Source organism: Myripristis murdjan, chromosome 5, assembly GCF_902150065.1.
Source record: "Myripristis murdjan chromosome 5, fMyrMur1.1, whole genome shotgun sequence".
In the NCBI taxonomy this organism is placed as follows: domain Eukaryota; kingdom Metazoa; phylum Chordata; class Actinopteri; order Holocentriformes; family Holocentridae; genus Myripristis; species Myripristis murdjan.
This window is the reverse complement of record NC_043984.1, coordinates 36,359,473-36,431,561: the sequence shown is the minus strand read 5'-3', so window position 1 is coordinate 36,431,561 and position 72,089 is coordinate 36,359,473. Positions and strand designations below refer to the sequence as shown.

Genomic DNA, 72,089 nt, shown 5'->3' with positions numbered 1-72,089 from the left:
TCTGGCCTCAGCCCCAAAATGTTGGATTATTCCTCTAAAGGTGCTATATAATTAACGTTTCTTCTGTTATTGTTATTATGTAAGAGGCAACACATGCAACCTAAGGGGCCTGGATCGTGCTCATCACCCGGACTACACCCTCGCCCCCGCGTCCCAGAAGCAACTCTGAGCTGACGGGTTTGAATCAAATGGCGGGGGGTTTTGTGCTGAGCCAGCAGATGTGGCTGCGAGGGGTTTCCAGCCAGACGCTGGTCAAAGACTACAGTTGCGACACGGGGCCGTGGACGGACGCCCTGGCACTGAAACCAGACTATTTCACAAAAGGGCAACAGGCAGAATTGCCAAACCGCGGCCTAACCCTGCGGTGTGTGTGCTGAGCGCAACCCCTGCCCCGCTCCCCTACTGACGCTGCAGGATCCACAGTGAGAGCCACGCAGCGCCCGGGTGGACAGAGGCCTGTGGAAGTGACTGTAAGCCTGTGTGTGTGTGTACATCCATGTGTGGGTGTGTGTGTGTTTGCTAAGGTTAGACTGACGTGATGCCAATCCTCTGGGCTCCATGATGATGAAATTCAGATTTCAGCTTTTTCGTCTCTCTAACAAGGCTGATGCTGACACTTTCTGGAGCAGAAGCCGATGATAGCGACTGACTTGATGGTCAGTATCTTTCAATTAAAAATTCATGCTCACCAAAAATTAAATAAAGATCAGTACTCAGTGTTTCCCCCCAGAACTGTATTCTTGTCAGGGAGGAAAAGCCTGTCAGAACATCATGGGACACTAAAACACCAACAACAAAACCCTGTTCAAATCCAGCCACTACTACTAATGATAATTATCACAATAACAGGAGGAAGAAAAAGAAGTAAGAGAAGCAGAATGTATACTTATTATAACCAATTCAGGTCAGTGTGACTTTGAAAAATTATTAAAATGACAATATTGGCCCCATAAATTAGTCTGACCACATCTGATATGAACTTTTGTTGATAATGTTATAATCATTTAATAAATCATTTTGGAGCTGGCTGGAGGCCGGGGTGTTCAGTGTTGTGGTCCAGCTGTTCAATGCAATTAAAATTAGCTCTGTAGAAATGTGACTAAATACTCTTTTGGGGAAAAAAATCAGGTTTAAATAACAGTCAATTTCCTGGAGACAATTGGTTGGTGCATCGTTAATGAGGCGCCAAAAGCCGACCAGGAACCTGCCGGAAGGAGCCAGAATCTCTGAGGCTCCAGTGCTGAAGCTCCAGGCCTGGAGATTTACTCCAAAAGAAAGAAATACCAGTTTCACTCAATTTTTAAACCATCCAGCCGTTAATAAAAGAAACCAAAGAACTTTTTTAGAAATAAGAAATCAGTGGGTCTTTAAATGAACCTGGGTTGATTTTTAAAGTTAAAGGCGGGTCCTGGCTCTTACCTGCTGGTAGGGGGTGCAGAAGACCTCGGTGCCGTGGATGCCGCAGGTGGAGGTTGCGTGGAGCTGGTCACCGCGGCCCAGCAGCAGGTCGCCGCTCGGCGGGTAACAAGCCCCGCGGGAACAGTCGTTCTGAGCCGACGCCACCGCAGCCGCAGCTGCAGGAGGGAGGCGAGAAGAAGAACTTCAGTCATCAATAATCCCATCAGCCCAGCCCATAATCAACACTGATACCGATCTTCTGATGTATGCCAGCGAGGGCGGCTCCTTTCAGTCGGGTTAGACCGCTATGGGTTTTGGGATACCTATAATATTCTGATCTTGCCTTCAGCCAGATGTGTCTAGACATTTTTTACCACTTGCATCCAAACAATGCAACACATTCTCATTCCCAGGTCTTCAAATACCGCAGCCTGGACACACCCTTTTGTGTCTAATACTGACGCTGAAAGGCACCTCTCAGCATCAGGATGAGACGCATCGGGCTTTCTTGCTTTTGCCACATGTCAGCGTCAACAAAAACTTGGTTAAGATCCAGTAGTTTCAATGACCTGGAGATCATCCCCAAACAGCTGGGACTCACCCGTCTGTCAGACCTGAGGAAGCCTCTTGGATGAGAAGTGAAGCGTCTTCAAGAATCTACAAACAGTCCAGCTTCACTTCTGTGTGCTTAACCAAGTGGTTTTGTTGCCTAAACCCTGAACCTAACCTTTCCCTAACCCAGGGGTGGGCAGCCATGAGCCACGGAGGCCGAGAGGCTGCAGGTTTTCATTCCAACCAAAAACCCCACCAGGTGATTTCACTCATCACCTCACTTTGAAGCAGAGAAGAGGAACTGATCGAGTTTTTGGTTGGAATGAAAACCCCTGCCCTGTCCTTAACCAAGTGGTTTTGGTGCCTCAAGGAAAGATTAGGTTTAGGCAGCAAAACCACTTGGTTAAGGTTAAGGAAAAGTTAGGGTTAGGAACAAAACAGAGACTGGACGTGGACGTGGTTTTGATCGCACATGAAACATCTTGCTAGAAATGGGAATCCAGCCCTGGTCTCATGTGTGAAGGTCCTGTTGCTCACATGCCTGCCACCCGCCCTGAACATCACCATCCCCTCGTCTCATACTGAAGCCAGAAGGTGCCTTTAGCTGCTGACGGGGGCCTTTTGGCCTTTTGGCCTTTTTGGCTCTTTGGCGTCGGTATCGGACACAGAAGGCCGTGACCAAGCTGTGGTGATTTGACGCCATGGGAGCCAGAATGTGTTGAACAATGACAAGTAGTTACGTTCACTGCAGATTTTTATTCTTTGAGGATGGAAAAGCCTCTATAACAACATTTAGACACTAAAACTCTCCTCTGAAACTAGATTAATGAAACTGGATTAGGATTAGGAAGCTCTTTAAGGGCAGTGAATCCCCCCTTCACCCATCCAATGGCAGAGAGGACTCTGGGATACATTACTGCATTTACGTGACAGATTAATTCACCATACAATGTTTTTCAACGAATAATTTAAAAGAATGTGAAATTTCCAGACAGTTTTTCGCGTCGCTGTCGTCAGAGTGATGAATGATACCGGCCCCATCCTTTGATCTAATCCTAATTTTTAACCATCTCCTGTCTTTATGCTTTGACAGAATTAACTCATGAACTTCCACTTTAAGGAGAGATGATTTCCATTTCATTTCATCAAGTGAGGAGAAACTTTGTGGAAGCAAAATGAGAAAAACCCATGAGAGAAAAATAACCACAACGTACCTGCAAGCAGTAAAAATATCCACATCTTCTGTTTCCTCCAATAAGCGATTCTTCAACAGAACATGAGACAGAGACAAGTCAAAATCTGCACAGATACTGGAGCTGATTTATGGAAATAACTGCAAACCTCCGAGCTGGATCGACTGCACTACACCTGAGGACGTGACTCACCTGGGCGTCAGGTGTGTTTTCTCCGTCTGCTCTGTAATTTAAAGTGTGTGTAAGTGTGCTGCTGCTCGCTGTCCGCCGCTTTATAAACACTGTCTCACCTGGACGGTATGATACAGTGTGTGTCAGCGTCACACCCTGCACCTCCGCCACCACGCCCTTCATTACACACACACGCACACACACACACACACACACACACACACGCACACACACGCACACACACAAACAGGCACTCAAACAAAAAAAACTTAAAACATTATCTTACATTAAAAAACTTAAAATAAAAACTGTACTTTGTGAAAAAGCTTAACTGAACTAAAAATGTCTTGTTTGTTTGCAGACTTGACTGAAATAAAAATAAAAAATATGCAGCAAATGTGTTTAATTTTCATCTGTTTATGTCCAGGGTAAAAAAAAAAAAAAAAAAAAAAAGAAAATCATAAAAAATATAATTTCCTTTGAGAATTAAGTAAAACTTTAAGATTCACGTCTGAATTTAAAGTCAAACATTGAAGTTTAAGCCAGATATAAAACATTTCTGAGAATAAAGTAGATCATTTGAGATTAAAGTCAAAATTCTGAGCATAAACTCAGAAGTCAAAGTCTGAATTTTCCAGCCCACAGTTTGAAATGACTGGCTTAATTGTATATAATCTTAAAATCCTGAAATTATTATGGAAAATCTAAATTTAATCTCAGAGTTTTGATTTTATTAGACGTTGTTTTATTTGTTCCTTAATTTTTTTTAAAATCCTGGTTTACTTGTATTTGGTAAAAAAAAAAGAAAAAAAAAGAAAAAAAGAGTGAATATTGAGGGGATAATTATTATTATTATTATTATTATTATTATTCCTATTTTTTAATGAACATATTTATTGGTGTTTTGTTCACGTTTTAACATAATTTATCATGGTGACTAGCATAAATTTACACACAGCTATCAATTTTCTGTCTATGTTTTGTGTGTTGTGCGAGCTGCCAAATGAAATTGCCCTTAAAGGGATTAATAAAGTTGTCTTGAATCTTGAATCTTAAATGTTTTCCATGTTTCTGTGGAGCAAAATACTGAACCTCATGATTTTGAGCGCGGCATGTCTGGTATCTTTTAGAGTCTGAATTTAAAAATAAAGCTCTATGGGTTTTTGGGTTTTTGGGTTTTCAGTCCAGCGAACAGTGAGCGTGTCTAAACAAAGCGGGCCGCGCTCAACTCTGGAAGGGGCTGGGGGGCTGGGGTGGGGGGGGGGGTGGGGGGGGTGGGGTGGGGGTGGGGGGGGTGTCACTGCCCGCTGTGAGGATTAAATCAGAGGTGACCGTCCTGCCTGCTGTAAACATGTGGGATCATGTGAAACCCTCTCAGACTGTGGCAGTGACACTGGGCTTGAAATAAACCTGAACTTGAACTTGAACCCGAAAACGTGCGATCAGGATGTTTCCACCTTCCATCCTGCTCTTGTCTTGTGTTGTGTTGGTAAAAATGACGAGAATTAACATTTTAACACCAATACCAATTTTTTTTTTTTTTTTATAAAAAATTTCAGCCTCCTGGTTTTCAGAGGAGAGCTTCCTGTGAAGCTGCTTCAGGTGATTTTCCTCCCTGATGATAATGACATTGGAGAAACACACACACACACACACTCAGACATACACCCTCCAGGCAGTGTTTTTCAGGCAGTGTGGTAACCCTGCTGTGTGTGTGTGTGTGTGTGTGTGATGTGTAACTGCTGATTAGTGGCCATGTTGTAATGAATTGGTAGCCTGCAGGCCTGTTGAACACACTCACTGTTTTTCTCCACTCTCCGCAGACACACTGACTAACTTCCAGGTACAGGGTGTGTCCGCTGACTCAACACACACACACACACACACACACACACACCCTCAGACGGGTTCTGTCACGCCCTCCACCATGCTGCACAGTGGTTTCCATAGTAACAGGCTGGCGTTTCCTCTCTCGTCCAATGAGACGGCGGCGTCCTGAGGGCTGCCAGTGATGTCACCACGTGGCAGATGAACAGGAGCAGACCTCACGCTGCTCGCCGCTGCCAGCCCACACACACACACACACACACACACACACACACACAATTACAACCACATAATGTGTGTGTGTAAGATGTAGTCTTTAAAACTTGATTAAATTGTGCGGCGTCAGAAATGTGTGTGTGTCAGCTGAAAAATACCCCTGCATTCATGTGGAGCTTTTTGAGATCTGAACAAAGACAGGCTCACACACACACACACACACACACAGACACACACTCAGTGGTGAAATAAAAACAAGCATGCACACATACATGAAGGAAAGAAGTAGGACTGACTGTGGGATCTGGATTTGCACAGAAAGGAGAAGATTTTTTTTTTTTTTTTTTTTTTTTTTTTTTTGCCAATTCCTTAACGTCACATTGAAATGTCCTCGCATGACCTCCACTTCCTGTCAAACAGAGCATCTTAAACAGTGACATCATCCTGCACTCGTGGCTGGAAACTAAAATTTCAACCAATAAAACAAATCTGTAAACATCCTCTGTCATCCACTGAAATGTGTTTCTGTCCCAAACTGAGATCCTGTTGGTTTGCATTTGTGAATGATCCCTCCCTGCACCATGTCCTGCCCAAACTTCCTGTTTAAACAGGAAACAACGTCAAATCAAGAAAGTAAGAGTCCATTTCATGGGCTCTTTGGAGTTTGGAGTCCCCCTCCACTCAAAACGCTGTTTCCTCTGTTTCTGTCTCTAAACTGTGTGACCTCGACTCCACTGACTGAATCTGCTCTCAGTTTGTCAGCAGAGAGGTGTTTTCTCACTCCTCTGCTGAAGGTGGAGGTGTGTGTGTGTGTGTGTGTGTGTGTGTGTGTGTGTGAGAGAGAGAGAGATTCAGACCCTGCGCCACAAATCCCACAGGTAATCAACTGTCGGTTCACGGGGCGCTGCTTTGCATATTATTAACAGCTACTTGAGTTTTATTTTCAAAACAGAGCTCTGGTCACGAGCCGGTGTGGTGGGTGGGGCCTTTTTGCATATTTATATTTATATATATGTGCATTTTTAATGAGAACAATATTTAAAGTTACATTTAAGGCACAAAGGGATGTTTTTTCATGGAAACAGTTTCTAAACAGGTAACACTGATGAACAGAGATTATTTTCAGGGGCTTAATAAACGACTGGAGGGCGACTTTAAATCTAAGAGAACAACAGTAACTGAGTTAGCTGTGATCTGTTTCTTTCTTCTTTTAAAGGGGCATTACGCTAAACTGAAGTGAGGACCCTGTAGACTCAATTGACACATGTGGGATAAGCACATTAGTGGTGGTCAATTATTCCACTTTTTTTGCCAGTTGAGTCTAAATGGTCCTCGCTGCAGTTTTTCATGGTGCAGCTTTTATTGTGAAATTTGGAAAATGACAAAAAGTAGAAGCAACAAAGTAGAAGCAGGTTCCTCTTCTCGTCTCTGCTGACTTTTATTGTGAAAGGTTCCACAGTCTGACGCTGATCATCTGTTCTCTGTAATGGATCTGATTTAAAATGCAGTGAAGGACAAAACTCAGTGAACTGAAGGAAAAGTCAAAACTACTGAGTTAAAAAAAAAAAAAAAAACACAAAAACTCCAAGTCCACAGAAAAGCTGCTCAGTTACGGCAATGTGAGGAAATGTGTAACTGTGCACATTTTTGTAAGTGACACACTCCGCCACGTTGCTCGGCTACTTCCTCCACTGGGTTTGTGGTGGATTCACACTCGGGGTAAAGATAACGAGCTGATATGTTCATGTGTCTGACGGCTCGTCCCCAAATGATAAAACCTGCTGCTGTTTGATTAAATTCATGGTGAGAAATCCGGAGAGCCGTTATTTTTGCCACTGTGCCTGAACGTCACTTCCTGCCCTGACTGGCTCCCCTTTACCTGAAGTGACTGAGACCCGCCCCGACTCTGCCTCTGATTGGCTAACCCTGACCCTAACCCCGCCCTGAGTGTAACCTCAGCCAACCTAAACCAGCAGAGGCAGAGGAGAGGCAGGAGCCCAGGTGTGATGGTGCACTCAGACTCCAAAAAAAAAAAAAAAAAAAGAAAGACAGAAAATGAGCCAAACACAAAAATGCAGCAGTGTTTGGATGCACTTCAGCAGTAAAGGCAATGATAAAGCAGAGTGCAATATCTGCAGTGGTGGACAGTAACGGAGTAAATTTACTTGGTTAAATTACTTTGGTTAAATTTTTCACTTAAGAGTTAAATGATTGATAAACATCTGCATTACTTAATTAAAGAATTGTTATTTTTTATCAACATTTGCCTGTAATCTCCTATGGTGCCACATCAATACAGTAAATGCTGAATAAATAATGGACCTTGATATAAAACGGTTAAACCACTGCTGTAAAGGAATGTCTTCACTGCTCCCCTCAGTGAGGGGGAGATAGAAAATGCCTTGCCTGATGTGTGTGCGGGGGTGTTTAATAAAATGTGAAAACGACAATTACTGTCCTCTTATGATCTCATTCATTTTATTTGTTTTTATAGGTGTTTCTGCAGGCTTTGTATAACATTGTGGTTCTACACGCAAGCACATTAGTGCAGGTGGTTTCAAAGAGTTAATTCTCTGAAACAAGAGTTACAAGGTCCTATAAATTGAAAAAATTACAGTAATACATTGATGTGAAAAATAAGAAATTTACTCTTACTTTTACTTTTAAGTAAATTTAAAAGCATGTACTCTTGGATACTTAAGTACCTTTAAAAGCAAGTACTTTTTTACTCTTACTCGAGTAACATGTCGACTGAGCTACTTTTACTTGTAACGGAGTAAATTTTGACCTGTAGTATTTTTACTCTACTCAAGTACTGGGGTCGAGTACTCTGTCCATCTCTGAATATCTGCAAATCAGAAATATCATCTAAAGCCAAAAGAGATGTTTTTTTTTTTTTTGAGCAGCTTTCAAAGGGAACAGAGCCGTAAGAACTGGCTCACGTCAAAGAGCCGTAATTCCCAGCATGGAATTGATAAAACCATGCACACCTGGAGGTTGAACTATCGATCAGTGTTTACTGTCGCTGGTGGATACAACCTGAGGTACCTGAGCTCCTCCACCTGGTGCTGCCTTTTCACCAGGACGGGGTGAGTCATCTTAAAAAAAGAAAACCACGTGACCTCAGAGTTGGACCTGCTGATCTTCATCCCGACAGGATCGCGCTCGGCTGTGGCTCCGATGTGGCTCAGGTCCACGCTGAAGATCGTGGTCTGATTAAGATCAAATGACGAGTCAACAGAGCCCCTTTTCATTTCTCTGGAAGAGCGAAGCGTCGCTCGCAGCTCGCAGGGCCTTTGAGGTGAACCGTGGATTATTGTAGGTGCTGGAGACGTCAGAAAGGTCTCTGTCCCGGCGTCACGACGGCCAGTCAGCTGACGCGTGGAGCCTGAAGTCACTGGGTCATCTGATAACCCCGAGAGGCCTCAGGCCTGTGGGTTTAGACTGAAGATGCTATGAACTTACTTCTGATTGCAAGGGGGCAAAGTTAGCCCAGTGTGTGTGTGTGTGTGTGTGTGTGTGTGTGTATGAGGTGGTACCATGATAAAGTAAGAATTTTTCCTTATCTTTATGTTGGTTTCCACGATCTGAAGATAACCTTGCAACGTATAACTTTGTTTATCTGAGTGAACTTGTGTGTATACAATCATGATTTGTATCATCTGCATGTGTGTGTGTGTGTGTGTGTGTGTCCTTCTTCAAAGACAGCTCTAAAGCTCAGAAATCACTAAACTCCCAATATGTGACTGTCCCGTTCACAGAAGCTGCAGCTTCTCAAACACCAGCACAAAGACTCTCATTGTGTGCAGCCAAAGAGCTGCAGGAACCACCTTGTTTTTTTTTTGTTTTTTTTTCCGAGCTCACGTGTTAAATATCTGCCAAAATACTTCAGGTCTTATGTTCTCTGTTTCCAGCAGCTGCTTGAAAAGCTCCTTCCCACAACAGCACAACAATAAGATTAACGTCCGAACACTCAGAAGTCTGCTTTTTCAGCGAGACTTATCCCGACTGATGCAACGCCTGGCAGATTTGCTGTAAAAACAATTACACATTCCTTTTGGAAAATCAAAACACAATAACCAGGAAATGGAAGAGGAGAAGGGCCTTAGAAGGTACAACAACAACAACAACAAAAGAACATAATTGTCAAAGGGGTGATCCCTGTCCAAACATGTTGCTGGACTCTGTACTTTTTCTTTTTCTTTTTAGCCCCTAGCTGCTCCCCTTTGCCTTTTGCCAGGCCGCCACTGTAAATAAGAATTTGTTCTCAGTGACCTGCCTGGTTAAATAAAGGTGGAATAAATAAATAAATAAATACAAGATACAATTTGAACTCTTCCTGCATCTTATAAAATAAAGTTAACAGACAAAACAGACAACAACAACAAAATCTGTTTAACTCGACTGTAAAATAATGTTTAGAGAAGATGCTTTAATGGCAATAAATTATGACCACATTAGTTCCATAGAACTAATAGAACAATAGAGCTGAAGCTTTCAGATGGTACATTTACATGTTTCATCACAGTAATTTTCCGCTATTATTCCGAATGTTGCAATGTTCCTAATTTGATACGGGTTATGTCAACAGCATATTCCGTTTCATTATTCCTACTAAGACATTTTCCAGAGTGGAGCATTTTCCAGTCAGGACATGTGGGACATGCAGATCTTATTGGGGTTGTGCTCTCAGTGTGTGTGTCTCCATGGGCGTCTCAGTGTGTTGGAAACAAACCAAGCAGCCAAAAGAAAAGCCCATATCTCTGCTGGGGAGGACAAACACACCTGCTTCTTGAACATTACGAAAGAGATGCATATCAACTGTTTTTTGGATATGCAACGCTGGAATGACAGGTGAAGGCGGTGTTCACATGGTGGAACAAGTCGGAGTTTGCACGGCTGCATGTAAACTGGAATATTAGTGGGCTATTTCCATTTTCATCATCCATGTGAGCAGCTCAGCAGGTCCAACACTGTCCTTTTCACAATAAGGGCTGAAAACGGAATATTTTGTGCACGTAAACACTGTGCAGAACGTGTGAAAGGCCGTTGAAAAATCTCCTCCAATGTCTTGATCCTCTTAATGGAGCGGGAGGGGGGGGCAGGAAGCAACAGGGCTGATGGGAAATGTGGTCTTCATGTGGAGAAACACTAACAAGACCACCCACTGGCGTAAGAGGCTTGCAGTGTTCTCCACAATGCTCTCATGTGTTTACAATGCACTAAGGTATTATAATTAATTTTGCATTCATGTATTGATGCTTAAAGACTTCAGAAATGGTTTAGATATTTGATCACTGCAGACAGGAGTCAGGAGGGCAACAGGTCAGTGAAAAGTCACCTGCCTGCATGGTTCTCTGTTGCAGCGGATTTCAATTTCTCTTCGTTTATTCAGAGAGCGGCTGCATGATCATTTTTACTTTTGCACCTGCACTCCTCCTGTCTGCAGGCTCGTGGCTGCCGGCCAGCTCTGAGGTTTGCAGGTGCAGTTCATCAGACAAGATGAGTGACAGGTGTTGAACGGGTGGGAACTTGCATAACTAAGGTTCAAAGAGGGCCGGACTAACGATACACTTTGCCATAAATACCAACTTGGAGACTTTGTCACTGGATTTTGTAACTCTTCAGAGCACGGTGCCAGCTTTCCTCCTCAAAAGTGATGAGCAACTAATCCATTTTTTTGGACCAATGTGAACAACTTGCAAAACATTTGGGGACAAGTTGCTGAAGCTGAAGCTGACATGATGCCAGGTATTGCTGCTCTAAATCAGGCCAAGCCGATCACAGTGCCTCTTATACACAATGTGGCCCTTCCTCTCTGCTGAAGATGCTGTGACTGTCCAACAGCTTTGGACACAGCAGGAAACACTGCAGCTCACAGCCATAAAAAGCTCTGTTTTAGCTTTGAGTGTAAGAAACTACAGAAATAAACTGATTATACAGCAAAACCTGTGATGAACGTGTCTCCCTGGGGCTCCTCAGTTTGGGGATCCTGTCAGTTTAGACCAGGGGTGTCAAACTCGTGCCATGGAGAGCCAAGAGGCTGCAGGTTTTCATTCCAACCAACAACTCCACCAGGTGATTTCACTGATTAGTCCCGCCTCTCTGTTTTGAGGTAGGGTGATCAGTGAAATCACCTGGTGGAGTTGTTGGTTGGAATGAAAACCTGCAGCCTCTTGGCCCTCCATGGCACGAGTTTGACACCCCTGGTTTAGACCAATGGAAGAATTCTGAGGCACTAAAAAGGAAATTAATTTAAAAAGCCGTTAATATCTCATGGCCATTGAGTTAAAACATGCCAATCTTCTCCAGCCTTTGAGGCCTTCATCAGGACAAATACAAAATGGTCACTCTACAGGGCTGCGTCTTATGGCGCCTACAGACTATGAGACTTCAGCAGTCTTATAGGTTTATTGCAAGACACACTGAGCGACTTGGATCTGATAAACTTGTTTAGGACGTCCAGTTTGACGTCTGTCGACTGTACGAGGATCATACGACTGAATCTTATTGGCTGCGACGCCTGTCAATATACAAGCAAACGTCATCGGAGTACGTGATCACTCTGTGCTGCTGTAGTGGTAAACAATGACGTTCAGCCTTGCAATAGTGAAATTAACGTATTAATGTCCATTGTTAATTTTAAGTGATATTAAATACAAAGAAGAACAGGAGGAAGAGGAGAACACTGACGTTTTCTTCTTTGTTGGATTGCCAAACATTTAATTTTGCTCATTTTACTTCCATCACTGGGTGGTCATTGTTTGGTCATTTAATGCTTCGTTCCTATTGGCTCATTAGACGTTGGTTATTGCAGCGGTCACATTGTGAGATTTTGGTCACCTTTCATCGGGACAGAAGAAATTCACACAGTGTATATCCGGCTTTACACATGTCACATGATCAGTGGCCTATGGGCAGGTCACATGGTTATAGTAATCAAAGTCACATGAAAGAGCATGCTTAGAGGAATAAATGACATCATATCAAAGCACACAACATCAGGGGAAAAAATCAAACACACACAGAGTGCACACAGAGTTTGTGTTTGTGTTTGGATGCCGACGTGCAGCTCCTGGTTGGAGGCAGAAATCCATCTCCAGTATCTTTCCACTTCAGTTCCTGTCATTTATGTAATCGAGCCTCTGCTGCTACGTGCCGTGCGTCTGCTCAGCCGCTCAGCTGCTCGCTCAGCTGCTCGCTCTGCGGCGGCGAGCGGAGCGCAGACAAACACAGGATTTCCCAACGAGCCCAGAGCAGCTGCTGCTGCTGAGTCAGAACACATCGTCTCTGCTCTGCTGCCGCCGTGCCATGGTAGTCACTACTGAGGGGTGTGTGTGTGTGTGTGTGTGGATATGTGTGTGTACGTGTGTGTGTGCATATGTCACTGTGTTTACTATGTGCTTGGGCCTCAGTATGAGCACAGTTCACCATGGCACTGTCAGGCAGTGCAGCAGAAGTGGTACACGGTGACTGGGTTTGTACAAACTTTGCCCTGATTAGCTGACCGTTGATCTGAAGGATTCATGTGGACTCAACATCATCAACAGAGGGGGCTTCTGGGAAAAGCTGCCACCTGCACGGCTTTTAGCCTACCTACAGTCAACCTGGATCAACCTCACTGGAACAGCCAGCTCTGCTCCACATATAAATATAAATACACATGTCAATAAAGAATTCCTGGACGGCGGGTCAGCCAGGCTAACAGGCCACACAGACCTCCTTATGGCCTAAATATTGAAGTGAAAATGTAAAGCAAACTCAGCTGCATGATAAACCGTCAAAATGAGTCTTTCTTGACAATTAAAATGCTGTCTTTCATATTTTAGTTTTACTGTCAGCTCCAAAACCTGAGACAGACACAAACGTCCCGTTGTCTCCACTCCATCCTCTTTTACTTCATTTTCCTGGACGGGACAGTCTAATTAGATGGGAATTAAATATCTCAAAGGCAGAAACCAGTGTTAGAGTTAAAGTTATGCTCTTTCCCTCAGTAATCAATTCAACAACCTTGAGCAGAACTTTCTCCCAAAACCAATATTTAAATATGTAACATGCCAGTTTGCCTCTTAACAATCAATAAGTAAACTGCTCTTATATCAGTGAGATACAAACAAATTAAAGGATAAAAAAAATAAGTAATGGAAACAAACAGAAGCCGGGTACAAGCTAACTTACTGTTTGACCCTCAAAACACTTTAATACATACAAGAGTATTACAGGAATACCACAGCAGATTAAAAAAACACATTAAGAATACAATACAGCCACCATAAACTCACTGGTGAGTACAGCAGACACAGCCTTGTATTACAATATATTATCATACATAGAATTATATCTTACTCATTTATTACTACTTATATTTTCCTATTTTGAGTTTTATCTGTTTCTTACTGATCTTAATTCTGCCTCGGGTGTTTTCTTATTGCAAACTAATCAGATTTATGATAGTGTTTCCTCAGCTCCTGTTTTTACTGTCTTTGTTTTATGTTATTCTATTTATTTTTACTGATTTATTCTTATTTGTTTGTCTGTTTTTGGAGGGGGTGGGTGGGTTTGGGGTATTAGTTTTTTGTTTTAATCTATGTAGCACTTTGTGTTACATGTATTTGTCTGAAAAGTGTCATATAAATAAAGTCTGACTGATTGATAAGAAAATTATAGTGACACAAATAGGACTTAAAACAAAATCAGTACAGTAACATGCCTGTAAACTCACTATTAATTATCACTGACTGGGAAGAAGCTCCTAAAGGAATATTCACATACAAGAAAACTCATAAAAAGCAGTGAGGTCACTGTAACTCCCCACACACTATAAACCCCTATAAAAATACTACAGTAACATTAAGGTGATATTATCAGACATTAAAACCCTAATAAAATATACTATAAACTTTTTATATGTGTAAGAATATGGAAATAGTGCGGTGCTGTGAATGTGGGCTAATGCTCTTACATGCAACTGGGTCAAAGTTTGCAGCTCAGTGTTTTGGGTCATGTAGTCGCCCCCCCTCCTACCTTATGAATATTCATGAGCAGGGACAGTGTGGGCGGAGCCAGGCAGTGTGGAGCCAATAAATAGCAGCAGGGCTCAGTCAGGTGTGCACTGCAAACTGGAAACCCCAGCAGGGCGATCACACTGCAGGAACACAAAAACCTCTGAGAGGAGGAACCAAACACAAACAGGACCAAGTGAGTTTCTTCTTTTGTTTTCTTACCACACATCATGTTCAGATCATGTACATGCTGTAGATCTTAGGTAATGTAATGAAGTGTAGTGTGGCAGTGCAGGGGGGGCAGGTCCACTGCTGTAGGCCTCTGTGTAAAAAATAATAATGCATAGTCATATAAGACCACATGCAACACAGAGTTTAATGTACAGGCTATTATGTGAAGAAGTTGAATCATTTTGTATTAAATATAATGGGATGGTTTCATATTGCAAAATGGACAACAGGATATTATGCCATGGGATAAGATGGCCCCTATACAATGTTCTATATTAAATGTAGGTCATTTCTGCAGGCTGCCATGCAGGTTATGAAAATCCAGCACCAATAAGGGTTGTTCATGCTGACATTTTAAAAAATATCTTGCACATATATGCTTTTTCAGTTAGGCTACCCAGGGCTTAATTTATGGTTTTATCTGGGCAGAGTGCAGCTCTGATAATGCTGAGCATTAAAGATCAGCTGACGAATCTGTGAGGCTATGTTGTGCAAAAACATGCGGACAGTCCAGTTTGATGATATAAAAGAGACAGACAGAGCTCTGTCCTAGTTTTGTTCAAATGTTGGCAAAAGGATTTTGTGGGCTGTGTCCTGTGCACGAGTTTTATTGGTGTAACACAGTTACTAAAGAGAGCGCCTGTGTGTCCCCAGCTGACCCAGAGCCCGTCACCATGCAGAACATGCAGGAGTTCATCCCCTTCGCCAAAGAGATGCTGAGCCAGAAGCCCAGCCGCGGCCTGCTGAAGGTCTACCTGGTCGGCTCGGTGTTCGCGGTGCTGGGGACGGTCATCGGCCTGGTGGAGACCGTGTGCCAGCCCTTCACCTCCGGGGAGCCGCTGGACGCAGAGATGATCCTCCTGCTGGCCCGGGAGCAGAGGACTCTGGAGGCCGAGATGGGCCGCAGGGCGCGGCGCCAGGAGGCCGAGGAGGAGGAGGAGAGGGAGGAGGAGCAGGAGGTGGAGGTCGCTGCTGACGGGGCCGCGGCAACGGCCGTCTCCAAGAAGCACGGATTGGGCCAGAGGAACCTGGCCAACCGGCTGCACGCCTCCTAAGGCGGCGCCGCCCGGCGGACATGCCCGGTATTTATTAGTGAACTGCTGCATTTGCTGCCGCGGTGCGCAAAAACGCGCACAGTAAAAAGCTTGAGCAGACAGCTGAGAGAGACGTTCACTGTCCGAGCTGCCTGACGCGCTGTGCTGCTTAGTAATGATGCCTTCAAGTACTGTCGGAAATGTCGCAGTGGCCCGCTGAGCGCACTTTAAAGCGTCACAAAGGGGCAGTAAAGGTGTTTCTAATGCTGGAGTTGTGGAAATGTGGTGTTTAGATGGAGGAGAGCGGGAGGCCATGTCAGTAACTGGTCAAGTGGTGTGAAGCTGAAAGAGCTTATTTGTAACAGTGGTTCTGAGGGCTGTCAGTCCATAACAGGATGTGTGTCAAATTAAGGCTCCAAACATGAGAATCTTCAAGAACTCTGACATACAACATCATTTTATTTTATATTATTATATTATTATATTATTTATATGCCTGACACATGTATCATATTTTCCATCCTGTCGCTGCAGCCTAAAGTTAAAAAAACAACAACAACTGAAATAGCCACTGACTTTACCATTACATGGTACATTTGTTATTTTGTTTGACCAAAAGCACTTGAATGTGTTTCAAGCGGGTCCAAATCGTGTAGGATGTTGAAGGTTGGAGTTTCGGAGGAGCACTTGAAGGCAGCACGGCTGCTGTGCTGCCTGCTGGAGAGTGTGCAGGAAGCTGCTGTGCACCTGACCTGCCGCTCCCACCCACTTTCTGCTGTCACTGTTCAACAAAGGGACTGTTTTTGTAAATAATGTGCCATTGCTGTAAATAAGATGTTTTTCCATATCAATAAAACAATTTTATTTATACAATTTGGTTTCTGAGTGACTGTTTTGCTGAGTGAGCTCCATTTAACACCTGTCTGTGATTTTATTTTCCTTTGGCGTTGGCAGGGGAAATGCAGAGTTTCATTTTAAAACACAACATCTACAGCACATATCCATCTAGGAAACGCTCTGCTACTCAACATTCAGTCGAAGGTTCAACAGTACAGATGATTTTACGCTCAAAAGCATGACTGTGTAATAAGTGAAGGCCTTCAGATGACTCCCAGCTTTAACTCATAACGTCCTTCACGTTCACATCAGCTGTCTGTCTTTTCACTCAGGTGCCTGTGAACAAGACCTGGGTCGTTGAGTTTTATCTTATTTATTTCTTAAATTTCTTAAATATTTAGTAAATACTACTACACTGGATCCGTCAAAGTGAAAAGAGTTAAAAGCTCCATTATCCCAAGACATGCATTTCAAATCCACATGATCCACTTAATGAATAAGTCAGCTTCAGAGCTGCTGTGAGGTTTATTTTTGACTTTGAAGGAGCCAGGCTAACGACTCCCATGGACTTCAAGTCTTTATGCTAAGCTAACAGTAAATGCTACCCATAGGAACTGAACCGCTGGACGTCCAGAGGTGGAAATGGTGTCCAACATCTGGTCTCAGTCTGGGGAAGTTTGGAAAAAGGATTTTGGCCAAAACATTGGACTATGCCTTTAATATCTCTATGTTACCTCACTAAAAATTGCAGAGCCGGCCCTACGACTTTGGTGGCCCTAAACAAGATTTTGTTTGTGGCCCCAGAACACATCCAGCACAACCATCAAATCATGCACACACTGCTCATAACTGCATGAATACGAACACACACGCACACACACACACACACACACACACACACACACACACACACAAACAGCAGAAAACAGCACCAAACAGCAGAAATCCTGTTATCATAAATCCAATCATGTAGACGTCTTCAACATCCTCGATGGAAAGAATCGACAGGCACACCACCCTCCACTGCTCCCAGCAGTCGATGGTGTACCCGGCGGCAAACGTTCCGGCGGGGCATGCGGGCTCTCCTTTGCCCAGTTTCCTTGTAGAGAAAATTTGATCAATTGCATTGAGAGACCAGCTGATCAGATCCATTGTTGTAGGTTTTCAGAGAGAAGTGCAGAGAGAGGCTCTGAAAGAATCTGACTGAGAGAGCACAAGACAGAGAGCAGAGCAGGGCAGATAAGGGCAGGAGGGAGCTAGAGAAAAAGCGTCCGCCTTCGTTGAGAGCAGGAATGTTGAAGTGATATAAACATAGGCTACATGTTAAGGTTATACTTTTGCTGTTTAAAAACTACCGTATGTATGTTTTCTAAACCTAATTTCACAACTTATACCCTAACCCGGAAGAGAGGTACCAGAACTACAATCTGCGTGGAGTTGCAGCACACAGAGGTGTCCTGCGCCATAGGCTTTGTAGTTCTAACATGTTATGTCTATTATGTGATGTTGTAATCACTAATTTTGCAACCTTAATTACAGTTTGTGGGTGTGGGAAGAACGCCTGTTTGGTCCGATTTTATTTTATTTTTTCTTAAGATAGTGAAATCATGTTTTTTCATGTTTTGACACTAGTCAGTGGTGCCCCCTATTGGTTTGCCATTGGGCATGATAGTAGAGGTCAAAAGCTTTCCATAAATGTTGACCCCATGTCTGTACCATTTTTTGTTGCTGCACTGTAAGCCTTTAAAACACGGAAAACCATAGAAATCTATGATTAAAACAGGTTACGTACGAGGAGCACGCAATGCGTTATTAAGAGGTCGTGCTCATTTCACGGATTTCTGTGAGATCAGGTTGGGCAGACTATTACCACGTTATATGATGCAGAAAACGTCACGTTACCATGACAACAAAGAGTTAGTTGACGCCTCAAATGCTTCCCGTGGCACGTTGTGGGAGTTCTATGTAAATCTGTCGGGTTACCCAACTCGTCAAAAACTGACGAGAAACGGGTGCCTAATGAGTCGCCATGTGACGCTAAGGGACCCGGACCATTCGTCAGGCTGTTGACGCATTGGGAGTGAGAATGCGTTGCTGTGTGCTGCGCTATGTGCTGTGTGTGTGTGTGTGTGTGTGTGGCTGCATGGATGTGGCAGCCCGGCTCTGTCTCCCTGCTGTCCTCAATCCAACTCCCCCTGCTGGCCCTGCTTACTCCTGCACCTTCCACGGCCATTAGCTTTGCTGCATTCATGCATTAATGCACCTTATTGTCTCCTTGCTTTATGAAGTCCTGGTGCCTAAATAATGCCCATACACACCCACCCATCTTCCCATCTTCCTCTGGGCTACACCAGGGAGGAGGACAGTACCGGGGACCATTTGGGGAACCGAGGCAGCGATGAACCTCCCCTCATACCTCACGTACATCGGAGGGAGCAGCAGCCGTGGTTTCACCAATCGCTGACCCAAATGTCGACCTGATCCACTTCTTACCGCTCTCAGAACGTTCTCCTGAAAAGGGGTTCTCAAAGCGAGCAGGTCCATAGTTCTGGTCTCAGACAGTCGTATTCTTCTGGGACTTGTTTTGGATGCTGCCAGTGGGACTCTGCCGCTACTTAAGCTAGCAGCAGGCTGTGTTGTTCACCTGCAGCTGCATTCTGCGGCCGGTGAAGAGTCTACATCGAGCTGTCCGTTTCAGAAGAGCAACCATTTCTTAGTGTTTCAAAGCCATTTACGATCGGCCCATTGAGCGCTGCTGTGGCCTGCAGCTAAATCAATATCAGGATCAATACTGAGGTGAGAGGTGACATGATGTTCTCTGCATCTGAGGATGATGCCAGATAATCTGGAAATAGGGCTTGAGCTCCACAAAGAGCAAACCTGTCCTGCCATTCAACATCGATTCACACAAAGCAGCCATCCAGCTGCTGTGTTCAAATCAGATTTCTTCCCTCTTCAAGTCGTCTTCAGTTTTAGGAAACCTGTGGAACACCTGGCCAGGGGCTGTAGGTGAGAAAAGCCTCTGACACATTTACAGTCATGTGTTTATTAATGTGCACTGTCCAAAATGAAATACAAATCTGTTGACAGTAAAACATCAGGTACAGACCGTTAAACATGTTAATGTGACTTGGAGATCAACAGGTGAAGGGAGGGGCCCAAAAGGAGAGGGGCTCACAGCTCTCCAGTGTGCAATGTGCTGTCATTCTCACGTCTGTGTTTATTGACTAGAAATACAAAAAAAAAAAAAAAAAAAAAAATCAATCAGTGGAGGAGGTTTAAATGACACTTTTGCACAACATTAAGATTTGATGCAAAACTTTAGACAGTGGGCTGAGTTCCTCATATATCGCACTCGGCAGTTGCACTGTTTTGAAGGCTCACGTTCACTAGCCATGAGCCTCCGAGCAAGCAAGAACTTTGCAAACATTTCATCCATTAAAACTCTGCAAGGAGATTTAGTAGTTGATACTGTACAGATCAATTCTACATTTCAAAGCTTTTACTCCAATCTCTATAGCTCTGAAATTGACTATGATCAAACAGATAGATTTTTCCACAATTTACAACTTCCAAAATTGTCTCCATCAGATACAAAATCCCTTGAAAAACCTATTACTTTGGATGAAATAGAAAAGGCATTGCGCTTGATGAATAAAGGTAAATCTCCTGGTTTTGATGGGACTCCCCCAGAATTTTTATTGAGGTTTTGGCCTCAACAGGGAAAACTGATTTTGAATATGATACAATTTTCTATCCAAACTGGCTCTTTTTCAAGAGATGTTAATACAGCCACGATTACTTTGCTTCTTAAAAAGGGTAAAGACCCAAGCGAATGTGCTAATTACCGGCCTATTTCTCTCCTGAACGCTGATGTAAAATTATATGCTAAGGTGCTGGCTCTTCGCTTGGAGCCATTTATGTCTCAACTTGTAAATTTTGACCAGACTGGTTTTATTAAATCTCGCCTGTCTACAGATAATGTCCGCAGACTTCTGCACATTATAGATGCTTCCCCTCATTCCCCAACCCCTTGTGCTGTTATGTCTTTAGATGCAGAGAAGGCCTTTGATCGCCTCAAATGGCATTATCTGTGGACAGTCCTGCGGCATATGGGCCTTGGAGATCAATTTATAAGGATGATTCAGACGCTATATTCATCCCCCTCTGCAATGGTGATGACTGGGAATCTGTGTTCCTCTCAATTCCCAATTTCTCTAAGTTCTCTAAGAGCTGCATTCTTTCCCCTCTCTTATTTGCTTTGTCACTAGAACCTCTAGCCCAGGCGGTCCGGCAATCAACACATACTCCAATTACAGTCCATAATACTACTCACTATATTTCGTTATATGCAGATGACATTCTACTTTTTCTGGGAGATGCGATGAATGCGATCTCACATATTCTGTCTCTTTTTGATCATTTTGGTAGCATATCTCGATACAAGATCAATTGGAATAAGTCGGCTTTACTTCCTTTGAACAATGCCATGAGAATAGCTACTCTTAATACTAATATTCCAGTAGTTCAGAAATTTAAATATTTAGGCTTAGACATCTACCCCTCATTACAAATGACATCCTTAAATAACTTTGAGTCAATTACCAAACAGGTGGAATTGGACTTGGAACGCTGGTCAGTTATCCCCAGTTCTTTCCAGGCTCGAGTCGCCATCATTAAAATGAATATACTTCCAAGAGTCATTTTTTTAGTTCTGTGCTTCCTCTGTCACCCCCTCTTGGCCATTGGGATAAATTACAAAATTCTATCACTAAATTTGTTTGGAAAGGGAAGCGTCCACATCTCAGAATGTCAACGCTCCAAAGACAAAAAAGCTCTGGTGGCCTAGGCATACCTAATTTTCAGTTTTACTTTTGGTCTTACATGTTAAGAGCCCTCCACACTTGGCTCAATCCTGATGCTCAGGTGGCTTGGCGTTCCATAGAGGAGGAGTGTGTTAGTCCATATAGACTCCAAGATGTAATCTACTCCAACATTCCCCTCAAAACATGTACCGCTAAGTATGGGCCCATAATCACTCATCTCATTGCTACTTATAGAACTGTAGAATCTCAAACTAATATAACCCTGAAATTCCATCCAAATCTACCATTATTTTATAACTATGCACTCCTCAAGGGTGGGCGTCTGATCTTTTTTCCCACAATGGAGGGACAAGGGGATAAACACTCTTTCAGACATTTCTAACAACAATAACTTAAGGTCATTCCAGGACCTTCAACTTCATTACAATCTTCCTGGCACTTCTTTTTTTATTTACAGCTTCGTAGTGCTCTGAGAGCATATGGGATTCCCTGGGGCCAAGACCTGGAGATCCACCCCTTGCACAAACTTCTCACAATTAAGCTGTCTGTATACCTTTCTTGTTAAGGCAACAGAAAAACCTTTACAAATTTACACCCGATAGTCTCAAGACCTCTCTATTTCTTCAACTATAATCAACTGGAAGATGGTGTGGGAGAATATAGTCCTATCTTCCCGTAATCTGAATCACCAAATTATCCATTATAATTATGTACATAGATTATATTGTACCCCCCGCAAATTATTTTTGATGAAACTCTCCCCTAATCCCAACTGTGAATTGTGTCTTCTTGGAACCCCAGGAACTTTTAATCATATGGTCTGGGAATGCTCATCTGTTTTATTATTTTGGAAGATGGTCGCAATGAAGATGTCAGAAGTGTTAGAGGTTGATGTTCCTTGTTCACCTGTGACTTTATTACTAAATGACTTCTCTGGCCTGGAATTAACCATTAGACAAAGACGCTGGTTATTAGTTGGCCTCACTGCGGCTAAAAGAATGATTGCCCAGAGATGGAAGCCCCCACACACACTGCCTTGGATGTCTTCAGCAGCAGACTTGGCTAATATGGAAATGCCAGTGGCCCGTATGCATGGGTCTAACATCTAAAACATTAACTCATGGTCTTTGTTCATTGAGGCCATGCAGAGAGGTGCAGCATAAGGGTATAAATATTTACACCCCGTTTAATATGAGGAGTTCATTTGCAGGGACAGATGAATCCATTTTGTGGAACTTTGGTTATTTGAGTTTTAAGTTTAGAATTCCAATTCATTTAATAGGAAAATAGCTTTTAGGATCCCACAAAAAAGGCAGTTCTAAAATCTGATTACAGAACTACTTCATATATAGATAAAGTTACCTATTAGGAGTAGTTTCTAATAATAAAATGCAAGGGTGCAGAGATGGGATTTGTCGTTTTTTTGTGGATGAACCATTCATATGTTACTGGGACATTTTTATTTATTTTGGTTAGGATGAGCTGATGGGTCCTGTGGGGTGGGAGGGAGGGGTTTGAATTGGGTTTGTCTGGAAATGGTCAGAATGCTTGCATTATGTCAATATGTTTATGTTGAATGTTTCATACATGTTGTACTTTGTTTTATGTGTCATATAAAAAAATTAAAATATTTAAAAAAAAAAAAAACCCATTAAGATTTGAATATACAAACATTTTAATGACTCATTATTTTTACAAGCTTGTCCAATCAATCAATTAACAATTATCCACCAAGATGCCGGATACAATAAAAAAAAAAAAAAAAAAAAAAAAAAATCAACTATAAACCACAAATCAGTCAAACATAATAATAATAATAATAATAATAATAATAATACATTTTATTTGGAGGCGCCTTTCATGTCACCCAAGGTCACCTTACAGAAGATAAAAGCATAAAAGAGTCGAAAACACAGCATAAAAGAGACATTAACATAAATTAGGACAAGACAAAGCAGCATAAAGCAGGAGAAGAGCACAGTGTCCAGTTAGAATGAGTATGCCAGTTTGAACAGGTGAGTTTTGAGGTGGAACATGTTCTAAACACTTTCAGGTCAGAGTTTGTTTCTGAGAAACTGGCAGCTCAAACACAATAGAAGAACCAGATGACCACAAAGCAAACGCAGGGAGGAGCGGCTCAGTGAAGGTGGAGCTGAAGGTGTGCAGGAGTCTCAGTCTGTCAGAAGAGACTCTGTAGAAGGACAGAGTCCCAGCAGACCAGTCCAGATACACTGCTACTCTGTGAGATCCACTGGGACGGACAGAGAGTCTGGTGGACTCACTGTTGTGTCTGGCAGAGTAGCCGTAATCATCACAGCACTCCAGTCTCCAGGACTGTTTATTGTATCCAAGCACAGAGTCATCACCACTTCTTGTGATTCCTCTGTAAGTCACTGCTATATAAACCAGTCCTCTCCACTGGACCTCCCAGTAACATTGCCCAGTCAGACCTTCTCTACACAGAACCTGAGGCTTCTGGTCAAATCTGTCTGGGTGACGAGGATACGGCAGCTGCCAACTCTCCCTCGTCACCTTCCTGTTGTCCTCAGACAGACGGAGCTCTCTGTTCACTGTGTTTGGATCCAGTGTGAGATCACAGGCATCTGATGGGGAGAAGACACACAACACACCTCAGAAAGCCTCATTCACTCACACTCTCTTGGCTCTTAGAAGGTTATTATAGTTTGGCATTTTTCATAAAAAATAAAAAACTAATGTCATTTTACACTTTGTGTTTTCAATTTGAGTTTGGTTTGAATTCATTTTTAAAGAGTATTTGCCTGTTTAGTTTACTGTTTTTAATGCTTATTTTTTGTTGAGTTTGTAAGGCAGATTTCATATCCACCCCCCAAAAAAAGAAAAACAAATACATATCAAAAATTTTTCTCCTTCAGGTTTTTTTCTCTTATATCTCCCTCTCTTTTTCTCTACCCCTCTCTGTCCTTGACTGCCCCCTACCCTCATCATACACCCCTCCTTACACACACACACACACACACACACACACACATACACACACACACACACACACACACACACACACACACACACACACACACCAAAAGTAAACTACAATTGATTAGCTTTCTTAATTCTTTTTTTTCTTCTTATTTTCTGTGTTGTTTTCTTTGAGTTCCTGTTTGCTTCTTTCTTTCTTTCTTTCCACATCTGTTCATCCTGTCTTCTCCTTTTCTAACATGTTTTTGTCCTTGTAGCTTTGATTGGACTCAGCAGAGAGATACAGGAAAGGCCGGGGAGAGAGGGGCCGCCCTGCAGCAAAGGTCCTGAGGTGGGATTCAAACCCACGACTCAGCCTGGATGAGCTGGATCTCTGCAGCACGTGAGCTCCCAGGGCGCCCAGCTTTCTCTGTCCTGTCAGCTGATTTTAGCTGCTTTTGGAAATCCACACAAATATAGTTTCAGCTCGCTCACATTTTCTGTAAAGCCTTGTTTGGATTTGTACTTTGTGTGTGTGTAATTTTATTATATACATGATTTTACTAAATAAATATTTTCTAAATTCCCTATCTCTGTGTGTGTGTGTGTGTGTGTGTGTGTGTGTGTGTGTGTGTGTGTGTGCTTGCTCATACTGTCTCAGTACTCACATCCTCTCAAGCTGCCAGCTGGAATCCAGTCTTTTACATGTTTCAGCCTGTAGGGATGAACACAAAACCATCATCCTCTTCATCATCATCATCATCATCTGCAGGTCACATGATCCCAACACACTGTGGCTGCTCTGATTGGCTGATCTCTCTCTGTCTTTCTGTCCAGTCCTGAGGCCACTGAGCACTTTGGACATTTCCCAGGAAATGCTGCCTGCACTGACTGTGTCCAGCACAAGAACCAAGCAACCAAGCTGCTCAGCATGGACTGACTCCACCCCTCCAGGACTGACTCCACCCCTCTAGGACTGACTCCACCCCTCTACTGACCTGAGAGTCTTCAGTCTGCAGTTTGGACTCTCCACCAGAGCAGACAGCAGCGCCACTCCTGAATCCTCCAGCTGGTTCTCACTCAGGTCCAGCTCTGTCAGATGGGGGTTGGACTTCAGAGCCGAGGCCAGAGAGGCACAGCAGCTCTCTGACAACCAGCAGTCACTCAGTCTGAATGAAGAATAAAATATGTAGCTATAATTTCCAGTGTTTCAGATATTTATCAGTCAGAGATTTTTCAAAATATTCAAAAAGGAAGGAAAAACCAATGAAATAATTATTATAACAATTGCATTAATAATAATACTGATAATACCAATTTATATTTATATTACACCTATGAAAGTAAGTTCCAAAGTGCTTTACAAAACATCAGAGTAAATGAAAAGATAAAGATAACACCTGAAATGAAAAGACATCAAAATATTAAAAACACAAATAAACAGACAATGAAAGCAAGAAATGATAAAAGGTCCAAAATAATTCAAATTCAGTGCTAAATACGGTAGACATGAAAACAGCCAGAGGTCCGTCCATAAATAACAAATGAATGGCTCAGTGAAAAGTCCTCAGATGCCTTCAGTCTACCATCTTCTCAGAGTAAAACTGGAGAACAAGAGCTTCTGCATCACATGACACCAGCACCCAGTCTCTGGACCAATCAGGGCCAAAGTTAGAAGCATTTCAAAAGACTGACCAGAAAACGGTATTCTCCAGTGTCGCTCTGAAAATATGCTTTATGTAACAAAGAAATGGGAGAAGGAGGCTCATTTTCAGATTTGGGACGAGACTTGGCAGACAATCTGTGAAGTGCAGTGGAATTCAACCAGTTGGACTGCATGGCCAGAGCTCTGCTGCAAAAATATTGCACCATTTTTTAGGACTCCCTTGCAAAAAAGGCCTTTTGGAGATGGTACTAGTTGCTGGAGGAGATAAATGACGCCAATCACTTCCATATCTTCTGGAATTGCCAGGTTCCTGTCCCTAACTGGCAAGAAATACATCAGCATCTAAATAATGTATTTGGAAGCACCATTCCTTTTAGATGTGATGCTATCTACATGGGTGATATCCCATTTGAAAGATGGCGCAAAAAGGACAAGAAACTGGCTCAAATACTTTTGGCGGTAAAAAGGCGGTGACAAAGAGATGCTAAAACCAGACCCAGCAGTCACTGATGAATGGATAGAAATAGTACATGAAATATAGATTATGGAACAGCTGTCATTTTCCCTCAGGATCCAAAAAGAAATATTCTAGCTGATATGGGCCAAGTAGACTGAAAACATTAAACCAATAAGTCGTGTTGTAGTCAAGACCGCACCGACCGAGACCGAGACATTACCGAGACATTTGGAGGTCGAGACCGAGACCAGACCAAGACCGTACATATCAAAGAAAAATCATAAGGTAAATAAAACAAAATGACAGGTATTTATATTTATATATATTTATATTTATTTATATTTATTTATTTATTTTGAACATGTTGTATAAAAGGGCAACAGACAATGCAACAACAGGGCAACAGAAGAAAAGTACAAAATAAATAAATTCAACGCTATTTCCGGCTGGCCAGCACATGTTCAAAAGGGAGTAGGAAGAAGTTAAGAACTTATAGGATCCTACCCCTTGAGTTCCTCCTTATTACATATATATTGTATTATACCTAAGTAATTATCATCAAGTTATATATTAATCTATTAACATCAATATTGCATTACTAATATATCAACATACAGAGAAATGTAAAGTCTAATTCAACGCTGCATTACCTGTAGTACCACTTACAATGCACTTATATTTAGTCATTTACACCCACATATATACATATATACATTCACATATACACATATACACATATGCCTATGTACATACACATATATACACACATATATGCGTATATATGTACTTACACACATACATATACATACCCACATATTCATACATATACACCTAGTTCATTATTCAATCTTAGATTGCATACAACACACATTTATACACATTTATTTCATTCATCCATGATCCTGTATCTGTTGAATATGTCCTCCTTATATTTCTTCTTAAACTGACTTATACTTTGGCTTTGTTTTAGCCCTTCATTTAAGCTGTTCCACAGTTTTACACCATAACTTGAGATACAGAAGCTCTTTTTCGTTGTGCTTATACTTCGTACTTTTAAGTTGCTGTGTCCCCTTAGGTTATAGCCACCCTCTCTTTCAGAAAACATTTTCTGTATGGGTCCAGGTAAAAGCTTGTTACTTGCTTTAAACATTATTTGTGCAGTTTTTAGTTCTACCAGATCATTTAGTTTAAGAATTTTTGACTGCAAAAATAGATGATTAGTGTGATCATAAAAACTGACATTATGGATAATTCTGATGGCTCGTTTTTGAAGTATGCACAGCGGATATAAAGAGGTTCTGTATGTGTTTCCCCAGATTTCTGAACAGTAATCTGAACAGTATCTCTTTTAAACCAGGTTTGCTTTTAAACAAAAGCAACAGCAAAAAAAAAAACAAAACAAAAAATGCTGCTGTTGTTTTCTAACCAGCACAATGAAACTAATCTCAGATCTAAGGAAATTTGTTGTTTGACTTCTTGTAAAAAGTACGCCATCATACTTTTTAAAACTACACTGACAAGCAATGATAAATATGTCATTTCATAAAGAAAGATTAAAAGAAAAAGGAATAAGGCCTAAATTAAATGAACTAGGTGAAAAAACCTGACATACCATTTGAGCGATATGTTTTTGTTAACTTTCTTGAACATGGGTCCTTAACTTAATTAATCTGAGAACATTTTGCATTTTGGTGCTTTGACAGCTATATTTTGACTAATTTCAAGCAATGAGGGCTTTTTTGTTTATATCTTGTGTGATGACCCCTGCTGGTCATTTTGGGTTTGGCATGGCTTATCTTGGTTTCATAGGTGGGTCATCAGCTCAACTCTGGAACACCTGAGGGCCCCGGTGTTCCCAGGAGATAAAAGCCTGGCTGTTTCCAACCTCTCTCTCGCTCTCACTCTTTCTCCCTTTGCTTCTCTCCACAGGTGCTGGGTCATCTGGTGATGCCGCATTAGTCTATGATTTTTACACCTTACAACACGCACTCACATTATTCACTCACGGACATGCACACCCCATACTAGGGCTGCACGATTATGGCCAAAATGATAATCACGATTATTTTGATCAATATTGTGATCACGATTATTCATCACGATTATTCATCATGTTAGGGAAAGCATCTGTATTTTTATTGCACTACTTTTAAACAAACAATATATGAACAGTTTTCAATGCAAAATGAAACTTTAAATAAGACTAAATGCTTAATAATAAATAAATAAATAAATAAATAAAATTATTTGACTAGTGTGATCGCTCCGTTCTGTGCTTGAATACAGTACACCTGCCCCACTCTGGCACGGTTGGAGGGGGTGTGCTCCAGTACGATACGGGCGTTCATGCACGAGCACATGCACGGTCACGCACGCAGCGCACGAACGTGGATACAACGTAAATCATGCAACTTTCCTCCTGCCTCCGCAAAATCGTTTAATGCGCGCAGCGCCGCGTTGTGCAATCAATAATCAACCATGTTGTCTGTCTCGCTGTCCGTTGTGCTGCTGCAACCGTGTATAAACAAAAGTTGATTTATGGTGAAAGTATATATGGCAGTCTGTGTGCGCCGCGCACCTGTCAGATCCGGCAGACCTGACCGGGTGGGCGCGGTGCCGGCTGCAGCACCAGCCAGCATCAAGTGGGCTGGCCGCAGCACCGCGCTGTGTGCGCGGCCACCCAGTTGAATGTAGCAGCCAGCTGACATGCCGCTCTGGCTGTCAGTTGGACCTTTCTGAAGGAGGCAGTTACCTCCGAAACTGTCAAGGTAAATAAACATCCCTTAACCGATGTCTGATTAAAAGAAACAAAAACGTCTTTTAATTGAAGGAAGACATAATGAATGTATTTGAACTATATTGATTTATGATGACGTCTGAACATGCCTGTTGTCGTATGTGAACGTGATAATGTGTATACCAGGGTAATCGCGCTTGGGTGCGTCTGGGCTTTAGATAATGTGAGTGCAGGCCAGCCAGGGACTGGAGAGGGGGGCATTTTTGCTTTAGTACGATACGCAGCAAATGGCCCTATGTGAGCAGGCCCTGAGTAGCCTTTCTGACGGAGAACTTGTTGCAGGAACTGCCGTAGCCTACCTTCTTCTCCCGATATGACTCGCTCTCATCAGGCCACCGAGTAACTTGAGGCTGCCGCTGCAAGGTGCGCTCGCTTGTTATTTAAGCAGCTTAATGAAGCCCTAACCATGCGGTCGCCCTCTGGTGGTTGGCTGACTACTGGCTGAGAAAGTGCTTGATTAGATACGCAGCAGAGCCGCATTTTAAATGTAAATATCGCCGACGATCAGGCTCATTTAATCGTGGCAGCCAAAATCGTGATCACGATTAAAATTCGATTAATTGTGCAGCCCTACCCCATACTTAGGTTTTCTTGAATTATTTACTTTAATTTAATAAATAATCTATTTGGTTAAACTTTCCTCTTGGTGTGTCTCCCATTTTTGTTGTGGCCTCAGAGCCAGGTCATAACACTTGAAATAAGATGTTAATCTGGATTTGTCAGGTGAATATGGCTTATAATGAGTGTAAAGAGATTAATACACCTTCATCTGAAATAAGATACACTTTCTTTTAGTTTTTGCATGGGTCTTATAAAAGACACATGTAGATTTCCAAAGATGCAAAGAAGTGAGCACACTCACACAGCGGTTTCTGTGAGCTGTGCACCGCAGAATTTGCACACTGCAGAGTGTTTTCACTTGCATGTCGTTTTGCAGATAAAGTCCTTATGATTTTGGAAACTAAACTTAATGATATGTGAGTTTGCCTACATTTTTCGTGGCGATTTCCCGGGGACGCCAAACATAACCACGGCTTCTCCAGCCGTCTTCATCCACTCTGCGTGTTCAGGGGGTGTGTCACTCAAGGTGTCGCAAAGGCTGTGTGACACTGTGCTGTGTGTCTTTTTTCTCTTATCACAGTAGTGAGAGAGCCTGGTCTCAACCGTCTTGATCAAAAATCCTGAGTCCACCCAGTTTGAGACCGAGACAAGACTGAGTGAAAATGCCTTTGATTCTGAGACGAGACCCTCAAAAAGTGGTCTCGAGACCCAGACCGACCTCGAGTACTACAACACTACCAATAAGATCAGATTTTAATTGATTCCACAGTGTGTTTGTACAGACAAATGAATATTTGGATGTATATTTGAGTATATATGTGTATTGATATACATATGTTTTGTTTTTCTCTTTTTCATTTATTTATGTAGTTACTGATTTATTTTTCTGTCCCATACAACTCTCTTCAAACTAGGAGTGGAACGCGTCCAGGTTAAAATATAAATAGTTTGTTGGGCCATAACAGGAAATGTCTGGAAAAGCAAGACTTGAAAAGTAACGACTTGAAAAATTCTACGCTGATGATGTACTGATATGCCCACATGGTATTTTGTCCCTGATGATTCATCAAAGAAAATATTGGAATCCTTTGTGAATCCATAGTTGGACAAAGACCTCGATGATGGTGTCCTCTATACGTTCTGTGGAGTTACCACAATAAATATTAGATTCCCACAGAGGGAGGCCTTTTGGACCCCTGCATGTTGAAATAATGTACAATATCATCACTGAAGTTCACAGTTTTTCATTTCAACACACAAGGATTGTGTGAAAATACAGTTTGACAACAATTTGAGATGTAAGTCTGTAAAACTCCTGTTCAGCTAACAGAATATTACATGTTCACACATCATTAAAAAGTGCAGTCTGACCTGAGAGTCTTCAGTCTGCAGTTTGGACTCTCCAGTCCAACAGACAGCAGCTCCACTCCTGAATCCTGCAGCCGGTTCTCACTCAGGTCCAGCTCTGTCAGATGGGGGTTGGACTTCAGAGCCGAGGCCAGAGAAGCACAGCTGCTCTCTGACAACCTGCAGTCCCTCAGTCTGAATGAAGAATAAAAAATACACTATAAGACAAGAGTGCAGATCTGTGTCAGGCCTCCCTCACAGAGCTGCGTCTGATTGGCTGCTTGTCTCTGAAGAGCAGCAGCCTGACAGGTGAAGCTCAAACCACTTCCTGTCTTTTAGGAACGGAATGAGTCTTGTGCTGTATCTTCATGCAAGCATGGGCTCAACATTTTCCTCCAATCAGGGCGCTGCATAACAGAGTCAACACCGGTTAAAGGGGATTCAAACTTCCTGTCACTCCTCAGTGAACTGGCTCCTTGCGCTCTGAGAGCTTTTTCTACTTCAGTATCTAGTTATTATTATGGATTTGCCATGTTTTCTAGCAGCCTGCTCACACTGATACTGGTATTCATTTTGTAAAAAAGTGAAAAGACTAAACAATAATAGGCTAATTATTCCTAAACAAATAAATATGTTGTTATTGTAAAGTCTGGTCCACACAGTGTCTGCCTAAAAAAATTCTGGCCTTTGGACAAATGGAGTTGATGAGCCCTGATGTGTTTGATTTTCTTCCACAAACACAGCAGAGATCTGGAACCGACGGCTCACCAGCTCTTTTTGACAGAAGTCATGTTGTGACGGCCCCAGGCCTGGTGTGTAGTGTTCGGTGTACTGGTGTGTGTGTGTTTTTGTCTTCCAGGTCTGTCCAGTCTGCCATTAACCTGACTGGGAACACCTGGCCAGTGTTCCCATCAAGGTCTATTTAAACCCGCCTTCCCAGACGCCAATCCTCTCGCTCTGCTCTCCACTCTACCTGGTCCTCGCTCCAGGCAGCACCCTGTCGGCGTGCTGGCCTTCTCTTTTGTTTGTTTTTCCTTTGTTGCACTGACAACATGCACCACACATTGCTCACTGCATCCATACATTCACCCACACCACTGATACTGCCTTCCACACCCCATACATTTATTTGTTTACTTGATTAAAATTCAGTTTGTTATAATTTACTTCTCGTACATCTCCTCTTTTGTTGCGGCCAACAAGCCGGTCGTAACAAAGTGGGGGCTCGTGTCCGGTGGGTCCGGTGTTTTTGTGTTTAGTCTATGTTTTTTCTGTGAGGTATTTTTCATAGGTTATTTAAACTTCGTTTGGAGTGCTTTGTCTACGCGAGGGCGCGTGGTTCCAATTAAGTGGTGATAATTGGGGAAGGCCTTTGATTGAGAGGCTTGTGGCTCTCGTGTGGAGGTGACGTCATTTTCGGGATTTCCTTGGGAGTCACTGCTGACGTAGTTTGCCTTATATGGTGAGTTTGTTTGCGCTCTTGGGGATGTACTTTTTTGAAGTTAAGTTTGGGCATTTGTGCTGCTCGTCTGTTTTTTGTGGAAGCGAGTTTTTTGCCATTTGCTGCATCTGTTTGTGGATTTTGCATGAGAGGGTTAGTGTCGGTCCAGCTGTGTGTGTGTGCATATGCATCTTACCTGACGGAGTGATTCCCCTTGTAGGCTTCAGCGGCGGCTTCCCTTTGGTTGCCGTCGTGGGGGGCTGTTAGTGCTGGGGTACGGCGGTTAGAGCTTCCCATTCCCTTTTCCCTAATGTTGCTCGGGGGCACATCCCTGGTTTCGTGGTGGTTGCCAGCTTCTGGTCGCCTCTCCGAGCCAGCGGGCTGCTAGTGCGTAAGTACCTGCCGCTATGCTCCATGAAGACTAGGGGGGAGTTATATAGCTAGATTCCTGGTTAGGTAGTCAGATAGCGGGGAGGCTCTGTTGAAGGCTGCGTGGGCCTGGCCACACACTGGGTGGGTTCCAACACGGTATCTTCTCTTGCGGTCCTTCAGTTAAGATGGATGAAATGGTAGAAGCGTTTGTGCAGGCGCCATCTGAAGCGTCGTTGGACGAGTGTACCAGGGATCAGTTGGTTAAAATAGCTGACCATTACAAGGTTAATGTTGGTGATAAAAGGGTGAAAGAGACAGTGAAGGCAAATTTGAAAATTCAGTTGTTAAAAATGAAGGTGTTGAGTGCGGGAGAGTCTGTGTCCATCTCCGAATGTGCTGAGGACGCAGGTCCTGGTGGTGGCTTGTCTTTTGAGCAGCAGAAAGAGTTGCTTAAGTTGCGGTTGACATTGAAGACTGAGAAAGAAGTCGCTTTGGAAAGGGTGAGGCAGGAAACTGAGCAGGTGAGAATTGAGAAAGAAGTCCTGGTTGAGAAGGTGAAGCAGGAAACAGAGCAGGCGAGGATTGAACTGGAGAGGCAGAAAATGGTTTTGGTGAGTGAAGGGAAAGCTGTAACGGCTGGTCTGCCTGGGGACGGTTCCTCTGGGCCGGGTGGCTCATCTGCGGGGTCTGATTTGGCTGATTTGAGGCTTGTTCCTAAATTTAATGAGAAAGACCCGGAGACATTTTTTTCGCTGTTTGAGCGTCTGTCTGAGGCTCGCGGCTGGTCAGAGTCAACGTGCACCTTGCTGTTGCAGTGTGTTTTGACTGGCAGGGCGCAGGAGGCATACTCTACGCTGAGTAGTGTGGATAGCGTAAAGTACGATGTAGTGAAATCAGCTGTTCTTAAGGCGTATGAGCTTGTGCCTGAGGCGTATCGCCAGCGGTTTCGTGGTTGGAGAAGAGGTGATAAATCTCATTTGGAGTTTGCTCGTGAGTTGTCAACTCAGTTTGACCGGTGGTGTGCGGCAGCTGAGGTTGAGTCATTTGATGATCTGCGTGATCTCATGATTTTGGAGCAGTTTAAAAACTCTGTGCCGGGGCGCATTGCAACTTACATCAGTGAGCGTAAAGTTACAACGGCAGCTGAGGCCGCAGCACTTGCTGATGACTATGTGTTGACGCATGGGGATGATACTTGGCATCCAGGTGCGTAGGGAGAGTTCCTCAAGTGGAGATGCAGGGTCCTGTCGCCCAGTGAGAAATGCTTGGATGGAGCAGAAACAGGAACGCGTGTCTCGTGAGTCTGACAAGGTGTGTAATTTTTGTCATAAGCGGAGGAGAGACTGTTATGCATTTAAGAACAGTAAGTCTGGAGCGACGGTGCATCCTAAGCCTGCAATGTGTGTTGGTCCTGTTCCTGAGAGAGTGTCGGAGGCACCGAGTGGTGAGTTAAAACCGCAAGGAGTGAGTCCAGATTTGCAGTCCTATTTGCCTTTCATCAGTAATGGGTGCGTTTCCTTGGTGGGGAGCTATGAGAAAGTGCAGATTAAGATATTGCGTGACACCGCAGCTTTTGATTCATTTATTGTGGAGTCGGCTCTACCATTTTCAGAGGAGTCATACACTGGGGCTTTCATACCAGTGCTGGGTATTGGGCTGCAGGTTTTGCAGGTCCCGCAGCACAAAATGATGTTGTCTTGTGATCTGTTTCAGGGTGAGGTGGCCATTGCGGTGCGCCCAGCTCTGCCTGTGGATGGCGTGACCATGATCTTGGGCAATGATATAGCGGGGAGTCGGGTGTGGGCTGATGTCCCCCCTCCAGCTATCGTTGTTTCAGCCTCTGGTCACCAGTGACCCTGATAAGAATGAGAGGGATTTTCCTGATGTGTTCAGGGCGTGTGCCATAACGCGCGCGATGAAACGTGCGCAGTTGGTGGAGACAGATTGCACTGGAAAAGATGACATTTCCCTGCAGCATGATGTAACGGGTACTAATGTTCCTTGGTCTGTTTCTCACAGTGAGTTGGTCTCGGAGCAGCGGGCTGATGGTTCTCTCCAGGGTTTGCTGGACATGGTGCAGCCTGCTGGTGAGGTAAAAAACAACTCTCACTGTTACTTCATCGAGAATGAGGTGTTAATGAGGAAGTGGGTGCCTCAGGGCGAACATTTTGTGGGTGACCCAATTTATCAGGTTGTGGTGCCTTCCCGTTTTCGTAGTGTGGTGTTGCAGATTTCCCACGATGAGTCTGGTCACCTGGGCGTCAGGAAGACGTATGATCGCATCTTGAGGTATTTCTTCTGGCCGCGAATGAAGCGGGATGTTGCTAAATACATAAAGTCATGTCATACATGCCAACTAACCAGCAAGCCTAATCAGAGTTTGAAGCCTGTTCCACTGTGTCCAATACCAGCCATAAGTGAGCCTTTTGAACATCTTATTGTGGATTGTGTGGGCCCGTTGCCTCCTTCTAAATCAGGTGCAGCATATCTGCTGACAGTCATGTGCCAGAGCACACGGTACCCAGCTGCGTACCCGTTGCGCACCATAACTGCCAGGGCTGTGGTTCGTGCGTTGTCCCAGTTTTTTTCAGTTTTTGGGGTTCCTAGAGTTATCCAGTCTGACCAGGGGTCAAATTTCTCGTCACATTTGTTTGCTCAGGTATTAAAGCAGCTGCGCATTAGTCACAATCAGGCTTCTGCTTACCATGCGCAGAGCCAAGGGGCTTTGGAGCGGTTTCACCAAACGCTCAAGTCCATGTTACGTGCGTATTGCATTCAAATGGACGGAGATTGGGCAGAAGGCCTACCCTGGTTGCTGTTATCTGCTAGGGAGGTGGTCCAGGAGAGCACGGGATTCAGTCCTAATGAGCTGGTGTTTGGCCATAAGGTTAGGGGTCCCCTCGCGCTCTTGCGGGATAACTGGAAGGAAGTACAACCACCCCAAAACCTTATTGATTATGTTAATGGTTTCAGGTACAGACTGTATAAGGCTCAGGAAGTAGCTAAGAGTAATCTGACTTCTGCACAGGGCATTATGAAAAAACTTTATGATCGCCAGGTGGAGGATCGGGTTTTCCTCCCTGGGGATCAGGTGCTTGCTCTTTTGCCTATTGTTACCTCTCCATTTCAGGCTAAGTTTTCTGGCCCATATTCCGTGGTGAGGAAGGTGACAGATCAAAATTATGTTATATCTACTCCTGATCGCAGGTCTCCTACTCAGCTCTGTCATGTTAACTTGCTGAAGTTGTATTACCCCCGTGCATCCCAGTTACCTGAACAGAAGGTGCAGGTGTCTGCTGTCCATCCTGTTTGTGTGTCTGTGTCTCCTCAGGCAGTGGCAGTGCCAGGGGGAGATGACTTGCCGGGTCCTGATGAGGCTGTGCTTTGTGGTCGTCTGAAGAATTCTGAGTCTTTGCAGAAGTTGGATGGTTTGCTGTGCCATTTGGAGGTGTCAAGGCGTGGTCAGTTGGCTGACTTGATAAGGCGATATCCATGTCTTTATGGGGACACACCTACACGTACACATTTGTTAGAGCATGATATTGTGGTTGAGGATTGTAAACCTATTAGGCAGCGGTTTTATCGTGTCCATCCTGACAAACGTAAGTATCTTGATGCTGAAGTGAAATATATGCTTGGCAATGGCATTGCACAGCCATCCTCTTCTAGCTGGGCGTCTCCTTGTCTGTTGGTGCCGAAGTCGGACAACACACCACGGTTTTGCTCAGACTTCCGCAAAGTTAACAGTGTGACGAAGCCAGATTCCTTTCCACTTCCGAGGATGGAGGACTGCATTGATCAGGTGGGAGCCGCTAAGTATGTCAGCAAGTTTGACTTGTTAAAGGGGTACTGGCAGGTCCCGTTGTCAGAGAGGGCGAGGGAGGTTGCTGCATTTATTACACCGACTGGTTTGTATGCATATACGGTCATGCCGTTTGGCTTGCGAAATGCGCCAGCGACTTTCCAACGCCTCATGAATATGGTGGTTGGAGATCTGGAGGGTTGCTCAGTGTATTTGGACGATGTCGTGATCTATTCTGACAGCTGGGATGACCACTTTGACCGCATTGAGAAGCTGTTTGACCGCTTGGCTAAGGCGCGGTTAACTGTAAATTTGGCGAAGTGTGAGTTCGCCAAGGCTACAGTGACATACCTGGGGCGTGTAGTCGGGCAGGGCACAGTGTCTCCGGTGCGTGCAAAAGTGCAGGCTATTGACAACTATCCTCCTCCTCCAACTAAGAAGGCGCTGATGCGTTTTCTGGGATTAGTTGGATATTATAGGTGTTTCTGCAGGAATTTTTCTACAGTTGTTGCACCCCTCACAAACTTGTTAAAATCCAAAGTGAAATATGTGTGGTCGTCAGAGTGTCAGTCAGGATTTGAAAATGTGAAGGCCCTGTATAAAAGAGAACTGACTGTCAAGCTGTAAAGTTTGCTGCAGTCACGGAGGGAGATCCCGAGGCACTCTTGAGTGTGAAAATGTAAATTCCTTGAGTGTGAAAATGTAAATTCCTTTATTCAGAAGGGAGACCCAACGCGTTTCCTGTATAATAATAAGTATAATGTGCACAGGTGTGCACATTATACTTTCACACCCCTGATGAAGATGTAACTCATCGAAACGCGTTGGGTCTCCCTTCTGAATAAAGGAATTTACATTTTCACACTCAAGAGTGCCTCGGGATCTCCCTCCGTGACTGCAGCAAACTTTACAGCTTGACAGTCAGTTCTCTTTTATACCTTGCTTGTCGTTTTTTCCCTTGAAGAGCACCTGAGTTCATCTATTCCACAGACTGAGCCCCTGCAGCATTCACCCCCACCCCCCCTTTTCTGCATGTGAAGGCCCTGATTTGTAATGCTCCTGTTTTGGCAGCTCCACAGTGGGATAGACCTTTTAAGTTAGAGGTGGATGCTAGTGCTGTGGGAGCAGGGGCGGTGCTATTGCAGCCTGATGATCTTGTGGTGGATAAACCATTGTGTTTTTTTTCCAGGAAGTTCAACAGACACCAGCTGAATTATTCTGTAATAGAGAAAGAGACTCTAGCGTTGGTCCTGTCCTTGCAGCATTTCAGTGTGTATGTCAGCTCTTCACCTGTGATTGTCTTTACAGATCACAATCCTCTGACGTTCCTTAGCTCCTTGCAGTCTCCCAATCAGAGGTTGGTTCGCTGGGCTCTTTTCCTCCAGTCCTACAGCCTCGACATTCGCCATGTTAAGGGACGAGACAATGTAGTGGCGGATGCATTGTCTCGGGCTCCTTTTTAGTGATTGTTTTTTTTTCTTTTCCTACTCTCCACTTGGGTCCCATCTTTCTTGGTCTTTCTCTCCTCTTAAATTTGCTTCAGGGTACCAGTTGCTGAGGCAGAGAGTGCTGGGATTTGTGGGGGACATAAGCGGTGAGCTGTTTGTTTTTCTTGTATATTGCATTTTTTTTATTGGTATTATAATGTGGAGTTAGGATGAGTGCAGTTATTGATAACTAACTATAGTGTTTAGTATTGATTTTTATGTGGCTTGGCAATTTTGGAGCCAGGGTTCCCTTTGGGGACCCTGACTTTATGGGGGGGGGTGTGACGGCCCCAGGCCTGGTGTGTAGTCTTCGGTGTACTGGTGTGTGTGTGTTTTTGTCTTCCAGGTCTGTCCAGTCTGCCATTAACCTGACTGGGAACACCTGGCCAGTGTTCCCATCAAGGTCTATTTAAACCCGCCTTCCCAGACGCCAGTCCCCTCGCTCTGCTCTCCACTCTACCTGGTCCTCGCTCCAGGCAGCACCCTGTCTGCGTGCTGGCCTTCTCTTTTGTTTGTTTTTCCTTTGTTGCACTGACAACATGCACCACACATTGCTCACTGCATCCATACATTCACCCACACCACTGATACTGCCTTCCACACCCCATACATTTATTTGTTTACTTGATTAAAATTCAGTTTGTTATAATTTACTTCTCGTACATCTCCTCTTTTGTTGCGGCCAACAAGCCGGTCGTAACAATGTGGCTCTGACAGAAACCGAGTTTCAAACACACAAAAACACAAAAACCTAAATTAAGAATAAGCTCTCTCTCTCTCTCTCTCAGCGCATGTGCGGAGTGAGTGGACGGAGCCGGAGTGCTTCTGAGTGAGTGGAAACTAGGCTGCTGTGCCAAGTTTGATTGTGCTCTTTTTCCCCTCTATTTTCTAATATTTTTCTAGCTTTATGCTGTTTTACACCTAAGGTATTTGTTTGGTTGTTCTTGAGTATTTTTGGTGTTGTAGTGATTTGCTTGCTGTGATTAATCTGGGCATCTGTTTCCACGCTGTGGAAACATGACTGGCTCAGGTATGGATTTTGAGTTACTCACGCGGAAATATGCTGTTAAAGTGCCTACGAGAGCCAGTGTTGAGAAATGCAGTTTAGCTGTTGGAGATTTAGTTGGCCATGAGAATATTGTCTCTGCATCACGCATGAATAATGCGGTTGTATTGTTTCTTAAAACGGAGCTTATGGCCCATGATATGATTGAGAGTGGAGTAACTATTGATGGGGAATATTTCTCTGTTCTGCCACTTTCAACACCAGCCAAGAAGGTTATTCTGTCTAATGTCCCTCTGTTTATCCCAGATGATGTTCTTACTGATTGTCTTTCAAGACATGGCAAATTGGTCTCACAGATCAAGAAAATTTCCATCACAACTATTTCTCCGCTACTGAAACACGTTGTTTCTTTTAGGCTCTCGGTCTACATGATTCTGAATCAACCCGAAATTGACATGACTTTGATCGTGAAGCTTGACAACTTTAACTATGCTATTTATGTCACTACCAAATCAATGAAATGTTTTGGTTGTGGGAAAGTCGGGCATTTACTGAGAGCGTGTCCTGAGAGGCAGCCAGACCCTCCCACAACGTCTGGGTCAGCTGCAGGAAACGCAAACCCCCCTGTCCCACCCGATGAAATTGATGGTTCGGCTGCAGGCGTCACACAAATTTCCTCTGCATCTGAGCGAACACCTGATTTGGCTGCGAGTAGCACAAACAGTGGATCTACTGACAAAATGAACAAATCAGCTGTGATTAACATAGACAATCCTCCTGCCATTGATAAAATACATGGATCCACTGCGCAAAACGCAAGCAACCCAACTGTTGCTGAAACAAACAAAAACGCAGAAGAAAATGCAAATGCTTCTGATGTTAATCAGTCAGAGGGAGAAAAAGACGCTCTGAGCACTGATGAGTGTAGTGTTGCTCAGAAAGAAAACAATGTGATACTGTTAAATGAGAATAATGATAACCACCGCTCTCCCGAAGCTGGAGATGATGCGTCAGTTGATACAGACATGAATGACAGCTCACAAGATACGCAGAGTAACAGTGACGTCGGAGCTGATATTGACCGTATTTTTGGTGAAATTGCTGATGATGGAAATTCCTTGATGGATGTAGATGAATCTCTCTTTAAACAGCCAAACAAAGCCAACAAAGCCAAAGTCAGCAAGAGAACGCTGCTGTTATGGGGATGGAAAATGGGCGAACGCCTGGCATAGATGGCTTGCCAGCAGAGTTCTATAAGGCGTTTTGGTCAGTAATAGGGCAAGATTTACTGAAAATGTTGAATGGCAGTGTGGCTGGAGGAAAACTTCCTCAGAGTTGCCGCAGAGCTGTCTTGACCCTGGTGCCCAAGAAGGGTGACCTGACTGACTTAAAGCAATGGCGCCCTTTGTCCCTCTTGTGCATTGACAGCCGGATCTTTTCCAAAACTCTTGCTGCTAGATTGGCTAAAGTCATGGAGCAAATTATTCATGTGGACCAAACATACTGTGTGCCAGGGAGATCTAGTTTTGATAATATTTTTCTAGTTCGTGACACTTTGGAAGTTTGTAATAAATTGAAGAAAAAGTTAGGACTTCTCTTTTTAGATCAAGAGAAGGCTTTTGACCGAGTAGAACACCACCATTTATGGAAAGTTTTGGAAGAATTCGGCTTTAATTCTGGTTTTATTAAAATGAAAAAGCTTATGCACAGTGACATTGAAAGTTTACTTAAGGTTAATGGCGGCTTATGTACTCCTTTCAAAGTCAATAGAGGTATACGGCAAGGTTGTTCCTTATCAGGAATGTTGTATGCTTTATCAATTGAACCACTGTTAAATACGTTGAGAGCTAAAATTTCTGGTGTTTATTTAGCGACTAATAACATTATATTAAAGCTGTCAGCATATGCTGATGATTTGGTGATAATGCTAGATGGCCAGAATGATATTGATGCTGTGAATAATATTACTAAGGAGTTTGGGCTATTATCCTCTGCTAAGATTAACTGGAATAAGATTGAAGCTATCTTAGTGGGTGACTGGTTAGATACACCACCAACACTACCAGATGGTCTTTACTGGAAAAGAGGGGGATTTAGATACCTTGGTGTCTTTCTAGGTGACAGTACTACAGTGCAGAAGAATTGGGATGGAGCTGTTGGAAAAATAAAAGGGCGTCTCAATAAGTGGAAGTGGTTAATGCCACAGCTATCTTATAGAGGGCGATGTTTAATCATAAATAATTTGGTTGCTTCTTTTTTGTGGCATAAATTAATTTGTTTGGATCCACCACCCAATTTGTTGTCCAAAATACAAGCACTTTTAGTTGATTTCTTTTGGGATCATTTGCACTGGATTCAACAGAGTGTATTGTATCTTCCTAAAGATGAGGGTGGACAAGGAGTTGTTCATTTGCCAAGCAGAGGGGCAGCCTTTCGTCTTCAATTCATCCAACGCTTCCTTGCTGGACCTGAGAGCCTGACTTGGAGAGGAATTGCTTGTGAAATCTTGCACACTCTTGGAAATTTAGTTTACAGTGTTTATATTGCTTTATTGTGTAAATTGTGCTTCGTATCTTGCTATCCACTTTGCTGCTGTGATGCGGGAAATTTCCCCACTGTGGGACTAATAAAGGAATATCTCTTATCTTAAATTTAGGACTGGATAAAACTCTGTTTTTACTGGATCCTACTAAGTTAAACACAAACGGACTGCCTGTTTTCTACAGAGGACTTTTTAAAGTGTGGAGCTTATTTAAAGTTCAAAGAATGCACAGGACTCCGTCTTTACATTGGCTTCTGATTGAACCTATCATTCGTGGTGCAAGATTAGACATAGCCCATTGTGCTGCTGGTCTTAATGATTGATTTTGTCAAACAAAAATAATAACCTTGGGTCATGTTGTGAAAATATGTGGAACTGATTTGAAAAATGTGGAATTAATAACAAATCAAATTGGGATGAGATCTGTGAGAGTGATGAGGCAGATTGTAGATTATTTGAGATCTGCCTTAACATCAGAGGAACATACATTATTGAAATATTATAAGAATGGGCTGAGGCCAGTTTGTAGTGATTTGTTTCCAAGTTTACGTTTGTTTCCTAAAATAGAAGAGGCTGAAGGAGCACTTTTACTGTCTTCTGATATTGTTATTGGTATGAATGAGACAAGTTGCAAAGCTATGTATAAAACCTGTGTCAAAGTATTGAACAAAAAGTGGTTGACTTCAAGAACCGATACTCCTTGGCGTAATGTTTTAAAGCTGGAAAATAATGTCAAACCTGAATGGAGAGCATTGTACAAGCCACCATTAACTAAAAAAATGGGTGATTTACAGTGGAGAGTGCTTCATGGTATTGTTGCAACTAATTCTTTTATATTTATTTTGAACCCTGAGGTAACACAAGATTGCCCATTTTGTTTACAGAGGGAAACAGTGTTTCATACTTTTTTGTTTTGTGTGAGGTTAAATGGCCTCTTTGATTTCTTAGATAAACTTTTTCAGAGATTTAATGAATCTTTCTCAAGAAAAATGTTTATTCTTATTAGTATTGTAAGAAAATGAGGTCAAAGGCACAGTTAATCAACTACATTCTGGGCAATGCTAAAATGTCTATCAATGTTACTAGGAAAAACAAAATAGAAAATGATTATGATTATGATCCTGTAGTAGTTTTTGTAAGGCGGTTAAAATCAAGAATACAAATGGATTTTAATTTTTACAAGTCCCTAAACAATATTGATACTTTTGAAAATGTCTGGTGCTATAATGGGGCCTTGTGCTCAGTCTTCAATAATGGTTTAGTCTTTGCAAACTGTTTTGAGTAAGAGGTTAATCCTCTATCTCCTTTTTATTTATTTATTTTTAATGTTTTGTTGTTCGTGTTTTTAAAGATGTAAGGTAGTACACATCTTTGCAATAAAGAGTTTTGAAAAATCTCTCTCTCTCTCTGTCTCTCTCTCTCTCTCTCTTCTGATACATGAGACGGTTGTTAGTTACTTGTCAAACCTCACAAAGCACGCATGCATCCATGATACAGAACCTGACCAACCATCCTCACAAAAACTAAAATAACCAGCAGCCCCGACTTTAAAAAAGCACAACATATACTTCACAGCAATATCAGCCTTATAGACATTTAGTGCTACTATATGATTCAAACAATATCCATATATTTATGTCATCATTAAAAAGTGCAGTCTGACCTGAGAGTCTCCAGTCTGCAATCTGGAGTTAATTGGTTGTGTCTTAATTGGCCTCATTAGGCATACATTGTGGTTGCTTTTGCTCTTACTAGCGCAAAGCCAGTTAAATTGTATTGAGTTGACACTTATTTATTGTGTGGTTACTTTGTAGTACTGACACTGTATTTCTGTTGTTGCCCATTTTATGTGGATATACTTTGCCCATTGTGCCCAATAATGGTAATATTGGTTCTTGTTAACTGACGCCTGTTGTAACTATCCCTTGCCTTGTCGTTGTATACATACGTCGTTGTATATGTGTGTATGTGTATGTTTAGATATCCTAATTTTTTCATTTTATCTTTCTTTTATCAGACCACACACAGACACTCACAAACCCATACATAAACCTGATCATCCTCTCTGGAATATTCTTTGACCTGAATATCATCCATATCTGCCGACCCCAACCAGACATATTTTCCTGAGGTCCCACCTCTAGTAAAGTTACCATGAGGGAATGTGATCAGGATGGTAAAAGTTGGACATATCAACTCCATACCATCATGCCTAATCTGTGAAAGATACCATAATGCACTGATATGCCCACATGGGATTTTTGTCCCTGATGATTCATCAAAGAAAATATTGGAATCCTTTGTGAATCCATAGCTGGACCAAGACCTCGATGATGGTGTCCTCTATACGTTCTGTGGAATTACCACAATAAATATCAGATTCCCACAGAAAGAGGCCATTTGGACCCCTGCATGTTGAAATAATGTACAATATCATCACTGAAGTTCACAGTTTTTCATTTCAACACACAAGGATTGTGTGAAAATACAGTTTGACAACAATTTGAGATGTAAGTCTGTAAAACTCCTGTTCAGCTAACAGAATATTACATGTTCACACATCATTAAAAAGTGCAGTCTGACCTGAGAGTCTCCAGTCTGCAGTTTGGACTCTCCAGTCCAGCAGACAGCAGCTCCACTCCTGAATCCTCCAGCAGGTTCTTACTCAGGTCCAGCTCTGTCAGATGGGGGTTGGACTTCAGAGCCGAGGCCACGATTTCCCAATGAGTCTCTGAGAGTTCACAGCCAGAAAGTCTGTAATTACAGATTTAATGTCAAGTCTGTGATTTTCTTGTGTTTATATAGTGTTATATTATAGTAATATTAAATTGTATTACAGGATACAATTTTTTGAAAGGTGCTTCACTTATAATATCAGAAGAAACCAAGCAGTAGAAACCTGATGCTCAAGTTCAATTACACAGCAAAAACTCTTATTTTGAAGTATTGTAGGGGTGAGCTGCTGTGGGCATCACCATCATGTTGCCTCCTTTTTACCCTGGACTGCCTTAAGTATATATTTTTTTCTCAGAATCAATCATTTATCCTGAATATTTAGAGAACTACATATCTTTATTGTATTTCTGATGGTGTCAGGTATGGAAGCAGCTCTACACTGTTTGTATAATGTTGATTTCACATCAGGACTAACCGAGCCTTCCTGCAGTTCCTCAAAGCTGAGATCAGTCTCCGTCGTCCCTCATCTGATGTTCTGTATGCCTGCAGGTCCAACACATCCAGAACCTCCTCTGACATCTGCAGCATGTAGGCCAGAGCTAAGCAGTGGATCTCAGAGAGTTTCTTCTCTGATCTGCTCTCTGACTTCAGGAACTCTCGGATATCCTGATTTACTGAGAGGTCGTTCATCTCCATCAAACAGTGGAAGATGTTGATGCTTCTGTCAGGTGAGACACTGGAGGTGTTCATCTTCTTCAGATTCTTGATGACTCTCTGGATGTCTTTTGGTCTGTTCTCTGTCTGACCCAGCAGGCCTCCTAAGAGCCTGTGGTTGGACTCCAGTGAGAGGCCATGAAGGAAACGGACAAAGAGGTCCAGGTGACCATTTTTGCTCCACAGGGCTTCAGACATGACTGTCCTCAGGAAGATATCCAACGATGGCTTTTTGTCATCACATTTTCTCCTCATGATTCTGGCCAGTACCTCTGTGTTGCTGTTGGTGTAGCAGTGGAAGATGTAGACTGCAGCGAGAAACTCCTGAATGCTCAGATGAACAAAGCAGAAGACTTTTCTCTGAAAGAGCACACACTCGGTTTTGAAGATCTCTGTGCACACTCCTGAGTACACCGAGGCCTCTGTGACATCAAGACCACACTCCTCCAGGTCTTCTTGGTAGAACATCAGGTTGCCTTTCTCCAGATGTTCAAACGCCAGCCTGCCCAGCTTCAGAAGAACTTCCCTGTCAGTCTCCATCAGCTCCTGCTGACTCCTGTCATGTCTCTCATTGTACTTGTGCTTCTTCCTCTGTGTCTGAACCAGCAGGAGGTGTGAGTACATGTCAGTCAGGCTCTTGGGCAGCTCTCCTCTCTGGTCTGTAGTCAACATGTGCTCCAGAACTGTAGCAGTGATCCAGCAGAAGACTGGGATGTGGCACATGATGTGGAGGCTCCTGGACGCCTTGATGTGTGAGATGATTCTGCTGCACAGCTCCTCATCACCGGATCTCCTCCTGAAGTACTCCTCCTTCTGGAGGTCAGTGAACCCTCGCACTTCTGTTACCCTGTCCACACATGTAGGAGGGATCTGATTGGCCGCCGCAGGTCTGGAAGTTATCCAGAGGAGAGCCGAGGGAAGCAGCTTCCCCTTGATGAGGTTTGTCAACAGCACATCTACTGATGATGTCTGTGTGACATCAGACACGATCTCATTGTTCTGGAAATCCAATAAAAACCTGCTTTCATCCAGGCCGTCAAAGATGAACACGACTTCACAGACGGCGAGCTTCTCTGCTGTGACCGTCTGTAATGTTGGATGGAAAACACGGAGCAGCTGGAGAAGACTGTAGCGCTCATCTTTGATCAAGTTCAGCTCCCGGAACGAAAGCAGAACCACAAGACTGACATGTTGGTTTTCCAAGCCCTCTGCCCAGTCCAGAGTGAACTTCTGCACTGAGAAGGTTTTTCCAATCCCGGCAACGCCCTGCGTCACAACTACTCTGATGTGTGTGTCTTGGCCAGGTAAGGGTTTAAAGATGTCCTGGCACTTGATTGGAGTGTCACTGAGGGTCTCCATCTTGGATGTTGTCTCCAGCTGCCTCACCTCATGTTGGGTATTAACCTCTTCCCTCCGTCCCTGTGTGATGTAGAGCTCAGTGTAGATCCTGTTGAGGGGGGTTCCACTTCCTGCTGCAGCAGTTCCTTCTGTCACAAATTCACATCTCCTCCTCAGACTGATCTTATGCTCGTCTAAAACCTCCTGCAGACCGCCGTCCACTGGGCTGGTTTGACTGGGTGTCTGCAGTCCAGGTCTTGTTCTGGATCTTTCTCCACACTGGGGACAGGCAGGATCTCCTGATGGATCAGACTGGTCCCAGTCTGAGGTGATGCACCGTCTGCAGAACCAGTGTCCACAGCTGGTGGAGACTGGATCCCTCAGGATCTCCTGACACAAAGCACAGCAGGACAGCTGCTCCTTCACATCACCTCGACTCCTCTTCCTGTCCCTGTGGAGATGAAAGCACTTTATGTTTAGACAAAAAACAAACAAACAAACAAACAAACAAACAAACATGACAATGGGACACTTGACATTTAGCCAAGGTTATTACAATTGTCATAACTGGTCTCTTATGTCACTTACAGTGACTACATTTACATGGACTACAATATTCCAATATTAATGCAATTAAGATAGTATTTAGAAGAAGAAATGTCCATGTAAACAACATGACATCCACTTTGAGTTTTTGCAGCAGATTATGACAAATACAGCAATCCAAGAGCTTGACAGTTCATGTTTTTTTAGTGATTTTTATCGTGAATCCGTGAAAGAAAAGTTGACCAACAACAAAAGCAAAACATGTAAACAGTTTGTGGGTGAGGAGGAAACTCGCTGCAACAAGCTTTCAACAAACAAAAGAGGATGACACCCCCTCGACTTAACCCTGAGATTAGTCACCATGGTTACTACTCCAGTCTACTACGACTAGACCTCATAACAAATGTCTGAATCCCCTCCACATCCAGGTGGGTCTTCATGCTGGTTCCAGCGCTCCTGTCTGGTTCCAGGACCAGAAGTCAGGCATTACAGCACTCAGGCTGGACAATATGCTGATCTCCTGATCGATACTGTCATGACACCTGGGAGCCGATCAATACATATTGCGATTCTTAAGTATCCTCTTATCTTCGTAGTGGAAATGTGTCAGAAACTGGCCCTTCCTGTCAGTCTGTCTGGAGCAGCAGAGCTCCTCTGAACGGCCTCGCTCTCTAGTTTGTGTCTGTAAAGTTTGATGAGGCTGTGATTCTCCTAGAGGTCACTAGAGGTCACTTTCTCCAGCGACGTCCAGTGTGACAAAAGTCTCTGCCTGCAGTGAAATGGCTGCTATGGGGGCCAACATCATCACACAGGAATCAAATGTGGCTCACTGAATCCACAAGAGTCTCAGCTTTCCAGTCAAAGCCAACTGATGCAGCTCCAAGACTGTTTAGGCCCCAGTCTGCACACACACACCACAGGTTAAAAATAAAAAACCCTAAAATTAATCCAAGTTAGAAACAATATTTTTTCCAGAGAGTTCTCAGGTTCTGTAAATGCACTGTGAAAATAATACAGCAATGTGCTGAACCTTGTGTTTTTTACCTTGAACGTTGATGTTGAAATGAAAATGTACTTTTGAATAATTAAGTATTTTTACAGGAGATTACTTTAATTCAAGTAAAAAACTGACTGAGCAGCTTCCACTGGCAGTTCAGTAATATTTGACCAGGAGGATCTACACTTAAACTCAATCATGGGCTTGTGGACTTTGGCCACTTCCATGCTGACGTGTGTGTGTGTGTGTGTGTGTGTGTGTGTGTGTGTGATGTGAGCCATGGTGCATCAGTCTGAGCAGCACAGGATCAGATTTATCTGTCAGTCAATGTGAATCTAAACTTCCCAGTAAACAGGCCTGCAATGGCCCTTTACAGGCCCACTTAGGGCAGCCCACGCAGGCCCCCTGAGAATTTGCTCATTGGCAAAACGTTGGCCCCTCAGTGCTGGTCCTGCATGGGCAGCCCTCATTAACCCCTAAGGAAGCCGGCACTGGCCCTGTATGGGCCCACTTAGGGCTGGCTAGAGGGCGCACAGCAGGCAGCCTTTACCTAGCCTTCAGGAAGCCCTCACTGCCCTCACTAGGCCCACACTGATTTTGCAGTTAAATTAATCTACAGACACAGGTGTGTGAAGAACTTGTGAGTGCAGGTGCACGTGGAAATGTTCTCAGGTGTTTTGGTGCAAAACATCAAACAGCATCACAGTTTGTGGAAAACAGCACAGAGCCAGATGTGTTTTGGTTGAACAGCTGGATTGCAGAGCAGGGAGCAGTCATTTCTCTCTCTGCAGTCTCTTTTCTTGATCTCCTCTCTACTTGCTCTGCTATATAATCTCATGTCATCATATTCCATCAGGCTCACAGTCTGACAGCTGTCTTACTTTGTGTGTGAAGGTCCAGGTCCATCACTGAAGTCTGGAGGTTCTTCTTTAGACCAGTCACTCTTCATGGACAGACAGCTGGACACTGCAGACTCTGCTCTGTGGCAGGAACCTCTGGAAACACAAATGTTTGAAACATGTTATTAGTTCTTGTAAATCAGGGCTCCAGACTAACTTTTCCACTGGCAGCACTGGTGCTCCCAGTTTTCCCAGTCGCTCCCAGCAGCTCATGATTTGGTCGCCCTTTGTTGTGAGGGGGGGTCCAGCTAAAAGAGCAGATGTGGCTCATGATCTGAAGCATCAGTTTTGGGGTCACGTCTACTTTCTCCATGAGCCACAAACAGATTTCACAAGAAAACAGTGAACACACACTGCTCTCTAACAGCTGTCTTACTTTGTGTCTGAAGCTCCAGGTTCAGCACTGAAGTCTGGAGGTTCTTCTTTAGACCAGTCACTCTTCATGGACAGACAGCTGGACACTGCAGACACTGCTCTGCCCTCCTCTTCTTCCTCACAGTCACTCATCTTCTGATTTAAGTCAGTCTAAGAGGGGCAAACACACACACACACACACACACACACACACACACACACACAGTTGTCCCAGTCTTCATAGATCACATGTTGCTCTTCACTCCTCCTGACTCACTTTGCTGACTTGTGAATGTCGTCTTTTTCACTGAATATATTTTACACTCACAGAAAAATAAAGACATCAGAAAAGAATGATCTAAAATCTCAGTGTCTGAATATTTTCCCAGAGCAACAGCAGTCATCCCTACATTAACCATATTGAGGTATTTGATCAAAATATTTCACAATATTTGATTTAGTCTCTATCACCCAGCCCGAACCTTCCAGTGAAATTTGACATTTTAATTTGAAGTTGTCATGGCGACCAGTTTCATGCATGCAGCGTTTGGTCTTTGTAAAGGAGCCGGGAGCCGCTGATGATTTGCACAAATAAATGCAGATTCACAAATAATTTGTGAAGCACAAATTCCCTTTAGGCAGGGCCGGCTTTTGGCATAGGCGATATAGGCAATTGCCTAGGGCGCCATCTGCTGGAGGGGCGCCGCTAGCGGCCAGAGGGGCGCCAGCAGCGGGATTGTTGACCGGTGCGACACCGTCGGGGTATTTTGCCGGCGTCCGGTGGGGGGGGGGGGGGGGGGATTGGCATGGAAGGGCGCAAGGGCGTAATTTTGTCTAGAGCGCCAACACAGGTAAAGCCGGCACTGCCTTTAGGGAAATGAAAGAGTGTGAATGCAGCAAAGCTCATGGACATGTTTCCCTGTTTCTGTCCAATCCAGAGGCTGCGTTCCAGACGCTGCGCTCACCAGCAAATCCTGGTGACGTCATGAAAGCTGCAAATGTTTCTTTCAGTAGTTTTGGTGGCGCACCGTGTTCCCTTCATGTCTTTTTCTTGTTGTTGTTCTCAGAGAACAGAGCCTCAGCAGAAAAACACAAACTCCTTTCCATCAAATCTTCAAAGCAGATGATGCTTTCATGTTAAGGAGCCACAGGTTTGGCCCTTATTCTCTTTTCTGTGTTGAGGGACCAGAGGCCTGTTCTCACCCTGACAAACAGGAAACACTCTGCTTCCTGTTCAGGCTGCAAAAAGAAAAAGCCACAGGCCTGTTCAGGGCCCTGCGAACACAGGGGGGCTGCTCACTTTGAAAACTATTAATAGATTTGCATTTTTTTTTTTTTTATTAATTAATTAATTTATTTATGTGTTCATTTCCCAGTGGCGGGTTTCATACATACAGATCAGTCTGTATTTCCTGTGGAATAAACGGAATTAAACGGCTTTAAAAACGTGCTGTCTGACGTCTAGAACTGGCTAACATTTGTTTTTACCGCCTGATGAGATTTTTTTATCACCACAAAGAAAATGATCACTGCTTTACTTTTTACATTTATTTAACACATGAACTCAACAGTGAAAAATGCAGCTTGAAAATGGCGTCAGACAGAAGTAGCGACTCACAGCAGAAGCGGAAGTTTCTTTCTTTCTTTGTTTCTTTGTTTCTTTGTTTCTTTCTTCTTGGACTTGAACTCAAAGATAAACAGAAATCCTCTCCTGACGTCTGAACGTGTGCAGCTCTTCTACATCATGACAGTGGGACAGTCCAACATTAATGATGATGATGAGCTTCCTGGTCGCGGCTCGTCCGAACCTTCAACCAAACTTTCACTTTCACTTGTGCTGCGTTCACGTCCTCATCGGGCGCATGGGAGAATTCAGCAGCTCCCACCTGCATCCCTGCGCTTCTCTGGACAGGGCCGCCCCTCCCTACACGCACAACACGCAGCTGCGTAGGGCCTCACGATTCATGGGGGGCCTCATTTTTCATCCCCACAAAGAAAATGATCACTGCTTTAGCCCAAGCCAGGAGGAGAGAAAAAAGACACCTGTAATCTGACACCCCACCGCATGCGTCGCTGCAATGATTGACAGCATCTGCATCTGACCAATCATAAGCCTATTTGAATTGAATTTATTTAATTCATAACACACATGCTTGTTTAGTTCACTGACCTGCTTTCAGATATTTGTCAGGTTGAAGTTACTTTTTTTCAGGAAAACATCTTTTGTTAAAATTATTTTTTAATAGATGACTATTTGTGCCTCAGATTTATTTATTTATTCTAGTTTGAAGTTTTTTTGTTTTTTTTTTTAGCTGACTCATACAGTAGGCTACTGCTTAGTCCACTTACAGTACTTTGTTCTTACTAATAAAGCTTGTCAAGTTTAACGGAATGTCATTGTGCCGTCATTTTATTCCTGTTATACATCTGGCATTGTGTGGTCAGCGGGAGGTGTCACTCCAAAAATCCGATAATTTCTGATTCGGCCTCCAAATAAAATGACGCCTAGGGGCGCCTTGTGCTCTAGTCCCACATTATTTTTTAAGCACAATATTGTTATAATACAAAATTATGCATGAGTGATTGATTTAACATTACTAGTTTTAGTGTTTACTGAACAACTTTTTATGTATTTGTTAGTAAAAAAAAAAAAAAACACTTTATTACATAGGACAAATCTTTTTTTTTTTTTTTTTTTTTTTAATATCAGGGTCCCTGTGGGGTAAGATCGCTCCAAACTGGGATCCCAGTCCTGATGAAGGTCAACCTGAGGCTGCAGACCAGCATGCACCTGTGCGTGGCGCTGTGTTCACTGACCGGGGGTTTGCAGGGTGGCAGACACAGCTTGCTGTTGGAGATACGGCGTGGACAAAGGGGCCGGCGGCGTAAACACACACACGAGCGGGGCACTTTAAGTGTGAGTCAACATAACACACTCCGGCCTGACAATAGTGTGAGTGATGGTGTGTTTGAGGGCAGACGCGGACAATCCTAAATCTCAGGACGCAGTCGGCCCAAACCGAGAAGACTAATTGTGTTCTCTTTGATATATGTAAGACCCCCCCATCCACACACACACACCCGAACCCCCCCACCCCCTCGTTGTTGTTGTGTAGCCTAACTGAATGAGAGTGAAGCAGCTCTGATGGAGTGCTGAATGATACGCTGTGTAAACTGTGACCCCCCCAACCAGCAAAATGTAAACAACCACCAGCCCAACGTCAAATTAAACTGAAATGACATGACTTTTTTTTTTTTTTAGTTCATTCAAACTGTCATATCATAATTTTTTTCATTGCATTTTTAATATCAAAATCTCTTTCAAACAGAAGGCCAAATCAAAACTGATTTTAAACTTTTTAAACAAAGCTGTGTTTCTGTCCCTAAACGACATCCCACTGGGTTTTTATTTATTTTATAGAGTCGCATCTCAATTATGGAGGACTAAAAGAGACAGCATGAAATACATAAATACATCTTTAAATAAATACACTATATTGCCAAAAGTATTCGCTCGGCTGCCTTCACACACATATGAACATGAGTGACATCCCATTCTTAAACCATAGGATTTAATATGATGTGGGCCCATCCTTTGCAGCTAGAACAGCTTCAACTCTTCTAGGAAGGCTTTCCACAAGGTTTAGGAGTGTGTTTATGGGAATTTTGGACCATTCTTCCAGAAGTGCATTTGTGAGGTCAAACACTGATGTTGGACAAGAAGGCCTGGCTTGCAGTCTCCGCTCTAATTCATCCCAAAGGTGTTCTCTCGGGTTCAGGTCAGGACTCTGTGCAGGCCAGTCAAGTTCTTCCACACCAAACTGGCTCATCCATGTCTTTATGGACCTTGCTTTGTGCACTGGTGCACAGTCATGTTGGAACAGGAAGGGCCATCTCCAAACTGTTCCCACAAAGTTGGGAGCATGAAATTGTCCAAAATGTCTTGGTATGCTGAAGCATTAAGAGTTCCTTTCACTGGAACTAAGGGGCCGAGCCCAACGTCCGAAAAACAACCCCACACCATAATCCCCCCTCCACCAAACTTTACACTTGGCACAATGCAGTCTGAAATGTACCGTTCTCTTGGCAACCACCAAACCCAGACTCGTCCATCAGATTGCCAGACAGAGAAGCGTGACTCGTCACTGCAGAGAACACGTCTCCACTGCTCTAGAGGCCAGTGGCGGTGATGCTTTACACCGCTGCATCCGATGCTTTGCATTGTGCTTGGTGATGTAAGGCTTGGATGCAGCTGCTCGGCCATGGAAACCCATTCCATGAAGCTCTCTACGCACTGCTCTTGAGCTAATCTGAAGATCACATGAAGTTTAAAGGTCTCAAGCTATTGACTCTGCAGAAAGTTGGCGTCCTCTGCGCACTATGCGTCTCAGCATCCGCTGACCCCGCTCTGTGATTTTATGTGGCCTACCACTCCGTGGCTGAGTTGCTGTCGTTCCCAATCGCTTCTACTTTGTTATAGTACCACTAACAGTTGATTGTGGAATATTTAGTAGCGAGGAAGTTTCACAACTGGACTTACTGCACAGGTGGCATCCTATTACATCACTATTACAGCACCATGCTGGAATTCACTGAGCTCCTGAGAGCGACCCACTCTTTCACAAATGTTTGTAGAAGTAGTCTGCATGCCTAGGTGCTTGATTTTATACACCTGTGGTCATGGAAGTGATTGGAACACCTGAATTCAATGATTTGGATAGATGAGCGAATACTTTTGGCAATATAGTGTACTTAAAAGTGTGATTAATTAAATAATTATTTAAATAGTGAAATCATTATATATGTTTTTACATTAAATAAGCTGGTATTTTAATGAATTAATGACACGTTTAATGACACATTTATTTATTTAATTCCCATTTTAATTAATTAATGACACTTTTAAGTATTTATTTAAAGATGTATTTATATATTTCATTCTGTCTCTTTTGGTCCTCCAGACTCAATATTCAGTTTTAGCAGGATCATGTGTTAGCACTTTATCACGTTAAGGAAGCGGCTAATGAAGCAAGATGCTCTCAAACAGCTGTTTCATCTGGAAGGCATTAACAGTTCCAGATGTTTGTTTTTTCATCTACATTTCTATGTTTTGCAGCAGTTTTTTTTAAATATTCCAGCTGCTGGCCCCTCTTGATATTACTATGTGTTAATGTTTTAATAATTGTTTTCTTGGACTTGGATCTCATTGAATATTTTTATGGATATGCTGTTGTTCTTTATAAACACGTTTTAATGTAAATTACACTAAGAAGCTGGTTGTGTGACATAATGAGGATTGATATAATAACTGATGTAATAAAGATTTCCTGCAGGTTAAAGGTTAAACTTCACTCTGCAGACAGACAGACAGAGTCTAGATGGATCTGCCCTCCGCTTAATACAGGTTAAAAAAATATTTTGTGACATTTATTCCCCTGCAGAAAGGCCGTCTTGTGTCCACACACACTCGACACACACACTCTCTCCAGCTTTACAAGACACCTCTTTAACTCGGGGTCAAAGGTCAACGATAAAACGCTGAATCGGGCTGTCAGTGGGACGTGGCAGATACTTTCTCTTTGAAGAAGCTCAGGGAGCGCACTTGAAAGGTTGCCAGGGGAAACAGAGGCAACACACACACACACACACACACACACACACACACACACACACACAGTTTGAAGCGGCTGACTTTTTGCCAAGCTCCGTCCATGTCAGCTAACCAGCTGGTGACTGGATTTAATCTGAGCTGAGCTGTGAAACGAGCCGCTTTAACGCAGATTATTTTGCTGCTGTTTGCCACAAATCGAGATTGATGCTGAAATATTTAGAGAGCGCTGTAAATGTTGATCAAAATGTGTGCAGCAAAGCAATTCTAAAGCCTATAAATGGTTCATAATAATAATAATAATAAGTTCTTTGTAATCCCACCACTAATTCAATGTGTCTCAATTTCTTCTTGGACGTGTCTCAATTCAATTCAATCTTCAATATTTCCATCATGCTGTAGCTGCATGAAAACACTTTCGGCTTCAACAGTGTTGAATATGAATTTGACAAATAATGTGATAAATGAGACTGTCCTCACAGCTCGTTTGCACAGCAGCTCATTACGACCTGTAGTTTTGTTTTAGTCCAGCTGACTGTGAGTTCAGTCCGTGAACAAAGTGTGTGTTCATGTTGTGGACTCGCGCAAATAAGACCTTGAATTTTTTTGCTCAGTTGAAAAATTTCTAGTCACATGAAAGACATAGATTTCGTGCGTTTGCGTTGTTTGTAACAGAAATTTGCATCATTTGAGTGTTTTGACTATACAAACCACCCAGTGTCCACTTCATCAGCTCCACCTGTATAATCTAATCTAATCCAATCCAATCCAGCTGTTGTGCCATAAAGTTTCCTCTCCTGCTGCCTAAAATGCTCAGCTTGTCTTGTTGTCACGGTAACAGAGGTGTTCATTCACTTCTGTGTTTGGCATTGAGCTCATAGTTAGTGCTGCACTTTACTGACAGCTGTTTCCACTATTCTGTCCCCCTCATTGTATTTAAACAAGGGGGACAAAAAACTAGAAACCCCTCTCAGAATAATGCAGTCCAGTAGCAGACCTCAGCAAACTACAACCTCAGTAATAAACACAGAATTAAAGTGACACATTCTGCACAATGTCAACACAAACTGAACATTATAAACTTTGTTAAAAGGTGGAATTGATGGCAGAGCTGCTGAGCTGAGCTGCATCAGACTGGACAGACTGGAGCTGAGGAAGAGACGCTGAGTGAATTTCGCAATTCTAGTTTTCCAAAATTGCAAAATTGACGGCAAATTTTTAAAAGATTAAAAAAAAAAAAAAAAACATAATTAAAGGGAATTCTGTGGATGCGGTTAACAAAACATGAGAACAGCTGACCTGTTGACAAGGAAATTATTAGGATTAGTTCTGTGAGCATCCTGCTGCAGGCCTGACATCCTGCATCAGACGCACCATCACCAGCGTGTGACTGGATCTATACTGTGTGTGTGTGTGTGTGCGTGTGTGTGTGTGTGTGTGTATCCTGCATGCTCTCAGCAGCAGTCTGGGGCTGCATGCCTCGCCGTGCTGCAGCCTGGCAACCTGCAGGTTAGAGACCCAGTATTTACTGAAGCGTATGGCAGCCTCAGCGAGGGCACCAGGCAGGATCCCCGAGCGGCCGGGGCGGGGTGGAGGGGTGTGTGTGTGTGTGTGTGTGTATGTGTGTGTGCGTGGGGGTGGCGGGGGGGCGCCGTGTGATCCCGTTACACAACACACAGCCGCACGCTCAGGAAAGGTTAGGGTGCTACTCCATCTAGAGTTCAGCACAATGAAAGTTTGCCTGGTGGACACACACAGCACAGACGCCTCTCTCTCTCACACACACTCACACACACACACACACACACACATAGTGTCCATCCAGATTAGAGCAAGATGGATTTATTCGTGTGGAAAAGAGCAGTTTGTACAGAGGACAAAACATTTTGTAATTCACTTTTTGCCACTTCGAGGGCACAACATGCCGTCTCTTTTCTCTTTTCTTCATTCCAGTGCACATTAATCTGTCCATGAGTGTCGTGGATGTGACCTCATCACCCTTAGTTTTCAGGTGCCTGCAGGTTAATAAGAAAGTAAGACCAATCAGGGCCAAAGTTAGAAGCATTTCAAAAGACTGACCAGAAAACGGTATTCTCCAGTGTCGCTCTGAAAATATGCTTTATGTAACAAAGAAATGGGAGAAGGAGGCTCATTTTCAGATTTGGGACGAGACTTGGCAGACAATCTGTGAAGTGCAGTGGAATTCAACCAGTTGGACTGCATGGCCAGAGCTCTGCTGCAAAAATATTGCACCATTTTTTAGGACTCCCTTGCAAAAAAGGCCTTTTGGAGATGGTACTAGTTGCTGGAGGAGATAAATGACGCCAATCACTTCCATATCTTCTGGAATTGCCAGGTTCCTGTCCCTAACTGGCAAGAAATACATCAGCATCTAAATAATGTATTTGGAAGCACCATTCCTTTTAGATGTGATGCTATCTACATGGGTGATATCCCATTTGAAAGATGGCGCAAAAAGGACAAGAAACTGGCTCAAATACTTTTGGCGGTAAAAAGGCGGTGACAAAGAGATGCTAAAACCAGACCCAGCAGTCACTGATGAATGGATAGAAATAGTACATGAAATATAGATTATGGAACAGCTGTCATTTTCCCTCAGGATCCAAAAAGAAATATTCTAGCTGATATGGGCCAAGTAGACTGAAAACATTAAACCAATAAGTCGTGTTGTAGTCAAGACCGCACCGACCGAGACCGAGACATTACCGAGACATTTGGAGGTCGAGACCGAGACCAGACCAAGACCGTACATATCAAAGAAAAATCATAAGGTAAATAAAACAAAATGACAGGTATTTATATTTATATATATTTATATTTATTTATATTTATTTATTTATTTTGAACATGTTGTATAAAAGGGCAACAGACAATGCAACAACAGGGCAACAGAAGAAAAGTACAAAATAAATAAATTCAACGCTATTCCGGCTGGCCAGCACATGTTCAAAAGGGAGTAGGAAGAAGTTAAGAACTTATAGGATCCTACCCCTTGAGTTCCTCCTTATTACATATATATTGTATTATACCTAAGTAATTATCATCAAGTTATATATTAATCTATTAACATCAATATTGCATTACTAATATATCAACATACAGAGAAATGTAAAGTCTAATTCAACGCTGCATTACCTGTAGTACCACTTACAATGCACTTATATTTAGTCATTTACACCCACATATATACATATATACATTCACATATACACATATACACATATGCCTATGTACATACACATATATACACACATATATGCGTATATATGTACTTACACACATACATATACATACCCACATATTCATACATATACACCTAGTTCATTATTCAATCTTAGATTGCATACAACACACATTTATACACATTTATTTCATTCATCCATGATCCTGTATCTGTTGAATATGTCCTCCTTATATTTCTTCTTAAACTGACTTATACTTTGGCTTTGTTTTAGCCCTTCATTTAAGCTGTTCCACAGTTTTACACCATAACTTGAGATACAGAAGCTCTTTTTCGTTGTGCTTATACTTCGTACTTTTAAGTTGCTGTGTCCCCTTAGGTTATAGCCACCCTCTCTTTCAGAAAACATTTTCTGTATGGGTCCAGGTAAAAGCTTGTTACTTGCTTTAAACATTATTTGTGCAGTTTTTAGTTCTACCAGATCATTTAGTTTAAGAATTTTTGACTGCAAAAATAGATGATTAGTGTGATCATAAAAACTGACATTATGGATAATTCTGATGGCTCGTTTTTGAAGTATGCACAGCGGATATAAAGAGGTTCTGTATGTGTTTCCCCAGATTTCTGAACAGTAATCTGAACAGTATCTCTTTTAAACCAGGTTTGCTTTTAAACAAAAGCAACAGCAAAAAAAAAAACAAAACAAAAAATGCTGCTGTTGTTTTCTAACCAGCACAATGAAACTAATCTCAGATCTAAGGAAATTTGTTGTTTGACTTCTTGTAAAAAGTACGCCATCATACTTTTTAAAACTACACTGACAAGCAATGATAAATATGTCATTTCATAAAGAAAGATTAAAAGAAAAAGGAATAAGGCCTAAATTAAATGAACTAGGTGAAAAAACCTGACATACCATTTGAGCGATATGTTTTTGTTAACTTTCTTGAACATGGGTCCTTAACTTAATTAATCTGAGAACATTTTGCATTTTGGTGCTTTGACAGCTATATTTTGACTAATTTCAAGCAATGAGGGCTTTTTTGTTTATATCTTGTGTGATGACCCCTGCTGGTCATTTTGGGTTTGGCATGGCTTATCTTGGTTTCATAGGTGGGTCATCAGCTCAACTCTGGAACACCTGAGGGCCCCGGTGTTCCCAGGAGATAAAAGCCTGGCTGTTTCCAACCTCTCTCTCGCTCTCACTCTTTCTCCCTTTGCTTCTCTCCACAGGTGCTGGGTCATCTGGTGATGCCGCATTAGTCTATGATTTTTACACCTTACAACACGCACTCACATTATTCACTCACGGACATGCACACCCCATACTAGGGCTGCACGATTATGGCCAAAATGATAATCACGATTATTTTGATCAATATTGTGATCACGATTATTCATCACGATTATTCATCATGTTAGGGAAAGCATCTGTATTTTTATTGCACTACTTTTAAACAAACAATATATGAACAGTTTTCAATGCAAAATGAAACTTTAAATAAGACTAAATGCTTAATAATAAATAAATAAATAAATAAATAAAATTATTTGACTAGTGTGATCGCTCCGTTCTGTGCTTGAATACAGTACACCTGCCCCACTCTGGCACGGTTGGAGGGGGTGTGCTCCAGTACGATACGGGCGTTCATGCACGAGCACATGCACGGTCACGCACGCAGCGCACGAACGTGGATACAACGTAAATCATGCAACTTTCCTCCTGCCTCCGCAAAATCGTTTAATGCGCGCAGCGCCGCGTTGTGCAATCAATAATCAACCATGTTGTCTGTCTCGCTGTCCGTTGTGCTGCTGCAACCGTGTATAAACAAAAGTTGATTTATGGTGAAAGTATATATGGCAGTCTGTGTGCGCCGCGCACCTGTCAGATCCGGCAGACCTGACCGGGTGGGCGCGGTGCCGGCTGCAGCACCAGCCAGCATCAAGTGGGCTGGCCGCAGCACCGCGCTGTGTGCGCGGCCACCCAGTTGAATGTAGCAGCCAGCTGACATGCCGCTCTGGCTGTCAGTTGGACCTTTCTGAAGGAGGCAGTTACCTCCGAAACTGTCAAGGTAAATAAACATCCCTTAACCGATGTCTGATTAAAAGAAACAAAAACGTCTTTTAATTGAAGGAAGACATAATGAATGTATTTGAACTATATTGATTTATGATGACGTCTGAACATGCCTGTTGTCGTATGTGAACGTGATAATGTGTATACCAGGGTAATCGCGCTTGGGTGCGTCTGGGCTTTAGATAATGTGAGTGCAGGCCAGCCAGGGACTGGAGAGGGGGGCATTTTGCTTTAGTACGATACGCAGCAAATGGCCCTATGTGAGCAGGCCCTGAGTAGCCTTTCTGACGGAGAACTTGTTGCAGGAACTGCCGTAGCCTACCTTCTTCTCCCGATATGACTCGCTCTCATCAGGCCACCGAGTAACTTGAGGCTGCCGCTGCAAGGTGCGCTCGCTTGTTATTTAAGCAGCTTAATGAAGCCCTAACCATGCGGTCGCCCTCTGGTGGTTGGCTGACTACTGGCTGAGAAAGTGCTTGATTAGATACGCAGCAGAGCCGCATTTTAAATGTAAATATCGCCGACGATCAGGCTCATTTAATCGTGGCAGCCAAAATCGTGATCACGATTAAAATTCGATTAATTGTGCAGCCCTACCCCATACTTAGGTTTTCTTGAATTATTTACTTTAATTTAATAAATAATCTATTTGGTTAAACTTTCCTCTTGGTGTGTCTCCCATTTTTGTTGTGGCCTCAGAGCCAGGTCATAACACTTGAAATAAGATGTTAATCTGGATTTGTCAGGTGAATATGGCTTATAATGAGTGTAAAGAGATTAATACACCTTCATCTGAAATAAGATACACTTTCTTTTAGTTTTTGCATGGGTCTTATAAAAGACACATGTAGATTTCCAAAGATGCAAAGAAGTGAGCACACTCACACAGCGGTTTCTGTGAGCTGTGCACCGCAGAATTTGCACACTGCAGAGTGTTTTCACTTGCATGTCGTTTTGCAGATAAAGTCCTTATGATTTTGGAAACTAAACTTAATGATATGTGAGTTTGCCTACATTTTTCGTGGCGATTTCCCGGGGACGCCAAACATAACCACGGCTTCTCCAGCCGTCTTCATCCACTCTGCGTGTTCAGGGGGTGTGTCACTCAAGGTGTCGCAAAGGCTGTGTGACACTGTGCTGTGTGTCTTTTTTCTCTTATCACAGTAGTGAGAGAGCCTGGTCTCAACCGTCTTGATCAAAAATCCTGAGTCCACCCAGTTTGAGACCGAGACAAGACTGAGTGAAAATGCCTTTGATTCTGAGACGAGACCCTCAAAAAGTGGTCTCGAGACCCAGACCGACCTCGAGTACTACAACACTACCAATAAGATCAGATTTTAATTGATTCCACAGTGTGTTTGTACAGACAAATGAATATTTGGATGTATATTTGAGTATATATGTGTATTGATATACATATGTTTTGTTTTTCTCTTTTTCATTTATTTATGTAGTTACTGATTTATTTTTCTGTCCCATACAACTCTCTTCAAACTAGGAGTGGAACGCGTCCAGGTTAAAATATAAATAGTTTGTTGGGCCATAACAGGAAATGTCTGGAAAAGCAAGACTTGAAAAGTAACGACTTGAAAAATTCTACGCTGATGATGTACTGATATGCCCACATGGTATTTTTGTCCCTGATGATTCATCAAAGAAAATATTGGAATCCTTTGTGAATCCATAGTTGGACAAAGACCTCGATGATGGTGTCCTCTATACGTTCTGTGGAGTTACCACAATAAATATTAGATTCCCACAGAGGGAGGCCTTTTGGACCCCTGCATGTTGAAATAATGTACAATATCATCACTGAAGTTCACAGTTTTTCATTTCAACACACAAGGATTGTGTGAAAATACAGTTTGACAACAATTTGAGATGTAAGTCTGTAAAACTCCTGTTCAGCTAACAGAATATTACATGTTCACACATCATTAAAAAGTGCAGTCTGACCTGAGAGTCTTCAGTCTGCAGTTTGGACTCTCCAGTCCAACAGACAGCAGCTCCACTCCTGAATCCTGCAGCCGGTTCTCACTCAGGTCCAGCTCTGTCAGATGGGGGTTGGACTTCAGAGCCGAGGCCAGAGAAGCACAGCTGCTCTCTGACAACCTGCAGTCCCTCAGTCTGAATGAAGAATAAAAAATACACTATAAGACAAGAGTGCAGATCTGTGTCAGGCCTCCCTCACAGAGCTGCGTCTGATTGGCTGCTTGTCTCTGAAGAGCAGCAGCCTGACAGGTGAAGCTCAAACCACTTCCTGTCTTTTAGGAACGGAATGAGTCTTGTGCTGTATCTTCATGCAAGCATGGGCTCAACATTTTCCTCCAATCAGGGCGCTGCATAACAGAGTCAACACCGGTTAAAGGGGATTCAAACTTCCTGTCACTCCTCAGTGAACTGGCTCCTTGCGCTCTGAGAGCTTTTTCTACTTCAGTATCTAGTTATTATTATGGATTTGCCATGTTTTCTAGCAGCCTGCTCACACTGATACTGGTATTCATTTTGTAAAAAAGTGAAAAGACTAAACAATAATAGGCTAATTATTCCTAAACAAATAAATATGTTGTTATTGTAAAGTCTGGTCCACACAGTGTCTGCCTAAAAAAATTCTGGCCTTTGGACAAATGGAGTTGATGAGCCCTGATGTGTTTGATTTTCTTCCACAAACACAGCAGAGATCTGGAACCGACGGCTCACCAGCTCTTTTTGACAGAAGTCATGTTGTGACGGCCCCAGGCCTGGTGTGTAGTGTTCGGTGTACTGGTGTGTGTGTGTTTTGTCTTCCAGGTCTGTCCAGTCTGCCATTAACCTGACTGGGAACACCTGGCCAGTGTTCCCATCAAGGTCTATTTAAACCCGCCTTCCCAGACGCCAATCCTCTCGCTCTGCTCTCCACTCTACCTGGTCCTCGCTCCAGGCAGCACCCTGTCGGCGTGCTGGCCTTCTCTTTTGTTTGTTTTTCCTTTGTTGCACTGACAACATGCACCACACATTGCTCACTGCATCCATACATTCACCCACACCACTGATACTGCCTTCCACACCCCATACATTTATTTGTTTACTTGATTAAAATTCAGTTTGTTATAATTTACTTCTCGTACATCTCCTCTTTTGTTGCGGCCAACAAGCCGGTCGTAACAAAGTGGGGGCTCGTGTCCGGTGGGTCCGGTGTTTTTGTGTTTAGTCTATGTTTTTTCTGTGAGGTATTTTTCATAGGTTATTTAAACTTCGTTTGGAGTGCTTTGTCTACGCGAGGGCGCGTGGTTCCAATTAAGTGGTGATAATTGGGGAAGGCCTTTGATTGAGAGGCTTGTGGCTCTCGTGTGGAGGTGACGTCATTTTCGGGATTTCCTTGGGAGTCACTGCTGACGTAGTTTGCCTTATATGGTGAGTTTGTTTGCGCTCTTGGGGATGTACTTTTTTGAAGTTAAGTTTGGGCATTTGTGCTGCTCGTCTGTTTTTTGTGGAAGCGAGTTTTTTGCCATTTGCTGCATCTGTTTGTGGATTTTGCATGAGAGGGTTAGTGTCGGTCCAGCTGTGTGTGTGTGCATATGCATCTTACCTGACGGAGTGATTCCCCTTGTAGGCTTCAGCGGCGGCTTCCCTTTGGTTGCCGTCGTGGGGGGCTGTTAGTGCTGGGGTACGGCGGTTAGAGCTTCCCATTCCCTTTCCCTAATGTTGCTCGGGGGCACATCCCTGGTTTCGTGGTGGTTGCCAGCTTCTGGTCGCCTCTCCGAGCCAGCGGGCTGCTAGTGCGTAAGTACCTGCCGCTATGCTCCATGAAGACTAGGGGGGAGTTATATAGCTAGATTCCTGGTTAGGTAGTCAGATAGCGGGGAGGCTCTGTTGAAGGCTGCGTGGGCCTGGCCACACACTGGGTGGGTTCCAACACGGTATCTTCTCTTGCGGTCCTTCAGTTAAGATGGATGAAATGGTAGAAGCGTTTGTGCAGGCGCCATCTGAAGCGTCGTTGGACGAGTGTACCAGGGATCAGTTGGTTAAAATAGCTGACCATTACAAGGTTAATGTTGGTGATAAAAGGGTGAAAGAGACAGTGAAGGCAAATTTGAAAATTCAGTTGTTAAAAATGAAGGTGTTGAGTGCGGGAGAGTCTGTGTCCATCTCCGAATGTGCTGAGGACGCAGGTCCTGGTGGTGGCTTGTCTTTTGAGCAGCAGAAAGAGTTGCTTAAGTTGCGGTTGACATTGAAGACTGAGAAAGAAGTCGCTTTGGAAAGGGTGAGGCAGGAAACTGAGCAGGTGAGAATTGAGAAAGAAGTCCTGGTTGAGAAGGTGAAGCAGGAAACAGAGCAGGCGAGGATTGAACTGGAGAGGCAGAAAATGGTTTTGGTGAGTGAAGGGAAAGCTGTAACGGCTGGTCTGCCTGGGGACGGTTCCTCTGGGCCGGGTGGCTCATCTGCGGGGTCTGATTTGGCTGATTTGAGGCTTGTTCCTAAATTTAATGAGAAAGACCCGGAGACATTTTTTTCGCTGTTTGAGCGTCTGTCTGAGGCTCGCGGCTGGTCAGAGTCAACGTGCACCTTGCTGTTGCAGTGTGTTTTGACTGGCAGGGCGCAGGAGGCATACTCTACGCTGAGTAGTGTGGATAGCGTAAAGTACGATGTAGTGAAATCAGCTGTTCTTAAGGCGTATGAGCTTGTGCCTGAGGCGTATCGCCAGCGGTTTCGTGGTTGGAGAAGAGGTGATAAATCTCATTTGGAGTTTGCTCGTGAGTTGTCAACTCAGTTTGACCGGTGGTGTGCGGCAGCTGAGGTTGAGTCATTTGATGATCTGCGTGATCTCATGATTTTGGAGCAGTTTAAAAACTCTGTGCCGGGGCGCATTGCAACTTACATCAGTGAGCGTAAAGTTACAACGGCAGCTGAGGCCGCAGCACTTGCTGATGACTATGTGTTGACGCATGGGGATGATACTTGGCATCCAGGTGCGTAGGGAGAGTTCCTCAAGTGGAGATGCAGGGTCCTGTCGCCCAGTGAGAAATGCTTGGATGGAGCAGAAACAGGAACGCGTGTCTCGTGAGTCTGACAAGGTGTGTAATTTTTGTCATAAGCGGAGGAGAGACTGTTATGCATTTAAGAACAGTAAGTCTGGAGCGACGGTGCATCCTAAGCCTGCAATGTGTGTTGGTCCTGTTCCTGAGAGAGTGTCGGAGGCACCGAGTGGTGAGTTAAAACCGCAAGGAGTGAGTCCAGATTTGCAGTCCTATTTGCCTTTCATCAGTAATGGGTGCGTTTCCTTGGTGGGGAGCTATGAGAAAGTGCAGATTAAGATATTGCGTGACACCGCAGCTTTGATTCATTTATTGTGGAGTCGGCTCTACCATTTTCAGAGGAGTCATACACTGGGGCTTTCATACCAGTGCTGGGTATTGGGCTGCAGGTTTTGCAGGTCCCGCAGCACAAAATGATGTTGTCTTGTGATCTGTTTCAGGGTGAGGTGGCCATTGCGGTGCGCCCAGCTCTGCCTGTGGATGGCGTGACCATGATCTTGGGCAATGATATAGCGGGGAGTCGGGTGTGGGCTGATGTCCCCCCTCCAGCTATCGTTGTTTCAGCCTCTGGTCACCAGTGACCCTGATAAGAATGAGAGGGATTTTCCTGATGTGTTCAGGGCGTGTGCCATAACGCGCGCGATGAAACGTGCGCAGTTGGTGGAGACAGATTGCACTGGAAAAGATGACATTTCCCTGCAGCATGATGTAACGGGTACTAATGTTCCTTGGTCTGTTTCTCACAGTGAGTTGGTCTCGGAGCAGCGGGCTGATGGTTCTCTCCAGGGTTTGCTGGACATGGTGCAGCCTGCTGGTGAGGTAAAAAACAACTCTCACTGTTACTTCATCGAGAATGAGGTGTTAATGAGGAAGTGGGTGCCTCAGGGCGAACATTTTGTGGGTGACCCAATTTATCAGGTTGTGGTGCCTTCCCGTTTCGTAGTGTGGTGTTGCAGATTTCCCACGATGAGTCTGGTCACCTGGGCGTCAGGAAGACGTATGATCGCATCTTGAGGTATTTCTTCTGGCCGCGAATGAAGCGGGATGTTGCTAAATACATAAAGTCATGTCATACATGCCAACTAACCAGCAAGCCTAATCAGAGTTTGAAGCCTGTTCCACTGTGTCCAATACCAGCCATAAGTGAGCCTTTTGAACATCTTATTGTGGATTGTGTGGGCCCGTTGCCTCCTTCTAAATCAGGTGCAGCATATCTGCTGACAGTCATGTGCCAGAGCACACGGTACCCAGCTGCGTACCCGTTGCGCACCATAACTGCCAGGGCTGTGGTTCGTGCGTTGTCCCAGTTTTTTTCAGTTTTTGGGGTTCCTAGAGTTATCCAGTCTGACCAGGGGTCAAATTTCTCGTCACATTTGTTTGCTCAGGTATTAAAGCAGCTGCGCATTAGTCACAATCAGGCTTCTGCTTACCATGCGCAGAGCCAAGGGGCTTTGGAGCGGTTTCACCAAACGCTCAAGTCCATGTTACGTGCGTATTGCATTCAAATGGACGGAGATTGGGCAGAAGGCCTACCCTGGTTGCTGTTATCTGCTAGGGAGGTGGTCCAGGAGAGCACGGGATTCAGTCCTAATGAGCTGGTGTTTGGCCATAAGGTTAGGGGTCCCCTCGCGCTCTTGCGGGATAACTGGAAGGAAGTACAACCACCCCAAAACCTTATTGATTATGTTAATGGTTTCAGGTACAGACTGTATAAGGCTCAGGAAGTAGCTAAGAGTAATCTGACTTCTGCACAGGGCATTATGAAAAAACTTTATGATCGCCAGGTGGAGGATCGGGTTTTCCTCCCTGGGGATCAGGTGCTTGCTCTTTTGCCTATTGTTACCTCTCCATTTCAGGCTAAGTTTTCTGGCCCATATTCCGTGGTGAGGAAGGTGACAGATCAAAATTATGTTATATCTACTCCTGATCGCAGGTCTCCTACTCAGCTCTGTCATGTTAACTTGCTGAAGTTGTATTACCCCCGTGCATCCCAGTTACCTGAACAGAAGGTGCAGGTGTCTGCTGTCCATCCTGTTTGTGTGTCTGTGTCTCCTCAGGCAGTGGCAGTGCCAGGGGGAGATGACTTGCCGGGTCCTGATGAGGCTGTGCTTTGTGGTCGTCTGAAGAATTCTGAGTCTTTGCAGAAGTTGGATGGTTTGCTGTGCCATTTGGAGGTGTCAAGGCGTGGTCAGTTGGCTGACTTGATAAGGCGATATCCATGTCTTTATGGGGACACACCTACACGTACACATTTGTTAGAGCATGATATTGTGGTTGAGGATTGTAAACCTATTAGGCAGCGGTTTTATCGTGTCCATCCTGACAAACGTAAGTATCTTGATGCTGAAGTGAAATATATGCTTGGCAATGGCATTGCACAGCCATCCTCTTCTAGCTGGGCGTCTCCTTGTCTGTTGGTGCCGAAGTCGGACAACACACCACGGTTTTGCTCAGACTTCCGCAAAGTTAACAGTGTGACGAAGCCAGATTCCTTTCCACTTCCGAGGATGGAGGACTGCATTGATCAGGTGGGAGCCGCTAAGTATGTCAGCAAGTTTGACTTGTTAAAGGGGTACTGGCAGGTCCCGTTGTCAGAGAGGGCGAGGGAGGTTGCTGCATTATTACACCGACTGGTTTGTATGCATATACGGTCATGCCGTTTGGCTTGCGAAATGCGCCAGCGACTTTCCAACGCCTCATGAATATGGTGGTTGGAGATCTGGAGGGTTGCTCAGTGTATTTGGACGATGTCGTGATCTATTCTGACAGCTGGGATGACCACTTTGACCGCATTGAGAAGCTGTTTGACCGCTTGGCTAAGGCGCGGTTAACTGTAAATTTGGCGAAGTGTGAGTTCGCCAAGGCTACAGTGACATACCTGGGGCGTGTAGTCGGGCAGGGCACAGTGTCTCCGGTGCGTGCAAAAGTGCAGGCTATTGACAACTATCCTCCTCCTCCAACTAAGAAGGCGCTGATGCGTTTTCTGGGATTAGTTGGATATTATAGGTGTTTCTGCAGGAATTTTTCTACAGTTGTTGCACCCCTCACAAACTTGTTAAAATCCAAAGTGAAATATGTGTGGTCGTCAGAGTGTCAGTCAGGATTTGAAAATGTGAAGGCCCTGTATAAAAGAGAACTGACTGTCAAGCTGTAAAGTTTGCTGCAGTCACGGAGGGAGATCCCGAGGCACTCTTGAGTGTGAAAATGTAAATTCCTTTATTCAGAAGGGAGACCCAACGCGTTTCCTGTATAATAATAAGTATAATGTGCACAGGTGTGCACATTATACTTTCACACCCCTGATGAAGATGTAACTCATCGAAACGCGTTGGGTCTCCCTTCTGAATAAAGGAATTTACATTTTCACACTCAAGAGTGCCTCGGGATCTCCCTCCGTGACTGCAGCAAACTTTACAGCTTGACAGTCAGTTCTCTTTATACCTTGCTTGTCGTTTTTTCCCTTGAAGAGCACCTGAGTTCATCTATTCCACAGACTGAGCCCCTGCAGCATTCACCCCCACCCCCCCTTTTCTGCATGTGAAGGCCCTGATTTGTAATGCTCCTGTTTTGGCAGCTCCACAGTGGGATAGACCTTTTAAGTTAGAGGTGGATGCTAGTGCTGTGGGAGCAGGGGCGGTGCTATTGCAGCCTGATGATCTTGTGGTGGATAAACCATTGTGTTTTTTTTCCAGGAAGTTCAACAGACACCAGCTGAATTATTCTGTAATAGAGAAAGAGACTCTAGCGTTGGTCCTGTCCTTGCAGCATTTCAGTGTGTATGTCAGCTCTTCACCTGTGATTGTCTTTACAGATCACAATCCTCTGACGTTCCTTAGCTCCTTGCAGTCTCCCAATCAGAGGTTGGTTCGCTGGGCTCTTTTCCTCCAGTCCTACAGCCTCGACATTCGCCATGTTAAGGGACGAGACAATGTAGTGGCGGATGCATTGTCTCGGGCTCCTTTTTAGTGATTGTTTTTTTTTCTTTTCCTACTCTCCACTTGGGTCCCATCTTTCTTGGTCTTTCTCTCCTCTTAAATTTGCTTCAGGGTACCAGTTGCTGAGGCAGAGAGTGCTGGGATTTGTGGGGGACATAAGCGGTGAGCTGTTTGTTTTTCTTGTATATTGCATTTTTTTTATTGGTATTATAATGTGGAGTTAGGATGAGTGCAGTTATTGATAACTAACTATAGTGTTTAGTATTGATTTTTATGTGGCTTGGCAATTTTGGAGCCAGGGTTCCCTTTGGGGACCCTGACTTTATGGGGGGGGTGTGACGGCCCCAGGCCTGGTGTGTAGTCTTCGGTGTACTGGTGTGTGTGTGTTTTTGTCTTCCAGGTCTGTCCAGTCTGCCATTAACCTGACTGGGAACACCTGGCCAGTGTTCCCATCAAGGTCTATTTAAACCCGCCTTCCCAGACGCCAGTCCCCTCGCTCTGCTCTCCACTCTACCTGGTCCTCGCTCCAGGCAGCACCCTGTCTGCGTGCTGGCCTTCTCTTTTGTTTGTTTTTCCTTTGTTGCACTGACAACATGCACCACACATTGCTCACTGCATCCATACATTCACCCACACCACTGATACTGCCTTCCACACCCCATACATTTATTTGTTTACTTGATTAAAATTCAGTTTGTTATAATTTACTTCTCGTACATCTCCTCTTTTGTTGCGGCCAACAAGCCGGTCGTAACAATGTGGCTCTGACAGAAACCGAGTTTCAAACACACAAAAACACAAAAACCTAAATTAAGAATAAGCTCTCTCTCTCTCTCTCTCAGCGCATGTGCGGAGTGAGTGGACGGAGCCGGAGTGCTTCTGAGTGAGTGGAAACTAGGCTGCTGTGCCAAGTTTGATTGTGCTCTTTTTCCCCTCTATTTTCTAATATTTTTCTAGCTTTATGCTGTTTTACACCTAAGGTATTTGTTTGGTTGTTCTTGAGTATTTTTGGTGTTGTAGTGATTTGCTTGCTGTGATTAATCTGGGCATCTGTTTCCACGCTGTGGAAACATGACTGGCTCAGGTATGGATTTTGAGTTACTCACGCGGAAATATGCTGTTAAAGTGCCTACGAGAGCCAGTGTTGAGAAATGCAGTTTAGCTGTTGGAGATTTAGTTGGCCATGAGAATATTGTCTCTGCATCACGCATGAATAATGCGGTTGTATTGTTTCTTAAAACGGAGCTTATGGCCCATGATATGATTGAGAGTGGAGTAACTATTGATGGGGAATATTTCTCTGTTCTGCCACTTTCAACACCAGCCAAGAAGGTTATTCTGTCTAATGTCCCTCTGTTTATCCCAGATGATGTTCTTACTGATTGTCTTTCAAGACATGGCAAATTGGTCTCACAGATCAAGAAAATTTCCATCACAACTATTTCTCCGCTACTGAAACACGTTGTTTCTTTTAGGCTCTCGGTCTACATGATTCTGAATCAACCCGAAATTGACATGACTTTGATCGTGAAGCTTGACAACTTTAACTATGCTATTTATGTCACTACCAAATCAATGAAATGTTTTGGTTGTGGGAAAGTCGGGCATTTACTGAGAGCGTGTCCTGAGAGGCAGCCAGACCCTCCCACAACGTCTGGGTCAGCTGCAGGAAACGCAAACCCCCCTGTCCCACCCGATGAAATTGATGGTTCGGCTGCAGGCGTCACACAAATTTCCTCTGCATCTGAGCGAACACCTGATTTGGCTGCGAGTAGCACAAACAGTGGATCTACTGACAAAATGAACAAATCAGCTGTGATTAACATAGACAATCCTCCTGCCATTGATAAAATACATGGATCCACTGCGCAAAACGCAAGCAACCCAACTGTTGCTGAAACAAACAAAACGCAGAAGAAAATGCAAATGCTTCTGATGTTAATCAGTCAGAGGGAGAAAAAGACGCTCTGAGCACTGATGAGTGTAGTGTTGCTCAGAAAGAAAACAATGTGATACTGTTAAATGAGAATAATGATAACCACCGCTCTCCCGAAGCTGGAGATGATGCGTCAGTTGATACAGACATGAATGACAGCTCACAAGATACGCAGAGTAACAGTGACGTCGGAGCTGATATTGACCGTATTTTTGGTGAAATTGCTGATGATGGAAATTCCTTGATGGATGTAGATGAATCTCTCTTTAAACAGCCAAACAAAGCCAACAAAGCCAAAGTCAGCAAGAGAACGCTGCTGTTATGGGGATGGAAAATGGGCGAACGCCTGGCATAGATGGCTTGCCAGCAGAGTTCTATAAGGCGTTTTGGTCAGTAATAGGGCAAGATTTACTGAAAATGTTGAATGGCAGTGTGGCTGGAGGAAAACTTCCTCAGAGTTGCCGCAGAGCTGTCTTGACCCTGGTGCCCAAGAAGGGTGACCTGACTGACTTAAAGCAATGGCGCCCTTTGTCCCTCTTGTGCATTGACAGCCGGATCTTTTCCAAAACTCTTGCTGCTAGATTGGCTAAAGTCATGGAGCAAATTATTCATGTGGACCAAACATACTGTGTGCCAGGGAGATCTAGTTTTGATAATATTTTTCTAGTTCGTGACACTTTGGAAGTTTGTAATAAATTGAAGAAAAAGTTAGGACTTCTCTTTTTAGATCAAGAGAAGGCTTTTGACCGAGTAGAACACCACCATTTATGGAAAGTTTTGGAAGAATTCGGCTTTAATTCTGGTTTTATTAAAATGAAAAAGCTTATGCACAGTGACATTGAAAGTTTACTTAAGGTTAATGGCGGCTTATGTACTCCTTTCAAAGTCAATAGAGGTATACGGCAAGGTTGTTCCTTATCAGGAATGTTGTATGCTTTATCAATTGAACCACTGTTAAATACGTTGAGAGCTAAAATTTCTGGTGTTTATTTAGCGACTAATAACATTATATTAAAGCTGTCAGCATATGCTGATGATTTGGTGATAATGCTAGATGGCCAGAATGATATTGATGCTGTGAATAATATTA

The 72,089-nt window shown here is 43.5% G+C and overlaps 3 protein-coding genes and 1 pseudogene across 3 annotated transcripts in view; 1 reads left to right on the top strand and 3 right to left on the bottom strand.

The window, feature by feature from the left end:
* Positions 1-3,411, bottom strand: part of lamb3 (laminin subunit beta 3) — a 27,251-nt gene extending 23,840 nt beyond the window's left edge. The window contains exons 1-3 of the mRNA XM_030051737.1: positions 3,336-3,411; positions 3,165-3,214; positions 1,420-1,574 (exon numbers count right to left, since the gene is read on the bottom strand). Of these exons, the coding sequence (XP_029907597.1) occupies positions 1,420-1,574; positions 3,165-3,189 (180 nt within the window). The 5' untranslated portion in view covers positions 3,190-3,214; positions 3,336-3,411. The remainder of the gene's footprint in view (positions 1-1,419; positions 1,575-3,164; positions 3,215-3,335) is intronic.
* An 11,071-nt stretch (positions 3,412-14,482) lies between these two features.
* Positions 14,483-16,497, top strand: LOC115359349 (G0/G1 switch protein 2-like). The gene is made up of 2 exons (XM_030051770.1): positions 14,483-14,555; positions 15,245-16,497. The coding sequence occupies exon 2, from the start codon at positions 15,265-15,267 to the stop codon at positions 15,643-15,645; it is 381 nt and encodes a 126-aa protein (XP_029907630.1). The 5' UTR covers positions 14,483-14,555; positions 15,245-15,264; the 3' UTR covers positions 15,646-16,497.
* Positions 16,498-25,287: 8,790 nt separating this feature from the next.
* LOC115359340 (NLR family CARD domain-containing protein 3-like) lies at positions 25,288-49,379 on the bottom strand (the record flags this gene model as incomplete). The annotated part of the gene is made up of 5 exons (XM_030051760.1): positions 49,249-49,379; positions 44,854-46,881; positions 44,286-44,456; positions 31,077-31,247; positions 25,288-25,393 (listed from the first exon to the last, which is right to left on the bottom strand). Coding segments are annotated over exons 1-5 (2,607 nt in total), but the record flags the coding sequence as incomplete, so codon positions are not given.
* A 20,388-nt stretch (positions 49,380-69,767) lies between these two features.
* The window catches only part of LOC115359835 (protein NLRC3-like), a 10,505-nt pseudogene continuing 8,183 nt past the window's right edge, over positions 69,768-72,089 (bottom strand).

Bases quoted from the DNA above. Each gene is read 5' to 3' on its own strand.
- LOC115359349 (XM_030051770.1), top strand. From the start codon at position 15,265: ATGCAGAACATGCAGGAGTTCATCCCCTTCGCCAAAGAGATGCTGAGC.